This window comes from Haliotis rubra, unplaced genomic scaffold, assembly GCF_003918875.1.
Source record: "Haliotis rubra isolate DU_JTF1 unplaced genomic scaffold, ASM391887v1 Scf470, whole genome shotgun sequence".
NCBI classification, from domain to species: domain Eukaryota; kingdom Metazoa; phylum Mollusca; class Gastropoda; order Lepetellida; family Haliotidae; genus Haliotis; species Haliotis rubra.
This window is the reverse complement of record NW_025767158.1, coordinates 765,891-837,979: the sequence shown is the minus strand read 5'-3', so window position 1 is coordinate 837,979 and position 72,089 is coordinate 765,891. Positions and strand designations below refer to the sequence as shown.

The window sequence follows — 72,089 nt, the reverse complement described above, 5'->3', positions numbered from 1 at the left end:
CTACCTCGGATCTTCACGGGTCTACAACAAGCATGGATTACTGAAGATCAAATATTCTAGCCCAGAACTTCACGGGTATCCAGATTTCATCTTCACGGTCTTCACGGACTATAGATTACCAATTACTTGTAATAACTATTAGATACAATGAATTCTATTGTAAAGATTATACTTCAACTAGTCGTAAGTGAAAGTGATTGTACTATTTCCATCGACTAAATAGTGCCGAAAGTATACAGCAACCGTCACCATGAAACATTACTCGTGAAGATCGCGAAGATCCACGTCAGAATTGGTCTTCAAAACCGCTTATGGTAAGAGGCGATTGACGGAATCGGCTGGTCAGGTTCGCTGATTTGGTTGAAAATATCATGCCGGTAAACGTGGTTATCCAACGTGGAACTGACTAAGAAACCCCAGTCCATTTGTTAGAATCTGAATGAGTAGTGGGGTATGCAGAGGTGTAGCTACCATTATAAAAAAAGCCTGGGCTTACAAATGATTGCTGCTAAGAAGGATGGGCAAGCCCTAAATACTATCTAAATATAAAGCTTTGCAACCTATCGGGCTTAGGCTGGATTTACACAACGTCCGCATTTTTTTGACGCATGCGTTACCGAGTGCGTATTTTCCAATACACTAGGTGCGATAATCTGCGATATAAGACGGATGAATATAAGATGGAGGAAAAATCCTAGCATCGCTGGCAGTTTCTGTGCATGAGGAAGAGAACAAAACACGGAGATGGTGGGTACATCCCTTAAACCAACAAAGATTACTTGAAGGAGCCTATAATCGTCTTATAAGGGAATGATTAGGGAATTAAATAACATCAACCTTTTATGTGTTTTCGAAATATTGAACTAAAAGTATGTAGAAAATATTTACTTTCATACCAACATTGTTCTCTCATACACTCAGGCATTACAAATTCCACATATATAGAATTTGAGCAGTACTAACTTCCCTGGTGAACATAGTTCTGAGGGTTCTGTTGACGTGAACAAAATTGAGCCTCATGAAATATCTGGGCAATTTTATTTTTCATAAGAATTTAAAAACATCTTGAAGTAGCTTGTTCTGAGAATGAAATTTATCAAAGGTTTGTCATATTATTGTATATGTTATGCACAGACAGGCGCAGAAACACATTAAAAATAATATCTCATCAAAAACACAGCCTGTCTGCAATTGGAATAGCGTATGTTTATCGAAAGATGAGGAAATAACCTTACCTGATTGTCAACGTGTTGGGCAAATACCTTATTGGAATGACGTCATCAGGGGAATTCCTCATGCGAGTTCATTTGCGTTGCGTCAAAAATAGGAGGCCTACCTATCTAAATCGCTTCGGATCGCAACGCATGCAAAATTCGCACCTAGTGTACTGTCTAAATGGAAAATGTACTGCTTGCGTTTTTTCGGACGCAACGCATGACGCAACGCAGAGAAAATCGGACGTAGTGTAAATCCAGCCTTACACGAAAAGAAACGCGCCTGATATAGATGGGGCAACAACGATTAACCACTCATGTTAAAACATGTTGAAATATACACATATTGAATGCTTTACGGTAATGACATATAATACACTTTCTTGCATAACCACGTACTTCCATTTCCACATACATGTATATCACATGGACATAATACATGAATGTTGAGAGAATAAACATGTGTTGTTTATGAATATGCCAATGAAGTAACAGAACTATTATACAGATTCTTATCGTAATATTCATATATTTATTAACGAAAGTAACGAGTTATGCCAAGTCATATTGGTTTTCAGGTGAGTCAGGAACCGGTGTGTGTGTGTGTGTGTGTGTGTGTGTGTGTGTGTGTGTGTGTGTGTGTGTGTGTGTGTGTGTGTGTGTGTGTGTGTGTGTGTGTGTGTGTGTGTGTGTGTGTGTGTGTGTGTGTGTGTGTGTTTTGCTGGGGGGTATTGGTGCCATATCCGAATTGGCCTCTCGTATTCCTAGTTTCTGGATATTAATGCATATAAGGCATGTACATTTGTCAAGAAACTCCTCACTTATGATTTAATGTTTGTTCTTTGCCTTCTCTCCCTTCCAACTTTCAGGGTCAGCTATATTTCACATTAGTAGGAGTGGCATGTTTGTGAAGATCTAGTGTCGTTGTCAATGTTATTCATAACCGACCATTTACCAAAATAGGAGGTTTCCAAGAAGTGTCTGCGTGCGCGCGCGCGTGCCTGCGTGCCTACGTGTGTCTGACTTGAATCAAAGTTTGATGATATATCAGGGCATATCATTGGGTACAACTGTATTGCTTGCCGACCGATTCCAGTCAGGCCATTATAGTAAGCCGATCAGGTTTCAGGATGACCAAAGTTTTTCAAAACGAGATCCCGCCATCTTCTGTCGATACACTTTGTTAAACTCCTCACACTGTCGATCCGTGAACCAATTTTTCCAATCTCCAACTATGCCTGAAAGGAAGTAAGTGGAAAAAATACACAATTCATCATTGTTATGTATTAACATGCATTGAGTTTACGCTTTTTTTCGCGAAACAGAAAAAAACCCCGCAAACACTTTCTAATAGAAAGCACACCAGTATTTGATACAAAGAAGAGATCTGTTCACAAAAAAACTTGTAACAGACTGTTGCCTTGAAGTAGTAAGTATGTAAGTCCAGTCGGCAATATTTCACCAATACTCTGGCTGGAAAGTGTTGACATCAGGATTGCCTCCTAATCAGATATCGGTTTCCCGGTAGTGTTGACACATTCCAGATTCAGTTCATTGCTCCAGGCAGAGTTAGGGGAATAAAAGCCACGAAATCATGTTCTTAACCATTAGAAAACTGTCATGGTCTCACACATGTAACAGGTTTATAATCAGTCTAATTAAACTTAGGCTCAGTATTATTCGTTACACTGCTATACTGAGTCTAACAAAACATTGTAGAAGGTCGCGTGAGCTAACCTTTTGGACTGACCAATCAGAACACAGCTTACCAAATCGCGAAAGTTAACATTCGCACATACCGTTTGAACCTTTACCTAAAAAACTCGAACGATTCCGAATGCTATTTTCCGCACGATCGCTTCCGAGTGATACACGCAATGAGTAAAAACTCGCTGAAAATAGCGTTTTTGTCAATATTCAAGCAGAGACCATATCTATTATATGGTCTCTGATTCAAGGATGTCATCTTGCAAAAATATAAGCAAATAGTAACCATGTCATTAGAAACCCATAAGCGTATATACTGCAGGTCAAACATCTGTGTTTTAAGCGGATTTGCGTTTGTTGATAGATTTGTGTCAGCGACCAGGGAAGATAAAATTCAAAAACCGTTTTGTAAGTCCCGCCGAATCCAAACAAGTAGTCGTTGTCCGATTGGTTAAATCCGTTCTTCCGACTCGCGTTTGATTGTACGGTCATAGGTCGCTCAAAAGTTAGCTGACGCGACCTTCTACAAGGTTTTGTTAGACTCAGTATAGCAGTGTAACAAATAATACTGAGACTAAGTTTACTTAGACTGGTTTATAACTGAACTATGGGAGTCAGTCTTAGCGCTACGCATGTAACAGGTCAATGTAAAGCTGTGGAGTTACGACTGTCTTAGCGCTACGCATGTAACAGGTCAATGTAAAGCTGTGGAGTTACGACTGTCGTAGCGCTACGCATGTAACAGGTCAATGTAAAACTGTGGAGTTACGACTGTCGTAGCGCTACGCATGTAACAGGTCAATGTAAAACTGTGGAGTTACGACTGTCGTAGCACTACGCATGTAACAGGTCAACGTAAAATTGTGGAGTTACGACTGTCGTAGCACTACGCATGTAACAGGTCAATGTAAAAATATGGGTGCGGAGCTGTTTCCAAGCAACAGAAAAGATGTTCATATTCTGGATGTGGCTGCCGGAACAGGACTTTGTGCAGAAAAGGTAAAGGTTGGCAGACAAATATACTATATGTGTTTCTCAATTTACATCAACTTCCCTACTGAATCAGCTGCATTCGTCACGTGCAGACTCGGCCGTCTATGTTCCCTGCCTGTTTCTGGTGTCAGTGAACTGCATGATACATGAAATGTTCAGTCTTTTTGAACCGTAATTCCCCAGTAAGGATGGAGGCTGTCACCTAGGAAATATACATCATGTGTTTGACCAATTTCCGGGTGTTATTGAGTATTTGAAACACGGGAATTCATTTGGAACCGACGGCATTGAAGTTTATCGACATTGTAAACACAAAAATAAACCAAATGTCCACACACGTTTTTCTGTTTGCACGCATTGACATCGAGTACGGGAACAGTAGTGAAGTGTCATCAGCTGGCCGTTTCGGCTGTCTCCCATGGTAGCATCTGGATCTGCTCATTTGTGACGTCATTCGGACTTTACGCCACAATATGATTTGAACGACGTCACCACTGCTGACGACGTAACAATACAATGGTGTGTGCGATGTTTGCACCTACTGATACGCAGCAAATGGTCTGGGAATCGAATACCATTCGATCATGTTTTTCAACCAATCAGATTAAAGAACACAGTGACTTTTGGTTTACAATTTGACGAGTGCTAGCTGCTGTGATGGTGCCCTTTGAGAGAATCTCTGGTCTGTGGTGCACGAGAGACTCATCAACCTTGCCACCTGTCAACACATCTCAAGTTCTCGTGAAAATCGGGATGAAAATGAGTCTGTCACGGTGAAGATTCAGATCAGAAGTGGTCTTAACATGTTCAGCTGTAAAGATTCGGATTGGAATTGGTTTTCAACAGCCCATGTTTGTCTAACAGGAGACAAGATCGATGGAAGGGATCAAGCTCGCTGAATCGGTGGATTACAATCGCTTAGATCGATCTTCACATTGCCAGTCACTTGAGGCTCTCATCTCAGTCATAAGAGGCGATTAACGGGATCGGGTGGTCAGGTCTGTTGACTTGGTTGACACATGTCATCGTATCCCAGTGTAGATCAATGCTGATGATGTTGTTGATTGGATTGTCTGGTCCAGACTCGATTATTACATACGGCCGTCATGTAGATGGAATATTGCTGAGTGCGGCGTTAAGCATCGAACAAACATTTCAAAACTGTTACGGTAAATTAAACTTATACCATAATTGTTAAAATATTGAGAAGGAAAATACAGGCCAAAAATCAATAGCTTTTTCTTAAAAAATTCAAGATATCACTACGACATGTATACACACTGGCATTTTAGAAAGTGATATCATTACGAAAAAAACAACTTACACCATGATTGCTAAATAGTGAGACTTCATAATGTCTTGAATGCATTGCCTGTTCTTGTAAAAAACATTGTGATGTACTGAGTATATTTTACAGCTTTACTCTCATGGCTTTCAAAAAATGGATGCCCTTGATCCGTCGAGCAGAATGTTGGATGAGGCAAGGAGGAAAGGCCTGTACGGTCGATACTTTATCGAAGCTTTAGGAGAAGATGCCCTGATCATTGCAAACGGTAAATAGTGGTCCATTCTAAACAGTACCTCACACGAAACCATGCTCTTCCAGATGATTTACCGCAGGTGAAGATTAAATTATGTTCAAGAGCACGTTTTCAACACAACATTAAGCGAAAATACCGCATGTTAGTTAGTGAGTGAGTGAGTGACTGAGTGAGTATGGTTTTACGCAGTTTTAAGCACTATACCAGTAATATGAATAGGAGATTGGTCTCCAATTAATAACATTACCATTATTAGACAGCTCGGTTTCAGACGGCAGTGCTCACTCGGGTTTGCTACGTCACAAAGGCATTGTAAACTCTTTAATGACGGCTCTCATTTAGGATAAGGATATTTTTCATAAGTTGTTCATGCGAACAACGGATGTTCTTGAGTGACCGATAACCCATACCAAAAAGAAAATTTCGTTTTGCCATCTTTTAGCAGTTGTCAGTTGAAGAGGGCCCATATTTGCTTATTAACAACGAAATCAATTGATTTTCCAACTTACCGAGCTGTAAGTTTACGCACCTACGCGTATTGAACTTGATGCTCTTTTTGATCGCTGCATGTGCATTTATAAATGTATGTGGGTTAAACATCGTAGGTGTTGCGATATTTTGTTCCATGTTTATAGTCCAATATGTATCAATACATTGAGTATTTACATATATTGCCATGCAGTATTATAAGTATATGTTTCAGATACATATGATGCAGTCACAATATCAGCGATGAGCTCTATGGTGATGATAAAGCTGCCCATAGAAGCACTTGAAGAGCTCATCCGCATTGTCAAGCCAGGAAAGTATGGAGCAATGATCACGTTAAACTTACCTGTGCACACCGGGTTTCATCTGTATACACGCAGTAACATATTAAGGTCAATGAATACGTAATAATATAAGCAGAGAAGAGAACAATAACACAATACTAACGTTTACATAATATGTAGCTAGTTGTCTCACCAGTCATCATATGTATAACCGATGGGTAACCGATACGTTTGGGGGACGCTAGTTAATGGTTGACTACAGTCCTCATATAAAAGTCATATTAAAAATAGTTTGAAGAAATGTCAGTTTTGAATAAAAGCGACAAAAACATTTCTATAATCAGAAGAAATATCAGGTAAAATCCAAGTTCATCGTTCAAGTTTATCTACATCACGAGCGTGCGTTTATGAACCACTATCAAATATCATTACACAAATGCTTTTTAGAAAGTGGTCAAATGTAACATGTTTTGTTTGGGATTACACTTATGTGGCCTCAAATCCCAGAAGGGCCACCAAGAGTTCTATATTTTTAACTCACAAAGTATAATCCCAAATGTATCCTATGATACACTGAATTGTTGGCGTAAATGTCAGCATATCCTGCCTCCACCTGTGTCATTCACCAGATACACTTGTAGAGGTAAGTATTTGTTCACCTGGTCTAAAACAGGACAGTTGCTATTTTTCTATGTTACGAATTCCATGATACATACTTTTGAAATTATGAAAACTCATAAAAACTACCTTAAAACATTTAAGGAGGCCGTGAATGCTGTAACAATGAACTCAAGAGTGTTAAGGTGGTTTCCGAAATTTTCATATAAAAAAATATTTTATTATTATTTATTATATATTTTTACATATAAAAAATTGTTAAATGAGTCTGAAACTGCTGAATAATTTAAATGACGGGGAAGTGAAAAAGCGACATACATACTCGATCAATATAACAAACGATATTGTACAGATAATATGTAAAAAATTAAACATAAAAACAGCATTTGTATCATTTTCTAGGCGAGGCTGACTACTTTTAGAACGCCCCTCGTATTCAAGACAGAACATGAACAACTTTGTTATTCGTATGATTATTGGGTCATATATTTAGTTTCTTTACAATGGAACTCAAGGTTGCCTGCGTATTTCAAAAATGGTGCTTTACATGCATACGCCTGTAGCATGTAGTATGTAATTGTAGCCGTTGTAGCTTTGATAGTATACCATTGAAGTTGTTGTAGTTCTCGACGGTTGTAGTTCTTGCAGCCGCTGTAGTTTCCATAGTAAGCCAGTAGCGCAGTTGTAGTTCTGCAAACAAACCTTTTCTAAGTTCATGTTCAGTACATATCTCTTGCTGTGACAACTGGAGCTATAAAATGCCATTTTCTGTGAATCAACCTTTTGTCGATGATGTGACTTTCGAAGATGACTTGTAATCCTATGCCGATTGGAAATAAGAATAAATGCGTCCGCAGCTGATCGAGTATTATTTGAAAAGTTGTTTGTACAAGATATTAAGAAAATGTTCTATAAGTGTACATGTATATGAAAGCATATTGGATTTGGATGTTAAACTACTACCATCAATTTGTCTGAGGCCCGCGGAAATGAGATGCAACTAGAAATTATACTCACTTTTAATGTAACCGAACGAATTAATTCTTGAACTGAATAAGGCCACTAAAAACACAAACTTCCCGTATTCTGATCTTAGACTCTCCATTAAACAATATGTATGGAAGCCGTACCTTTTAGCATTCCTTGCAACAGTCAAATAACAATCCATTACATTTTCCTTGAATGTGTTGATTTCGCACTTGTCATAGCAACAGTCAAATAACAATCCATTACATTTTCCTTGAATGTGTTGATTTCGCACTTGTCATAGCAACAGTCAAATAACAATCAATTACATTTTCCTTGAATGTGTTGATTTCGCACTTGTCCTAGCAACAGTCAAATAACAATCAATTACATTTTCCTTGAATGTGTTGATTTCGCACTTGTCATAGCAACAGTCAAATAACAATACATTACATTTTCCTTGAATGTGTTGATTTCGCACTTGTCATAGCAACAGTCAAATAACAATACATTACATTTTCCTTGAATGTGTTGATTTTGCACTTGTCCTAGCAACAGTCAAATAACAATCCATTACATTTTCCTTGAATGTGTTGATTTTGCACTTGTCCCAGCAACAGTCAAATAACAATCAATTACATTTTCCTTGAATGTGTTGATTTCGCACTTGTCCTAGCAACAGTCAAATAACAATCCATTACATTTTCCTTGAATGTGTTGATTTCGCACTTGTCATAGCAACAGTCAAATAACAATCCATTACATTTTCCTTGAATGTGTTGATTTCGCACTTGTCATAGCAACAGTCAAATAACAATCCATTACATTTTCCTTGAATGTGTTGATTTCGCACTTGTCCTAGCAACAGTCAAATAACAATCAATTACATTTTCCTTGAATGTGTTGATTTCGCACTTGTCATAGCAACAGTCAAATAACAATCAATTACATTTTCCTTGAATGTGTTGATTTCGCACTTGTCCTAGCAACAGTCAAATAACAATCCATTACATTTTCCTTGAATGTGTTGATTTCGCACTTGTCCTAGCAACAGTCAAATAACAATCCATTACATTTTCCTTGAATGTGTTGATTTTGCACTTGTCCCAGCAACAGTCAAATAACAATCCATTACATTTTCCTTGAATGTGTTGATTTCGCACTTGTCATAGCAACAGTCAAATAACAATCCATTACATTTTCCTTGAATGTGTTGATTTTGCACTTGTCATAGCAACAGTCAAATAACAATCCATTATTTTCATTTTGTTGATTTCCTTGTCATAGCAATGTAACAATCACTATAACAATCCATTACATTTTCCTTGAATGTGTTGATTTCGCACTTGTCATAGCAACAGTCAAATAACAATCCATTACATTTTCCTTGAATGTGTTGATTTCGCACTTGTCATAGCAACAGTCAAATAACAATCCATTACATTTTCCTTGAATGTGTTGATTTCGCACTTGTCCTAGCAACAGTCAAATAACAATCCATTACATTTCCTTGAATGTGTTGATTTTGCACTTGTCATAGCAACAGTCAAATAACAATCCATTACATTTTCCTTGAATGTGTTGATTTCGCACTTGTCCTAGCAACAGTCAAATAACAATCCATTACATTTTCCTTGAATGTGTTGATTTCGTACTTGTCATAGCAACAGTTAAATAACAATACATTACATTTTCCTTGAATGTGTTGATTTCGCACTTGTCCTAGCAACAGTCAAATAACAATCCATTACATTTTCCTTGAATGTGTTGATTTTGCACTTGTCATAGCAACAGTCAAATAACAATCAATTACATTTTCCTTGAATGTGTTGATTTCGCACTTGTCCTAGCAACAGTCAAATAACAATCCATTACATTTTCCTTGAATGTGTTGATTTTGCACTTGTCATAGCAACAGTCAAATAACAATCCATTACATTTTCCTTGAATGTGTTGATTTTGCACTTGTCCTAGCAACAGTCAAATAACAATCCATTACATTTTCCTTGAATGTGTTGATTTTGCACTTGTCATAGCAACAGTCAAATAACAATCCATTACATTTTCCTTGAATGTGTTGATTTCGCACTTGTCATAGCAACAGTCAAATAACAATCAATTACATTTTCCTTGAATGTGTTGATTTTGCACTTGTCCTAGCAACAGTCAAATAACAATCCATTTTTCCTTGAATGTGTTGATTTGCACTTGTCCTAGCAACAGTCAAATAACAATCCATTACATTTTCCTTGAATGTGTTGATTTTGCACTTGTCATAGCAACAGTCAAATAACAATCCATTACATTTTCCTTGAATGTGTTGATTTCGCACTTGTCATAGCAACAGTCAAATAACAATCAATTACATTTTCCTTGAATGTGTTGATTTCGCACTTGTCATAGCAACAGTCAAATAACAATCAATTACATTTTCCTTGAATGTGTTGATTTTGCACTTGTCATAGCAACAGTCAAATAACAATCAATTACATTTTCCTTGAATGTGTTGATTTTGCACTTGTCATAGCAACAGTCAAATAACAATCCATTACATTTTCCTTGAATGTGTTGATTTCGCACTTGTCAGCAACAGTCAAATAACAATCCATTACATTTTCCTTGAAATCTGTTGATTTCGCACTTGTCATAGCAACAGTCAAATATCAATCCATTACACTTTCCTTGAATGTATTGATTTCGCACTTGTCATACAGCGTTTTCATGATAATGTTCATATCTTTTTACCACATCTAATTTTTGACGAAATGAAACTACCAGGCGTCATTAAAAAGGGTCAAAAGATATATAGCACATGTAAAGAAACGTTTCTCTGAAATAATACAATTAAGAGTGTCATCATAATGTTTAATGTGTTGACAAACGTGACACATCGTGACATACAGACAAAAAGTTCAAACAGCACCAGCAAATATCAGTTGTACAGACCAACCCCCCAAAAATGAAACTGACAAACATGAAGCAATCGGTCATTCAATATCTTGTGTACCCTCCAGGGCATAGATTTTCGAAGCTCTCTTGGCGCTAAGATAGTCGTAAGTGCCATACATTAACATTAACTTACGAGAGCTTCGAAAATTTAATTCCTTGCGCGTCCAAGACACAGATACACCCTGTTTTCATGCTCCTTATGAAGTTCGTAAAGAAAGCTTGCGGAATCTACTAAAGCTCTGCGGAGTCCTGGGAGATCCACTGCTGCTGGGTGACGTGTGTACACATCGACCGAGTTCATCCCAGTCATGCTCAATTGGGTTGAGGCCTGCTGAGCATGCTCGTCACTCCATCTGCTCTACACCCTGCTGCCTACGAAATTCCGTGACAACCCTATGAGGCCTAGTGTTGTCGTCTTGCAGTAAAGAGGGTCGACTATAAAAGCCATGCATAGCTTGCAGGAATGGTACAGCTACAGGAGCCAGAATCTCGTCCCGATAACGCTGTCCAGTAAGATTACGTCGGCCACGTGCATTGGGGTACGTCCAGTAGGAGTTATCCTTGCCCAAACCATGACCGACATCCCGCCAAATCGGTTATGCGTGGCCACAGTGCATCTGTGATTCGCTCTCCATTGCCACGATAAATCCTCTGTCGACAATCATATCTTTCTCTCTGACGATCTGCTGCGTTAAGGAATCTGTCACGTAACGCAGTGTTCTCCGACGGTTATGACTCTGGGGCGATCCGTGCATATTCCACGGAACCATTAGCTTGAAATCTCTGCCACAGTCTACCAATATCATTCTAACTCACATTAAAGCGGACAACACCCTGCCGTTGGTTTGACCAGATTCCAAAAGGCCTATAGTCTGACCCCTTTCAGCAAGTGTCAAAAAACGTCTCATGTTAAGCTGCGATTTCAAACAGGTACCTGAACAGTGAACGACAGTGACAAAAGCATCAGTGCATGTGTATTGTCCTCCAATTTCCAGGGATAGAGCGACTTGCATCCCTTGCAATAGTCAAATAACAATCAAGCACATTTTCCTTGAATGTGTTGATTTTGCACTTATCATACAGAGTTTTCATGATAACTTTTTACAACATCTAATTTTTAAAGAAATCAAACTAAATTTATATGACGTGAGGATCCGAGTTAGCATCAACCGATGTGCTTCGTGAGAAGCGACTAAAGGGGTCTGTGGACTTGGACTTGTCATCGTATCAAAATTGCGTAGACTGTTGTCATGTAACTGGAAAATTACTTAACGCAAATGAATATATGGATAAATAAATAAATGTGTGAGTGAGTGAATAAATAAACAGACACTTGTTAAGATGTGCTGTGATCATTTGATGACAAGTTACTATTGATATGATGATGGTGTCGCCTGGCTTGAATCATCTACTACATTGATACTGGGTAATGTTACAAAAACAAGTACGATTCATACATTGGGCCTGTGCTAAACATATTGAAAGTTTGGTTTTACCATAGTGATCCCACACCTGACACTATGATACACACGTTTAATTTTCTACCATGATGCTGTAAAGGCTAGGTCGCATTCCTGTGGGCTATGAATCACGACTTGGCAGCATTTAAAGGCATGTGTCAACATAAATCATCCTTTCTATATGTTACGACACCAGCTTGGATGTAACTAAAATGTGATACTTGCAAATGTGAAATATGTCTAACGGTATTAATCTCGAAATGAATTAGTTCTGTGTAACGTGCAGTGCTGTGTTGCCCTCCCAGGGGCGGTGGGAAGCCTAGTGGTTGACGCGTTCGCTCGTCACACCGAAGACCCGGGTTCGATTCCGTATAATGTGTGAAGCCCATTTCCGGTGTCCCCCCGCTGTCATATTGCTGTCATATTGCTACAACCCAACTCACTCACTCATTGTAACCTTGATCCAGACAAGGGTTCAATATCCTGTACAACCTTGCTACTCATAAACTGAACCATTGAGTGCAGGCTGCAGAAGCTGCGTCTGTGTGCATTCACCAACCACGGAATGAGGGAGGGTCGGGAGTAGTGGTGTAAAACTAAACTCACTCACTTACTCACTCACTAAGGCTCCTATCGCAAAGGTTATCGAAACGCACATGCGTTAACATTTGACTTACGATCGATGTAGCTCTAAGAGTGGTTTGTGGACCGGATCACAAAAGCATATTAATATATATATATATACAGATGGAAAAAGTATCGCAACACGCAAGTTTTATGACAGGACCTATATTCAATCACAGTTTTTATGTTATTTGCGTCTTCACAGGAAATTATTATATAACCAAAGTGCTAAAAATGACTTTACATTAACACAAAAGCCAACAATAAAAAAATGTGAATGGTATAATTTGATTGAACATGGGTCGTGTATAACAACTGAAATTAAGATAACACAATGTGTCAATAAAAGTATGGTCATCCCAAAGGGTAACACGATGCATTTTCCTAATTCATACACCCAAGGTTTCTAGTTTCGTCCTCATTCAGTGCACAAAACGCTGAATCCGATGTTGGGACAACCTGTTCCATTCTTGGTGCAATGTTTGCTCTAATTCATCAATATTTTGGACTGTCGGATCTCTCTGACGAACCTTACGACCCTGAATGTCCCAAACATGCTCGACAAATCACGGTTTCTGGCTGGCCATGGAAGGGTGGTAATGACTTCTTTATGCAGGAAAACACGACTGTGCGTGTGCAGTGTGGCCTAGCGTTGTCATCCACAAAGAGTGGCCATGGCCATGTTAATAGGGGATGATTGTCAAAATGAGGCACCACATGCCTCCTCAAGGTTTCCTCTTGGTATCTATGTCCATTAAGATTTCCTCTCACTGTGACAAGCTGAAGTTTGCAGTCATACGACACACAACCCCATACCATCAAGGATACTCCGCCGAATGGAACTTCTTCCAGGATGTTCCTTTGAGCCACTGCCGTTTTAACATTGGACTTGTTGCGAAGGGACATAACCGAACACGTCTAAGAAGGGCTGCGTCATGTCTAGTTTATATATTGCGTGGTCTGCCTGAACGATGCAGATCCTTTACAGAAGAAAGAAGTATTCAAATTGATTTTTATTGTTTAACGCCGCACTCGGCAATATTCCAGCTATATGATGGCGGGTAAGAAGTATTCAGAAGAAATATGGGTTGCTGAAGACAAGTTCTAACCCCGATCTTCACGGGTAAGAAGTATTTAGCATGATGCAAACACCTGGTTCAATATCACGGCGGGGACACCAGAAATGGACTTCACACATTGTATCTACGCTACTGCCTAAAAGTTCATTCCCCTTACACGCGTTGAGAACCATGCGTGTCACACGGGACCAAGTTTCAGTTGAATTTGACGAATAGCGTTAGGGTTGCTTGATTAAATTTGTATGAATTTTGAAATCGGAAATTTGACAAAAGTAATAGGAGGATGAACTACGAAATGGTTTGGTTGATACTTGTTTTGTTTGTTTTTGTATTTTTTAAGTTAGCACAAGTTGGTTAGATGGGATTATATGCGAACTGGAAGGCCGGTTTTAATAAGAAATATATGTAAGGCTGAGTGTTATTTAGTGGGCTTGAAGTGTATGCAGTGTTGTAGGACGTGTTAGGGCGTTTCTTTTTGTTGCTGTAAGTGCACTTGTCGGTTTTTGTGTTTTTATGTGCATGAGAATTTAATTTGTATGACCTCCTTGGAATTTGGCTATCGCCCTGTCAATACGTTTAGATTTATGGAAGGTTTTTAGTTTGTTGATTGGTTTTGGATGTAGATTTTTAGCTTAGAATTTGAATTTTGTTTTTTACTTTGCCACTTTTGGAAGATTTTTTGGGTTCTGATACGCAGCACCCCTAGAATTTTTTACAGATTATTTTTTGTACATCAGTGTATTTTGAGTATCATATATCCTCACTGCAGCCCTGAAATCCACACCTCAATCAATGACGCAAAGTTTGCGGGCAGCCCACATGACAGATGGTTGGTACCAGAATGATATACCTAATTACATATTATCACAACAACCATTAATATATAAACTAAGGAATCCAGGGCAATGACATAGAATACCCGGAACCCTATTAACTGAAGGCATATTGTGCAGTGCCTAATGATAAATAACGAACAAAAGACTTAATTAGAAAAAGGATTGCCTTCAATCCACACGATTCCAAACGACAGGATGGACAAAATAAAGAATAACATACAAAACAATGAATACACAATACATAAACAAACATTGATTGGGAAAAGAAATAATAAATAGTATAATATAAACTATCTACTTTGTTTTATTTTTGGGACTATGAACCAATGTTACATCATGAATCATACCCATATCCCCATGATCATGTGGTAACTTGATCTGAAAAGTCTTGGAACTTACAACATGGTCATCAGTGCAACGAGCTAAATGCGGCGCCACCTTGTGACCGGGCATCAGTGGAACTTCGTGCATCAGCTTGCAGATTACTTGGCTCTCCTGATTACCAACATGTCAAATACAGCTAAAACTGTATAATGGAGTCAAAATAATTTTTGGTATTCCCTTGGAACTGTAAATTTCATGGTTGTTCATACATAAAGCAATCTTTCTGACTGACTTATGTTGTTAAGTTCGAATGAGTAAATTGAGTGAGTAAGTAATAATGAACAAACCTGAAGATATGATGTATATTTATGATGTAAATTTCACGTGCAATTTCTGGTCTGTCAACTGAATTTAATAATACAACTATTGTAAATTAATACTTAACCAAAACAATTGTTTGGTATATATACAGATATATACAGATATGTATATACATGTAACAGGGTGCAAAATACTGTATTTATTTTGGCATTGTTTTGGTGTTTGGGTTTTATTATAAGCTTTAAAAGATTATTAATTTCATAATGAGATGGTGACCCTCAGGACCACTCATTTGGAGCCTTGCCACCTATGTAAGGATAGTTCACAGTTCATAGGTGGTATTAACTGTGCTGATTGGCCTAAAGTTTATGAAGAAGCCTTCAAACTTCTCATTGGTTGTAAGTTGCTGCACATGCTTTTCATGCAAGGCAAGATGTTTAAGATTGTCATTCTGGCTGGCAACTTTACCAGGGACACATGTGGTGGTCTTGAAGAAATGAAGGTTAGTTTTAAGTGATAGAATATATTTTATAAAGGATAAACATTACAAAAATATTTCAATTGGTTTATGGTATTTTAAAGTGTTGTTGGGAGTATATGGAATGTTGAGATAAAATACTTTTCAATATCTTGGTAATGTATTTGCGCAAAACAATTTGTATTGCATTTGTGATGTATTTTATACTAGTGTTTTGCATAGCATTTATGATTTTGATATTGTGTTTAGATATTCTTGTCAAGGCGTTCTGATGAAGCACCAGCCATTTGATTCAGCCCATAGGTGGTAATTATGTGATAATTTGGTAGTTTTATTCATAATGCTATTTTCAATAATTATAATAGCTGTCACTGGCCACATGTTTCTGTAATGTTCCTTAAATAGTTAGTTGTATTTATTTCATGCTTATGTAATGTTTAAAGATTATGTTGTGTTTAAATGTTGTGCTCTGTAACACATATACATGTGTTGTAACATGTTGCAGAGTTGATCGTGCGAGGGTATACCTCCACCTCTGGCTGAACCAAAAATAAAGAACTCTGCCATACGGCTGGCCCTTGTCTTATATGGGACTAGCCCGTTTACATACATATTTATAAAGTTTAGTTCAGAACATTATGCACAGATGCTACAATTTGGAACAAAGAAACATTTTTAAAAAACATGAAAAACAAAATGGTCAAACGTAGCACGAAAAAAATAATCTTTTATACAAAATTGGAGATTACATAAAAGGAGTCACTTTACCTTCAGAAAGCAGGAAATTGCATCTTAGAGCATCTAATTTGAAAAATATTCCGGGGAAGCATGCCCCCTGAAACCCCTAGATCCTCTGGCGCTTTGCGGCCAAGGACCTAGATAGTGCCACAGAGTCCTACTGGTCCTTGCTGAAGGCTATCTATTTTTCTGTCTGTGTTCACACCTGAACACTTGTTGTTAAAAAAAATGTGACTTTGATGGGCCAAAGAGGTATATTACCAGAACCTTTACCCATGCTATCCGACACCGAACAAAGTTTTTCATTGAAAGTACCAACGTTATCTGAGCAACCATGAAGAAGCTCTGTAAATCTTAATCTTTACCACTGCCGGATGTCCCTTGAAACACTATGGACAATCGTCAGGATGACAGATGTACCGACTCTACTTCACTTCTTGTCTTAGTCTCGGCCGGCTTGACATACTGCCCTCTGGTACCTTGACGACCTACATCTGAACAGGACGCTCGCTCTTATCCTTATCCCCAACAGGCGAATATTCATGTTGACAACTGACCTGACCCGAAGGGACTTAGGACGATATATGATTGAACCTGCTGCCACGTATTCGATTATGCTTCCTGAGAGCCTTGGTTTCCGCCGTCGGAAATCAGGGGCGATGTCATACCCTTCAAGCTAATTGACCACTGCCAAGAGAGCTGGCGATGTGTCAGCTAAGCAATTTTCCCCTCTTCCTGATAACATCAAAAACTGTATTTCCCCAAAGAAGAAACTATATCATTTCTGTGTGCAGTAGACTTGATATCCTCCAGAGAATCCAAACAATCGCAGTTGAATTTTTACTGGACAGAATTAACGTTGAACTTTAATTCAGGAACACTATTTTTCCTCATTTTTTACTTCTGGCAACGACAAGTGCTCGGACTCTCTAACAAAATTCACTTTCAGAGAATGATTTCTTCACCTTTCTGAATCCCTGACGATGATTTTGATTTTCGAGAATGAAGGAGAATATATTATTGCCAAACCATAAAATCTTATATATTTGATTGTCTGCATTTCAGCACCATTTATTTAAATGTGTATTATTGTCTTGTTAGCAACGACTCTATTAAACAAAATACAAATAACTCCATCTCCAGCTCGAGTCAAGCTGTCAGCAGACTGAACGTAAATTTTAGTATACATTCAAATAGTACATCAGTATTTACCACACGCATTTTCCTTTAACATTGCGAGAACGGAAGCCTCTGTACAGTGACTCAGCGTCACGTGTCGCCACCTACACAGGTATATATGTCGGTCGCTTTTGGCATTACAGAACATAGTTTGCTATTTCAATGCCCATGTCAGGGTGCTAATGAACTGATATCAGTGAACAGCCACTCTTCAGAGAGGGAAAACTGTTTGGAGGTTCAGGTAAGTTTTCAGTCATTATTACATTCGTCTTACATAGGAGAGGCATTTCAATGTGGGACCTAGCGACATATTTCTTGTTGCTTATTTGTCGGTCCTATGGCGAAATGTCGTTTATTGAAAAGAATGAAGATCCTTTTAAAGGCGAAAATTTATGGATGGACATCTAACGTCTCTGTTTTGAGGAACAGGACGTTTCGGAGTATATAATTTCTCCTTCATCAGGTGAATGAAAAAACTAGGAAACAGATAGTTATATAAGTACATGTGAAACGACAGTGATTAGATAAGAACAAGGGAAGCCAGGAGTTAACTGGTAACGGCAATGGACAAGTAGAAGCTAGGGATTAATCCAGGCATCAATGATGGGATAACAGTAGTGATAACAGTAGAGGAACTTAACAATGGTTAAGCATAATGACATGAAAGCCAGCACAATTAAAATATGTACAAAGTCCCAAGCGCTAGGAAGGTATATTATTATCTGTGCTGGCCCCGTGTCATCATGTTATTACCTGCAGGACTATTTGTATTTGGAATAATTCCTTGCTCCTAATGTGTCTGAGTGGGGTATTCATGCTTTTATTACCATTAACCCGACCGACACGTCGGATATGGACACATACACATACATCACGTCGTCCAGAAATATAACGTCGAAAATAATACCTATAATATGAGGCTATCATTGTTTAGCAACTGAATGTCTGATATAATGTATATGCCTTCAGCTAAAATAGTTTAGCAACTGAAGTATATGTGTCTCATTTAAAAGAGATTCTTTGTATTCTTTGTTTAGAGACTCACGTCAGGACCACATCATTGGTTAAGCTGATATGTACCTTGATGACCACACTATTAGGCTAGCGTGACTTATACTATTAAAAAAGAAGAAGCCCATAACCCAGAAATCTGTTGTATCCGACCTTCATTAATAAGATGCTGCTCCTCCCAGCGCCACGGCCATGGAGCTGACACCAAATGACCGAAGCCATCATAAAGTAATTAACAATACACCGTGGAACCTCATTCATAAACTCACCCGAAGTCGTGCCGCAGTTGTTTAATGTGAATGTACACTAACGTTTCAATGACAAGAACACCATGTCAAAAACATGTAGACACCAAAGGTCATATATTTAAGATGGGTTTGATTGATTACATCACTCTTATTTTCCTGCACGATCACGTCTAAAAAGATTTCATCAGATAATAAAAAAATTGATCTCTCTGTTACGACCTTCAATTTTAGGTTAACATGGGTCCTCCTTTAGTCAAAAGTTTCCTCCGAAATGCGTGTCACACGGGTTCATGCGTGTGGTCAACGGGTTCCACATGAGTGACCGAGCGACTCACACGGGTTGCATCACGGATTGCACACGCTTGTACGGGGATGAACTTTAAGTAGTGTATGTGGGGAATCGAAGCGGGGTCTTTGGCGAGACGAGCGAACGCTTTAGCCACTATCTACCCCACCACAACCCACGGAACAGCATAGGTTCAAGTACCAGCTACAGACAGGAATGAAAGAGCGTCACTACGTCAGTTAGTTAACGGCGCACTCAGCAATATTTCAGCTATATGGCGGTCGTCGCTATGTACATGATCATTCAATTATGTGGAACGTAAAGTTATTAAACCCCTATCCTCTTGTGTTACAATGTTCAAATCCTCTTATTTATAACCTTAGGTTTAGCCGGTGTCAGCGGTTTGTGAAGGATAAGATAACATGTTCCAAAAATTAGATCACATAAATTGAATAAAGATAACACATACAACGTTCAACATTCAAATTTATGATGTTTTCCGATAATTGGTTAGCTATCAAGTACAGAGACTGGTGCAATGATATCCTTATGCTTAAATTCACATGAACTTGGTCTGGAGGTTATTCGGTAGAGTGCATTTTGATAATTAATTACAAATTCTTCCCCTTTTCTGCAGTGAACTTGTCGATTAGTGATTTAAGTACACAATGTTTCAGTCACTGTAACCAAGGATTGCTGTACAATCGGAACAACTGTAAGTGCTCTTCTTCATGTTTCTGTATTTCATAAACGCTAACAATTTGTTTTATTGTACATGTAAATTGTTCACAAGAATGGAAGGATAGGATTACATCAAACCGATTATTCTACTTGTTATTGAATTACCTAGCCATGATATCTTCATGATCTCATTTCAGTAATTGCAAAGTTCCACTCAACATTGTCAATAACTAACTGTAATATGACAAGTTAATGTCCTGCAGCTGTTCAGTCACAATAAATGCATGCCGCAATGTTATTACCTACGAGGTCGAAAATATCAGGGTTCATATTTTCCATACGATGCCCTAGGGCAAAATATCACTTTGTCATGGTGACGTGACGTCACGAACAATGCTATGACGTCACGTTTCTTCTGTGACGTTGCGTTCTACATGCGGCGACGGCAGGTAGCCAGCCTTTGTTTGAAAGAAGATTTGGGTTTATTTTCTTCAATTTGACGACTTCGGTAATAAACATATTATTATATTTGTGACCATATCATACTATATTTAATGCCATAATTAACTGGACTTGAATTTGGCCTAAGAATGATATTTTTTTATCCAAACAGGCTGGCTGAAAACAGTAACCGAAACACGGCAAGACCATGATTACCCGTTAAAATACATCGCCGTGGAATAACTATTTTATGTGTTTGGCCACAGTAAAACATGGATGTTTACCTTTCTTTGCCCGAGAGAATATAATGAATTTGCATTGAAGGAACCATGACTGAGGGAACCACAAAAAGCACGACACAGAAGGAGAGGGCGATGACACAGAGGAGAGGGAGGAAGCCATGGCTATGCTCTACTACTTTATTGCGGACGAGGAAACTAGCAGAGATGAGATCATTGACCGGTTCTCCCAAAACAGCCAACAATATGATAAGGTATGTACAGTCAATGAACACTAGCAGAAAAGTAATGATTGCCAAATTGAAGAGGAACAATTTTAATGGATGGACAAACGTATTAGGCAATTGATACATGGATGGACGTATCAAGCAAGTGATACATGGATGGACGTATCAAGCAAGTGATACATGGATGGACGTATCAAGCAAGTGATACATGGATGATAAAGTGATACATGGATGGACGCATGTGATACATGGAAACGTCGCATGATAAATGGATGGACGTACCAAGCAAGTGATACATGGATGGACCTATCACTCGGTTGATAACGGTGTTATCATGTATACCGAAACGTCGCATCTATTACAGTAAACAAGTTGTCTGTACAATGTACATAAATATTGTTCCTCTTCATCATACCAGCTTCTAAATGCCACTTAAAGTAGATTTCCAAATTTAAAAAATATATATGTCATCAAGAGAAACAGGAATGGCATACTGTGCATACATGTGTATCACGTATATATGTGATTTATTTTAACAACGACCAGATGATTCTGACAACAACAACAAAACGTTGTTGGGTTTCATGGCATAAATTTTATCAATCTTAAAATCAGAACTCAATTAAATTTTAGGTCGTACATATTATATATACTGTGCACGCAGAATATTCTCATAGTCATGTCTAGTTTACGAAATACGTACCCGTGAAAGTCCGCTGACTTGGTTGACACATGTCATGGTATCCTAGTTGCGTAGATCGATGCTCATGCTGTTGATGACTGGATTGTCTGGTCCAGACTCGATTATTTACACACAACCGCCATTTTGTCGAATATTGCTGAGTGTGGCGTTAAACGACAAAAACTCCAAACAAATACGTCTTGAAATCTTTTTGTTTGTAATTGAGCTGAAGAAAATTTCTGTAAAATCAAAATCAAACAATTGCAAGGGTTTAAGAGGGGAAACTGATTATGAGAAAATATGTACACCAACACTATGCGAAATATGTAGCCTTAGTGTGTAAGCTAATAAATATACATGGCTCTTTTTTTTGGCCCAGGATTTCATAATTCAAATCTTTACGGCTTTCATTTTTATCATTTTCAACATATTATGTAAGGATTAACAAAGAAATATTTAAACCCAAACTAAAACAAAGTTGGACGCATTAAAGGGGGTGTTAATTGTACCCAATATCACGGTATTACCGGGCTAGCTCTAGAAGTTCTGCAAACATTCTGCAAATCACACTGAACGTCATTTCCACTCAGTTTACATTTGAAGTATGTTTGTGTGCAAACAAGAGAGGAATTCATTCCTCTCCCCTTTTTTGCATAGGTTATTGCAGCGACGAACAACAAATATGCAACGAAGACTGCACAAACAACTGCGGAGCTGTTTCCTAGCAACAGGAAAGATATTTATATTCTGGATGTGGCTGCCGGAACAGGGCTTTGTGGACAGGAGGTTGGCAGAAAACATATTCTGAACTAGTTTAACTTATTGCCATCTACTGGTATAGTATTCTCTGACATCACGTCTATAATGATTTCTTTGTAGTTAAATTTTAGAAACCTGTGAGGTGCTTGCAGTGTTATAACCACCCCTCAAACTAAACTTCCTGACACAATTGGGGCGGTGGGGTAGCCTAGTGGTTAAAGCGTTGGCTCGTCACGCTGAAGACCTGGGTTCGATTCCCCACATGGGCACAATGTGTTAAGCCCATTTCTGGTGTCCCCCGCCGTGATATTGCTGGAATATTGCTAAAAGCGGCGTAAAACTAAACTCAGTCAGTCAGTCCTGACACAATTTAAAAATCCTTTGACTTTTTACCGTGTATTGAGACGTGAAAACATAACACTTTTGTCTTCATTCTCTTTTCTTCAATGAGTGTGAAAGATTGTGTGTGCTTGTGTCCGAGGGAAAAAAATACCATTGGTGTCTTGCGTAACAAGCTACATTACAGTTGTGCTTTCTTCTCATGATGTGACCTTGCCCTTCGTATGCAGTCGCTGACAAACTTTGCTTTCTTCTCATGATGTGACCTTGCCCTTCGTATGCAGTCGCTGACAAACTTTGCAGTCATGCTTCTATTTGTTGAATTTACTGATTCAACACAGGGCCATAAGTTAACATTTTATCTGTTAAACCAACGAAAATGGTTTTCTCATTTACGCTTAAATGTAATGGAATGTGTGTGATAAACTAACGCCACACTTCTTCTAGTCAGGGGCGGTGGGGTAGCCTAGTGGTTAAAGCGTTCGCTCTTCACGCCGAAGGCCCGGGTTCGATTCCCCACATGGGTACAATTTGTGAAGTCCATTTCTGGTGTCCCCGCCGTGATATTTCTGGAATATTGCTTAAAACGGCGTAAAACCATACTCAGTCAGTCAGTCAGTCTTCTAGTCAGACAGCGCTTTACGAAACTGGTGCACCATCTCCATGTATGTCTTCATATGTTATTTCATAGTGAGGTATCACAAACAGTGCTCTAGTTTTAAAAGGTTTCTAAAAATGATATTTGATTTCTCTGTACTATACATGACCTCTAAACCTTCATATGGCCCTTTTTTATGACATTTAATATCATCGTAACTCAACGTTTTGTGAATATGATAAGTTTAGTATTTAATTTTTCAATCTGATAAAAATATTTTGATATCTGTGATGGGATCATATTTTCGTGATATTCTCAATGACCCATACCAGGACCTTACATGTCTTTATATGGATTTCATAATACAAAACATTTTTCAAAGAAAAATCCTATATTAGCATTTCCTCTATACTTGACGTGTGCCAAGGTAATGTACAATGCCAAGAATATTCACACAAATGCTCACAGTTTAATTCAAACAGTATTTGCACAGTTACATAGCACCACCTGTCCTTACAATTGCACATTGCTACAGTTACATAGCACCACCTGTCCTTACAATTACACATTGCTGTAGCACCTTACCTTACAATTGCACAATGCTACTGCATATTGCCGGCAGTTACATAGCAATTGCACATTGCCTGGCGGCTCGTGGCAATAATGAAAGGTTAAGGTCATTAGTACAAACATGTTTCAATGACTAACACTATAATACCATTTTTTCTGTACCTGTCAACATAATGTACGGTGCTAAGGATATTCACACATATAACGCTCACAGTTCAATTCAATTATGGACATGGTGGTTTAATATTAAATATTTCAGACATATCCAATTACATATAATTACATTCACCTGAGGAAGGGGCAAGGAAACGCTCAGGAACATTTGTGTAGAGGGTAAAGAAGTTGACATCCATAATATTTTGTCTACTTAACAACAACTTCTGTATGCCTCACAAGAACTTCATATCCAATTACGCTATGATGCTTAAAAATACATGTACTGTGATAGTCAAATGCCCATTGTAACTGCCTGAAACCCTGTTTCATTTTCTCTCATCATAATGATGTATTGGGTTTATTTATAGCTCTACTCTCTTGGCTTTCAAAAAATGGATGCCTTGGATCCATCGGAACAAATGCTGGATGAGGCAAGGAAGAAAGGACTGTATGGACGATACTTCCTGGACGTTCTAGGAGAAATACCTTAGACATTGCAAATGGTATGCAGGGGTGGTCTGAATGTAAAACCCAGGTCAACATTGATCTGTTTTTCAAGGGATTATCGAAACCTGGGGATAAAATATCATTAGATATATGCTCACTGAACAGTATTGGTAGCATCTGCTTTGACAACTACGTGGACTACAATCCCATTTTCGTTCTGTTAATGATTCACCTGCCTGGTGGTTTGAAAGATCAGCACAACTGTGGACGTTCCTGTCACCGAAACCGCCATGCCGTTACATGCTTTTGAAAGCGGCGTTTCAAGTAAATACCACAGGCACTTGACCAAGACGTACGAAATATTATGTGGGATCCATCTGAAGATTCTTAGACAAGATAAACACGCTGTGATATTAAATGGAACACTTTTACCACGTTGGAAGTTCTTAAACTTGGAATGCACTCGTTTTTCACGTTCTATGTGATAATGATTTGGAGATTTTACGTCCGCTTACCGACATGTGTATTTCGCACACGATTATTCAACGCGTTGATCAGTTTCAGTCACTTCTCGATATGTATTGCCACACCTGCTTAGAATACTGCATCTCTCTACTTTCTGTAACGTTTTATTGCACATATCATTATTTCAAATTGCCTACTTATAATGAATGAAAAAGTGATATTCCTCTGAAATTAACTTTTTACCTATAATGTGGTAATTGTGATTTTGGAACCCAATTGAGTATTTCTTTGACATGAACTTTTGGATATTATGTGTTAATTCTGACTTAGGAACACAATTCAGTATTCCTTTGAAATAATCGGATTATTAGCATGTGTTAAATGTGACTTTGGAACATAATTAAGTATTCCTTTGAAATAAACTGAATATTTTTATGTGTTAATTGTTACTTTGGTTAAATAAATGTGAATATTTATATTACTCTGTGTTTCAGATACGTATGATGCAGTGACAATTTCAGGATTGAGCACGATGGTTCTGAAGAAGTTGCCAATAAACGCAATGGAGGAACTCATCCGCATTGTCAAACCAGGAAAGTATACATCTCCGATCACCTCATTACTCGTGAAGGTCCGCGTCAGAGATGCGGCGTAAAGCAATATTCATTCATTCCACGTAAGAATTGGTCCTCAGAAACCATTGCTATATCTAAGAGGCGTCTAACAGAAACGTGATCAGGTGGTCAGGCTCGCTGATTTATTTGATACATGTCATCGTATCCAGATTGCGCAGATCGATGCTCATGATGTCAATCACTGGATTATCTGGTCCAGATTCGAATAATTTTTAGACCGAGGTGATATAGTTGGAACATTGCAGAATGCAGCATAAAACAACAAAGAAACAAAGCAACAAAACAAACCATGAAACATGAAACACCTGCACGATCCCTACTACGATTTCGTAGATTTTTTGCTGTTGATCGACAACGGATTTTACTTTTTGTATTTATAATTTATCAAACTTTGTTTTACTGACCTTTGTCTGCAATAATACGAAGTTTAATATAAAGCTTACAAATGCTCCAGTCACAATAAAGCTGAACTACTATCGATATGACTCAACATTTTAACTCACTCACTCAAGTCTTCAAAAGATTCAGCGATTCATAAATCATCATATCAGTAGAAGTATATATGTTTAGCGAATATTATGGACAGCATCCGCTCTATTCCTTGTCATACACTGATGCTCCAATTGAAAATACAACTAGTTATAGGCTAGTAAGGCTAGGGTATCACTATCAATATATTCTTGAAAACATCCATTGTTTAAGGTATTGTTAGATGTTTTAAGGAACATTGAGAGAATATTTATTAGTATTTACTAGTGTTGGGAATTGGTTGAAATCTCACAATTGATGATTGCTTCATTACCAACGAACAATCATCGAAAAAAATTGATTAGCGTCATTTTTCAGATTTTCCTATCCAGGTTGTTATTGTAGATATGTATAACATGATGCAACTTGCTACTTTAAAGTGATGACTAATATATCATGAACATAAACTTCCTCGAGTCTTAGAGAAATATTCAGTCATGACTTTTCAGTTAATGAAGTGAGTTTTCTAAGAATAAAATACGTTTTCAGGCCCTGACAACTTCTAAGATATGTTCCATTGTCAAGTTTTTCAAAGACTAAAACTAAAATATGTTCGATTATGAGAAAATGTGATCGATTGCTTGATCGTTTGGTCACTGCGACCAATCTTCGATTATTTCATTTAATCGGAACACCATTAGTATGTACTAATTATGGTAGAGCTATAGTATATTGGGATCCCGTGGGATTGACAATAGCGACGGAATCTGTCCACAACATCCAGTCCTGTGGCGGGGTTGTATACCCAAACTGACCACATTTGAACCTCTAGTCGTAAACAGGGTGAATCTTCAATATCAGAACAGAACAGAACAGAATTTTATTACAGTAACAGGCCTCCAGCCCAAAATACATGTACATAAATTTATGGATAATTAGAGCACATATAATGTATTTCATTTAGATTTGTGTTTCTTGTCAACAAAGTATAAAAATAGACATACATCCTTGATGATATTAACATTTTTACTCTGTAATATAGATATCAAATTAATAATTGATGGACATGTATTCTGATATGAGAATATGCATCACAGATATAAAACACATGCCATTCATCTTCAACAAGAAAGATACCCTTTAATTTGCAAAACAGGCAATGCCTTTCATTATATACAACAATAATGTATCTACCAGTTTAAAATTACAACACCGAAATCCGGCATATATATTTTTTAAATATTGAGGGATATCGTTATTTATCAAGTAGCTCTCTACATTTAATAAAGATTTGATTTGCTTATAGTGAAAACAGTTATGGCTGCTATCCAAATGATTCAATAAATATTTTGTGATCACCAATTTCCTGACTTATCCAAACAAATCCAAAACCAAATTGAAAAAGAATATTTTTAATTGTAGTTGCCCATGAATTTCGTCCTACCATGTCTAAAGATAATAGCATAAAATAACAGTGTTTTGGTAATCTATAGTCAGGCATGTTTAGAAGTCTGCACCAGTATTTCACTGCACTGGTTGTATAAATAAAGTGTAAAGGCACTCTTCCACATTCACCCAAGGCCATTTTGTTACAGTTGGATTTTCCAAGTTTCAAAACATATTTACAAAATTTAATATGGACAGATTCAATAGTATTACAGTAGGATGTGCCCCAGATTTCAGACCCATAACATAGAATGGGTGATATCATACAATCAAAAATCTTAAATAGATCTGTAGAATTAATGCTGCCAAGTTTCCTTTGGAATTTTTTAACAGAGAATATTGCCTTATTAGCTTGTGATGCAAGGCAAGATGTAGCTTTACTCCAATACCTAATAGTTTAGGAGTGAACATAATTCCAAGGTACTTGTAAAATGATACAGTGTCAGTAACATTACCATTTTATAAAACCAGTTTTCAATATCATTACCATTACATTTCCCAAGAATAGAAATCAATTGACAAGGATAGTTAATAACGCGCTTTACCGTAAATTATTAAGATATGGCAATTTGGGCTCCCTCCTTGAGGGGCGATGGGGTAGCCCAGTGGTTAAAGCGTTGCTCGTCACGCCGAAGGCCCGGGTTCGATTCCCTGCATGGGTACATTGTGTGAAGCCCATTTCTGGTGTCCCCGCATTGATATTGCTGGAATATTGCTTAAAGCGGCGCAAACCCAACTCACTCACTCATTCATCTTCCTTGAACAAAACAGAAGCAAAGCCATCTATCAAGTCCAGCCGTTAAATGTCACCCACTCACTCGTCTTCCTTGAACAAAACAGCAGCCAACTATCAAATCTAGCTATTAAATGTCCAAATGTTTCTCATCATCAATGTAATTTGTCCTCTCCCGTCGTCCTTGCAGGTGGCTACGTCATCAATACGGCATTCTACAACCTGTTCACTGAAGACGGCGATGTGAAAGCCATGATACTGAGAGAAAACATGAAGACCCTGGAATCCCACGGAAAGTGGAAGCAGGTGGAACTCATACGTTTCCCTGACGTCATCAGTGGAAGCGAAGGGGGCGTGTCAGTTCACAGAGTCCTTACTTGACCACATTGTCCTCTCGGCTCTGTTGTCAACACACTTTTACATTTCCTTGCTCAATTGCTATATAAATTAACATTATTTCCCCTTATATGATTTATATATACACTTTTACATTTCCTTGCTCAATTGCTATATAAATTAACATTATTTCCCCTTATATGATTTATATATACACTTTTACATTTCGCGCCTAAATGCTATATAAATTGACATTATTTCCCCTTATGTGATTTATATATACACTTTTACATTTCGCGCCTAAATGCTATATAAATTAACATTATTTCCCCTTATATGATTTATATATACACTTTTACATTTCGCGGCTAAATGCTATATAAATTAACATTGTTCAACCTTATATGAATTAATAATACACTCTCTGAAATGAGCATTGCATCTTTATTGTTTGTCTTCTACACATGGGTATCGTTACTCTGATGAAAAAAAACATTTGAAGAATCCAAGGATGGGTTGCCGAATTCCAGATTTGGTGAGTGAGTGAGTCTAGTTTTACGACACTCAGCAATATTCCAGCTATATGGCGGCGGTCTGTAAATAATCGAATCTGGACCAGACATTCCAGTCATCAACAGCATGAGCATCGATCTGCGCAACTGGGAACAGATGACATGTTTTAACCAAGTCAGCGCGCCTGACCACTCGATCCCGTTAGTCACTTTTTACAAGCATGTGAGTGAGTGAGTTTGGTTTTACGCCGCACTCAGCAGCATCATTCCTGCTATATGGCGGCGGTCTGTAAATAATCGAGTCTGGACCAGACATTCCAGTCATCAACAGCATGAGCATCGATCTGCACAACTGGAAACCGATGACATGTGTCAACCAAGTCAGCGAGTCTGACCACCCGATCCCGTTAGTCGCCTCTTACGACAAGTATAGTCGCCTTTGTGGCAAGCATGAGTTGCTGAAGACCTATTCTACCTCGGATCTTCACGGGTCTACAACAAGCATGGATTACTGAAGATCAAATATTCTAGCCCAGAACTTCACGGGTATCCAGATTTCATCTTCACGGTCTTCACGGACTATAGATTACCAATTACTTGTAATAACTATTAGATACTATAACTATAAATACAGTTCAGGTTGTAATAGGTTTTTAAATGTTCTATATAATTCGTAACGAGAGCTGCTTTCTAGAGTGAAATGCCATTCCTGATGAAACATATTTACCGCTCGATCACGAAATTCTTTTAAAAACATAAAGACATCGCCAACACCCTGGCTTATCCATATAAACCCATATCCATGAGAAAACAAAAGATTTCTAATATGTGATGCCCAAGATATTTTACCCATATTATCTAGATGAACCATCATATATATAAGATATTTTGGGTAGATATTTTACCCATATTACGACATTTTATGATATTTTGGGTACGACTTTAGAATCTTAAACCAATATTTAAGGCATCGTATTTGCGAATTAATGTACATAGGATATCTCCCGCATTCACCGTAAACCATACAATTTGGAGTAGCGGATCCAACACATAAAAACTTCTTGCAAGCCATAAGATGTAATCTCTCCAAGTAATCGTAGCGTTGAAATCCCCACACTTCCGATCCATACAATAAAATGGATTGTATCTGGGCATCAAACAGTTTGAAAAATATATTTGAAGTTAAAATTCCACATTCATGTGAGATAGATAAAATTGAAATCATTGCTTTCTTTGCACGTAGGAACAAGTCGTAGACACAACTTTTTAAACTCATCGTATTTGAAAAAATTATCCCCAGATATTTATATTGATTAACAATAGCAACAGATTTTCCGTGAAGAAACCATTTCTCCTTAGATGCAACAGCGCCACCCCTTCTGAATATGACTATTTTAGTTTTGTCTAAATTTACGGATAGTTTCCAGTTTTCAGAATAACTTTCAAGAGTATTTAGCTGATTTTGCAAACCAATAATAGTTTCAGATATCAAAATGACATCGTCTGCAAATAGGAGCATAAACAGTTCTACCATATCTGGGAACATCTGTACACCATGTTTACCCTTTTGCATAACCTCATAATAAAATTCGTTTATGAAGAATGAGAACAAAATCGGACTTACAATGCATCCTTGTCGTAGTCCCATTGGGCAGTCAAAATAATCTGTTACACCAGAAGCACATCGTACACAAAATTTTACATTTGAATACATTGCTTTGGAGTATACATTTTCCCGCTTAAACCGGCATTACGTAAGCAATACCATAATTTGTGTCTATCTACAGAATCGAATGCTTTCTTAAAATCGACAAAAGCTACAAACAGTTTGTGTTTTCGACGGGATAAACATTTCTGAATCAGTGCATACAAAGTAAAAATATGATCAGTTGTGGAGTATTGCTTACGAAAACCAGCTTGATTCTCAGGAATCTTATCTCTCACGTTTTCCCATTTAGAGAGTCGGGTATTTAGTATAGAAGTGAAGACTTTGCCGAGAATACTCATAAGAGATATTCCCCTATAATTATCGGGATTATTAAAGTCACCTTTCTTGTGACTTGGGACAATAATAGAAATTGACCAACTACGAGGAAATACTCCTTTTGTGAACAAACTATGAAAGCATTTGTTGAGAAATGGAAGAATTTCTGTAACAGAACATTTAAGCATTTCAATAATGATACTATCGGGACCAGCTGCCTTTCCACATTTCAATTGTGAAATTGCATTTGTGATTCCATCATCCGATATAGGCGAGTCTAGTACAAGTTCATCTACTTCATCATAGTCCCCATTAAAATCATGCGAAATTTCTAAAAAGTCTTGGCCATGGTCAAACTGATCGAGCACTGAATTATTTGCGAAAACATTCCTGAAATGAATGAGCCACTCGGTTTTGGAAATTGAATTTTGTTGAGAGCATTTAGTTCTGATATGTCGAATTTCTTTCCAGAATTTAGACTGACAATGCATAGAATTACTGAGCCTGTTTAGTTTATTACTTTTGAGTTCATGTTTAAAGTTTCTGTAACATGTCTTGTACCTATTTCGCTCTTTACAGTATGTCCGTCTGTTACTATCAGTGCGTTGACATCGAAACTTTCTTAAAGCTCTACGTGCATTTCTCTTGGCCAATTTACATTCTCTGCTAAACGGTCTAGATTTAGAACTGTCTTTGCAAGCCTTTTTCATACATTCGGCCGATTTCAATATCGTATTAACGAGATCATTGACAGCACCATCAATATCAACCTCAAGTTTAATCAGCAGGTTTTCACCAGACTGGCCCAATTCCTGACGTAGAGTATTCAGAAATGTAGTACAGAATGAGTCATTCCAAAATATCTTCTCAGTAATGGTTGGGTTGTTATTAGACACGTTTGATGTAGGGGTCATTTTGGGGAAGCTACAGGATAACTCGAGTGGAAAATGATCTGAATCAGAGTGTTCACCGATATTAAAGTGTTGAAAATATTGGAATAATTCCGGGGAACAAATAAAGAAGTCATTTACACTACAACCTTTCTCACTACAGTATGTAAACTCACCATTTATGTCCCCGTTCACTCTACCGTTAACTATGAATAAATTGAAAGCATAACACATATTTAGCAATATGCAACCAAATCTATTTACCGTACTATCATGAGATTTACGATTCTCGACTGGGGTGTCATCATCGTCACAGTATGAACCAAAGTTGTGAAAGTCCTCACTCGGACACACAATAGGATTATTGAGTTGACCAGTTCTAGCGTTCATATCTCCACATAACATCAGATGAGAGTTGCTGAACTCTGTTAAGTTATCAATTAGGAGTTGTTCGAGTTGATCAATGCTGCAACTTGAGTCACAATTATCATAATACGTTGAACCCATAGGAGGTATATAGGTACATATCAGTTTTATATCTTTGTCAATGGAAAATATTTCTTTTGACAAATTTACACAAAGAGCGTTATCAATATGTAATTTTGACAACATACATAGTTTCTTGATTGATTCGTGAATGCACAGGCATACTCCACCGGATGGACGACCAAACAATAGAATACGTCGTATCCATCTAACCAGTTCATGTTTAAATTCTCAACAAATGTCTCTACTAAGCATATAATTTTGAATTTCCTGAGATAGTCAATGAAGTCTGAATCTTGGATTTTACTTTTCAAACCATTTACATTCCAGCACAGAAAAGTAAAATGTTCGTCTGCGTGGTTATCACACGATGCACCGTCAGGACTGCGTGTGGTGTTCCACGAGAAGGGTTCCTGTGGAGGTTGTTCCGGGCTTTGGCCACACTGCTAGGCAGTTGCACCCTGAGCAGTGGCATCTTTGCCGTTCTGACTTCGTGTTGAGATCCTCCTACCTATGCTGCGTGACGTATCACGCTGATGCGCGGTTGCTTTCACGCTACCTGTACGGGGCACCATTTTCCGAACGCCCGTGGTAGCTTATGCACTCGTAGCACTCTTTAGTTGTGTTGTGACTGTTGGGACCTCTCAGAATTCAAACGTTTTAGAAAAGATCTCTCTGCTCGTTACAAGCGCGTCATGTCACCAAGGGCGCGTAACTCTCGTAACTAAGAAACCCCAGTCCATTTGTTGCAATCTTAATGAGTAGTGAGGTATGCAGGGGCGTAGCTACCATTATAAAAACGCCTGGGCTTACAAATGATTGCTGCTAAGAAGGTTGGGCAAGCCCCAAATACTATCTAAATATAAAGCTTTGCAACCTATCGGGCTTACACGAAAAGAAACGCGCCTGATATAGATGGGGCAACAACGATTAACCACTCATGTTAAAACATGTTAAAATATACACATATTGAATGCTTTACGGTAATGACATATAATACACTTTCTTGCATAGCCACGTACTTCCATTTCCACATACATGTATTTCATATGGACATAATACATGTATGTTGAGAGAATAAACATGTGTTGTTTATGAATATGCCAATGAATTAACAGAACTATTATACAGATTCTTATCGTAATATTCATATATTTATTAACGAAAGTAAGGAGTTATGCCAAGTCATATTGGTTCTCAGGTGAGTCAGGAACTGGTGTGTGTGTGTGTGTGTGTGTGTGTGTGTGTGTGTGTGTGTGTGTGTGTGTGTGTGTGTGTGTGTGTGTGTGTGTGTGTGTGTGTTTTGCGGGGATATTGGTGCCATATCCGAATTGGCCTCTCGTATTCCTAGTTTCTGGATATTAATGCATATAAGGCATGTACATTTGTCAAGAAACTCCACACTTATGATTTAATGTTTGTTCTTTGCCATCTACCCCTTCCAACTTTCAGGGTCAGCTATATTTTACATTAGTAGGAGTGGAATGTTTGTGAAGATCTAGTGTCGTTGTCAATGTTATTCATAACCGACCATTTACCAAAATAGGAAGTTTCCAAGAAGTGCCTGCGTGCGCGCGCGCGTGCCTGCGTGCCTACGTGTGTCTGACTTGAATCAATGTTTGATAATATATCAGGGCATATCATTGGGTACAACAGTATTGCTTGTCGATCGATTCCAGTCAGGCCATTATAGTAAGCCGACCAGGTTTCAGGATGACCAAAGTTTTTCAAAACGAGATCCCGCCATCTTCTGTCGATACACTTTGTTAAACTCCTCACACTGTCGATCCGTGAACCAATTTTTCCAATCTCCAACTATGCCTGAAAGAAAGTAAGTGGAAAAATACACGATTCTTCATTGTGTTGTATTAACATGCATTGAGTTTACGCTTTCTTTCGCGAATGAGAAAAAAACCCCGCAAAAACTTTCTAATAGAAAGCACACCAGTATTTGATACAAAGAAGAGATCTGTTCACAAAAAAACTTGTAACAGACTGTTGCCTTGAAGTAGTAAGTATGTAAGTCCAGTCGGCAATATTTCACCAATACTCTGGCTGGAAAGTGTTGACATCAGGATTGCCTCCTAATCAGATATCGGTTTCCCGGTAGTGTTGACACATTCCAGATTCAGTTCATTGCTCCAGGCAGAGTTAGGGGAATAAAAGCCACGAAATCATGTTCTTAACCATTAGAAAACTGTCATGGCCTCACACATGTAACAGGTTTATAATCAGTCTAATTAAACTTAGGCTCAGTATTATTCGTTACACTGCTATACTGAGTCTAACAAAACCATTGTAGAAGGTCGCGTCAGCTAACCTTTTGGACTGACCAATCAGAACACAGCTTACCAAATCGCGAAAGTTAACATTCGCACATACCGTTTGAACCTTTACCTAAAAAACTCGAAAGATTCCGAATGCTATTTTCCGCACGATCGCTTCCGAGTGATACACGCAATGAGTAAAAACTCGCTGAAAATAGCGTTTTTGTCAATATTCAAGCAGAGACCATATCTATTATATGGTCTCTGATTCAAGGATGTCATCTTGCAAAAATATAAGCAAATAGTAACCATGTCATTAGAAACCCATAAGCGTATATACTGCAGGTAAAATATCTGTGTTTTATGCGGATTTGCGTTTGTTGATAGATCAGTGTCAGCGACCAGGGAAGAGAAAATTCAAAAACCGTTTTGTAAGTCCCGCCGAATCCAAACAAGTAGTCGTTGTCCGATTGGTTAAATCCGTTCTGCCGTCTCGCGTTTGATTGGACGGTCATAGGTCGCTCAATAGTTAGCTGACGCGACCTTCTACAAGGTTTTGTTAGACTCAGTATAGCAGTGTAACGAATAATACTGAGACTAAGTTTACTAAGACTGGTTTATAATTGAACTATGGGAGTCAGTCTTAGCGCTACGCATGTAACAGGTCAATGTAAAGCTGTGGAGTTACGACTGTCGTAGCGCTACGCATGTAACAGGTCAATGTAAAGCTGTGGAGTTACGACTGTCGTAGCGCTACGCATGTAACAGGTCAATGTAAAACTGTGGAGTTACGACTGTCGTAGCGCTACGCATGTAACAGGTCAATGTAAAACTGTGGAGTTACGACTGTCGTAGCACTACGCATGTAACAGGTCAATGTAAAACTGTGGAGTTACGACTGTCGTAGCACTACGCATGTAACAGGTCAATGTAAAACTATGGGAGTTACGTCAGTCGTAGCGCTACACATGTAACAGGTCAATGTAAAACTATGGGAGTTACGTCAGTCCTAGCACTACGCATGTAACAGGTCATGTAAAACTGTGGAGTTACGACTGTCGTAGCGCTACGCATGTAACAGGTCAATGTAAAACTGTGGAGTTACGACTGTCGTAGCGCTACGCATGTAACAGGTCAATGTAAAACTGTGGAGTTACGACTGTCGTAGCGCTACGCATGTAACAGGTCAATGTAAAACTGTGGAGTTACGACTGTCGTAGCGCTACGCATGTAACAGGTCAATGTAAAGCTGTGGAGTTACGTCAGTCGTAGCGCTACGCATGTAACAGGTCAATGTAAAACTGTGGAGTTACGACTGTCGTAGCGCTACGCATGTAACAGGTCAATGTAAAACTGTGGAGTTACGACTGTCGTAGCACTACGCATGTAACAGGTCAATGTAAAACTATGGAGTTACGACTGTCGTAGCGCTACGCATGTAACAGGTCAATGTAAAGCTGTGGAGTTACGACTGTCGTAGCGCTACGCATGTAACAGGTCAATGTAAAGCTGTGGAGTGACGATTGTCGTAGCGCTACGCATGTAACAGGTCAATGTTAAACTATCAGTTACGACTGTCGTAGCACTACGCATGTAACAGGGCAATGTAAAACTGTGGAGTTACGACTATCGTAGCACTACGCATGTAACAGGTCAATGTAAAACTGTGAGAGTTACGACTGTCGTAGCACTACGCATGTAACAGGTCAATGTAAAACTGTGGAGTTACGACTTTCGTAGCGCTACGCATGTAACAGGTCAATGTAAAACTGTTGAGTTACGACTGTCGTAGCACTACGCATGTAACAGGGCAATGTAAAACTGTGGAGTTACGACTGTCGTAGCGCTACGCATGTAACAGGTCAATGTAAATATGGGAGGTACGTCAGTCCTAGCGCTACGCATGTAACAGGTCAATGTAAAAATATGGGAGGTACGTCAGTCCTAGCGCTACGCATGTAACAGGTAAATGTAAAAATATGGGAGGTACGTCAATGAAGTACTCAAAGAGTTTCAGTAGCAAAGCGATCGTTTTTACGGCAGGTCCAGACAGCTTATTGAAGTGTTTTCCAATCACGTTGACAAAATACTTTAGACAGTCGGCAATACACTGTTGTCTCAATGTAAGCCTGATTCAAACACGAATGAATTGCAACCTAGTCAGATCCTCTTACTTTACTGCGTCCGTTCCATCGAGTGATCCTGGCTTTAAGACGATCTTGTCCTGTATGTTAACATTGGTTTACGACAGACATTGCAGTAAGACTTTTTCTCAGGAAAAGATCACTGTCCGTTTTGAAACACCGGATTGTTTTTATTACCTTTGCGGTAATGGACGTGCACGCCACTCTGGGATGTCCAGGCAAAATCACGCTTATTCTCCTTCATCTTGTGGAAGCTGCACTCGCCTGCTATTTCCCGACAGAGATCAGTGGACACTGGACAGTCAAGGAACCTTGACAACCGTTTCACAGTTTCAACTGGATCCTAGAATATTCAACAAATAGATGAATGTTGTTCGTGATCAGCAATATACAAATACGCACAAATATGCAAACAGCGACCAACTCCAGTGATATGTCATAAGTCAGGCAATCCAGTGACATGGGCAACTAACAACGCCCTCAGTTAAGCCTAATTCAGTTTTAATCGGGTTAAAAAGGCTACGATTTCGGTTATCTAAAGTGATCCCAAATCCTTTAATGGGATTGGTAAGACACAGACTTGGGGTGATTGAGGATATCTGATCATCTTTTTTCAAAGACTCCAGCTGACCATAAGTAGCTATCACACACAAGAGGACACCTCTCACTTCCTAAAGCCACGTACTTGTTAAAGATTTGTTTGGTTGGTTTGTTGTTTAACGCCGCACTCAGCAATATTCCAGCTGTATGGCGGCAGTGTGTAAATAATCGAGTCTGGACCAGACAATCCAGTGATCAACAGCATGAGCATCGATCTGCGCAATTGGGATAGGATGACACGAGTCAATCAAGTCAGTGAGCCTGTCCACCCGATCCCGTTAGTCGCCTTTTAAGACAAGCATGGGTTACTGAAGATCAATGCTTACCCGGATCACATGGTGACATGCATCAACCTGACCACCCGATCCCGCTCGTCGCCTATCACGACAAGCATTGGACGCGGAAGATCAATGCTAGCCCGGATGTCCATGGGTCGTCCCCGCTTACGACCAGCATGTATTGCTAATGACCTATTCTAAACTATTTAACTTGTTACAAATTCTGCTTGTGACTTTGTTTCAAAAGCATGGAAACTTACAGCTTTGTGTTCTTCATAGTGAAGGACAAATACAGGATGGTCAGGGTTTTGGTCAAGCACTCTCTCCCAGTCTCTGACGTAATCAAACCAGGAACCCCAGTCCACTGCAAGGTAAGTTGGTACAATATGATGTAGATCCTTTTAACATGCTTGCTTTACTATGGGGCGGTGGGGTAGCCTAGTGGATACAGCGTTCGATCGTCACGCCGAAGACCTGGGTTCGTTTCCCCACATGGGTACAATATGTGCAGCCCATTTCTGGTATCCCCTGCCGTGATATTGCTGGAATATTGCTAAAAGCGGCGTAAAACTAAACTCACTCACTCACTCACAGTACTATATATTACTAACTGTTATATTATCGTCAAGCTGTCGCCGGTATGTCTCCACGGGATGAAACATAGACCTTTAAGCAAAAAAAGTGTTGTCATCACTTAGTTTTTGTTTCATGCTGGTGAGTGAGTGAGTTAATTTTAACAAATATACACAAAGAGCTTAGTTAAGCACCCTCTGACATATCTCACGATTCAATGAGCCCGATCTTAACCCTTTGGAGCATATCTGGTACATGATTGTTCGTCGTGTGCAACAAAGGGATCCTCTTGTACAAAACCAAGCCCAATTGGAAGCCGCTTTACACGAGGAATGGCGTAGACTGCCCCTTCAGGAATCAGGAGGCTGACAGGGGGTATGAGGAGGAGGGTGCTGGCTGTCATACAATCATATGTAGGTTACACTCGGTATTGACCTTGAATCGTGTAAGACACGTAAAATGATATTTTGAATGTTCACATTCACCAATAAATGCAAAGTTACACATTCCAAGGCCACACTTATACAGACATTGTTTTGTATGAACATCAGTGGGTTTTTGTTAATTAGCAATTGTCATCATAAAAATCAACATGGATTCCAACGGGTCAGAAAAACTCATGTTTTCCATCGTGGTCACCACGAGAAGCTTTATGTACGTGTTGAAAACCTTGCACAAATACAGGGTTAGCTTAATTATGTTTTTTGTGTATATTAGATGTTTTCAGACTTGTGTTTTTGTGTGCGTATTCTATGCTCTTAAATGTCATTTGGAGTCGATTGCGACCTCATATTCGAAAATACATTATGGATTTCAACATTATTGTCGGTTTCTGTCTGTCTTTCTCTCTCGATATTTCTTATGAATTTGTGTTTTTTTGTAAAGAACTTTATCGGGAAATTATTCATTATCAGCAATGATTTTCGAATAGTGCCTCCTTCGTTATACAACGTGACGACGCCCTTCATCTCCAGTCAAGAAATATCGCGGCGTTGAACATGAACAATTGGTCTAGAAGCCAGACCCTAAAAATGGTGAAAATGTGGTGCAGTTCTGGCGACCGAGTGGTGCGATGTTTCACGATCAGGAATGATATAGCTTTGATTTTAAACCGGTTGTCATCAGCTACCGTGCGTGACTACCGTGCAGGGGCCCTTTTAAGGTCAACATGTCATTTCGTTTATGGTAATATTTTCATCGATAACTGGATGGTTTAGTTTAATAAGTAAGGTTTGGATTGACCGATTTTCAACAAAATAGTAGTTCTGGAATGCTCAGATCATGATTTAAAATTGTGGACAATAATTACATATTTGCTCAAAATATATATTGGTAAGGTCATCAGTTAATTTTAACGAACGTGCAAATGATGAGAAAAATATGAGTTAAACACTACAAATTAAAGGTAATTTTACCAAAATTATGTTTTTCTCATTCAGGTAAATCATTTGAAGACCATATGTACGTTTGGTTGGCACTGTATTCATGAAAAACTATTACAAAGAAACGAAAGTTGGTACTTTGTATTCAGATCAGGAAAATACAGTATTACATAATTTCGGCTCCATGCTTTCCAAAGTATCAACAATGCCCAATATGCCGAAGATATTGTTGGACTATCATACAAATTTCCGTTTATTGACAGTCTGGTAGACACAACAATTCAGCTGCTGTCAGAAGGAGATATGTTTTAGTAGGTGTATGGAGCTTTCCCAAATATATATTGTTTATATTTGTGTCACTTCACGCTCCAGCTGCACTGCACTGACATGATGTAAACCCCTTAAAGCTGATGGATAATAATATGACATCCTAATGGGTGAGTGAGTGAGCGAGTGCGTATGGTTTTACGCCGCTTTTAGCAATATTCCAGCAATATCACGGCGGGGGATACCAGAAATGGGTTTCACACATTGTACCCATGTGGGGAATCGAACCCGGGTTTTCGGCGTGACAAGCGAACGCTTTCACCAATAGGCTACCCCACCGTCCCCACATCCTAATGGAATGAATGTTTGTTGGTGACATTATGTTATTATGGTGTGCAATGTTTTTAGTGTGAAATATTACGACTAAAGTTTTCCTGATTTATTTTTGCAGCGGCAATCATTAATACATTGCAACAGATAATTACACACTGATCAGAAAGACTTATTGGTATCAAACCCCCAAATATACAGTTCTTGATTCCTGCATTCAATCAATAACAAAATATCTGTAAATATACTTGTGATCGAAACCTTCTTAAAGCTGTATTACTCACAGGTACTTACGCAGTGTTGCTATACTTTTCAAAGTTAAGCATTACTGCGTTGTTACGTCTCCAGATCTCTAGATAACCTGCAGCTAAATCAATACATTTAAAAACAAACATTATAAAAATGTCACCATGATTAAATATCGTGATTAGGAGTACTTGTGTGGCATTTCACCAATAAGGAGAAAAAAGATCTCACGAAGACACCTATCTTCATTTGAAGTGTGTTTGCGGAAAAGGTTAGCTCAAACACACGCAAAATCAAGACACCAGATGAAACCGGGAACTTATGGTACAAACAGGAAATAGTTGACTTCATTGCTACTTCTGTGGTAGTCCAAAAAATAATCTATTTATCTTGCTTAGGTGGATTTCGTCTTGAATACCCCCAGCATACGCAAATGCAACAAGAAACAAACAAAAGAACAGTGAGTGAGTTTAGTTTTACGCCGCTTTTAGCAATATTCCAGCAATATCACGGCGAGGGACACCAGAAATGGGCTTCACATATTGTAGTGAGTGAGTTATTGAGTATAGTTTTACGCCGCTTTTAGCAATATTCCAGCAAAATATCACGGCGGGGGGACACCAGAAATGGGCTTCACACATTGTACCCATGTGGGGAATTGAACCCGGGTCTTCGGCGTGACGAGCGAGCGCTCTAACCACTAGGTTTCCCCACCGCCCCTAAAACACACGCACAAAACCCAAACAAATGCCATAAAAAGGCTGCACGGCGTGCAAGTTGAATGTTCTATTTTACAACAGTTGTCTAATGTGGGAGCAATTCAGAAATATAGGTATGAGCTTGAAAGTCGCTGAAAATAGATATGTTTGATAGAAATAGATCACTCCCTTTACACTGAATTAGTCCCCGTGAGCCCGAAGATTCAGAACCGGTGGGAGTTTAGACTTTCTTCATTTTGACTAAATTGCAGAAAGGGTTGGGCGGAAAGATGGGAGTATGAGACAGACTACCCGCATGTCTAAGGTCCCAACGATACAGAGCGAATGTGATTCTTACAAGGAGGGAAGGGCATTTTTTAAAAAAACTAATCTCCTAGTAATATTAGTTTTCGTATTTTAGAAAATAAATATATAGATCTGGGTGAGCAGAAGATGTCCTTAATTAAAACACGCTCGGCAGATCACAGCTGTTGGCTTCATAATATGTGTTGGAACAATGCAGTTGACTACAGCCGACTTGGTAGTGTTCATCTAGGTGAGGTCTGCCAATATTTTAGGACTGATGTTGTATTGTTGACATTCATCAGCTAATTCCACGATACGCTAACCATTGTGAATTCATTAACTCTCTGCTTGACTGGCAACGTATGTAGTCATGCGACATACTGAAATCGGGAAATGAACCACAGTTGGTCTTTTAGTATGCATCTACTGTCTATATGTATATGAGATTTCAAGGCATTCCGCAACTTCTGTGCGTGTACTGAATAGCTGATTGTGATTAAATGGAAATTGACAATTCCCTCTCTGAGGTACGACTTATGCAGAGACCATTTGACATTGGCGACATACAATGTGTTGTCTATAATAGCATTGGAATGACCTCCAATCTATGCATGCATCCATTAATCATTCTCACAAATATGTTAGGTCAAAATTGATCTTCAGCAACCCATGTTGTAGTAAGAGGGAACTAATGTGATCGGGTGGTCGTTGTCACTTACTTGTTTGATGCATGCCATCGTATCCCACTTGTGAAGATTGATGCTCATAGTGGCATGACCATGTTATGTTTAAGTCTTTTGTGTATATCATTAGATATTACTAACACTGAGGCCTGCATATTTTATGAACTTTATAGAAGTAAAATGTTTATATAAATATTATCTAGGAATATCTTTGAGTTGTCCATAAAAATAGGCACTTAATGTTTTGCATTTAGAGCAATACGTTTCTGTCGTGATACATCTTCATCAAATATTACTCGGTGATAAAGTTGCAAATAAGTTTAGACTAAATCGTCCCCGTGGACCTTTTTCAGCTTCATAACTGTGCATGTAAAAGTCAATGTACAGGAAGGTGTAGCTGTAAGAGTCTGAACCTGTTGTGTACTTCAGCATGTGGATGTGGACCTGAAACATGTTCCCGTAATCTTGACATTGTTGACATTGACTTACATTTGATATGAAGCAAATGCTGCTTCCATTATGATGACATGACATGACTGACTCATCATTCTTTGATGAGCAAAGAAAGGCATCTGGAATTATGCATTTAAGAGCTTTCTGTTTTAGTGTGTTATTTCAGTGATAGTCCATAGTCGACATATTTGGTCTCGTTGATACTATGTAAAGCATGGAGATGTTACTGTTGAACAGACATTTTGTAAGGTTTTGTTGATCTAAATACAAAGTACCAACTTAAGTTTCCTTGTAATGTTTTTTCATGTATACAGTACCATCCAAACGTACATATGATCTTCAAATGATTTACCTGAAGTTTAACTTTAAATTTTTGTATTAAAATTGACCTTTGACCTTTTACCAAAATATATTTCCGATGAGCATATATGTAATGTTATTGTTCACAACTTTAAATCATGATTTAAGCGTTCCAAAACTACTATTTCGATGAAAATCGGTCAATCCAAGCCAGAGTTGTTAACAACAAACCATACAGTTATCGATGAAAATATTACCATAAATGAAATAATGAAATGACATGTTGCACCTTAAAAGGGCCTGTGCACGGTAGTCACGCACGGTAGCTGATGACAACCGGTTTTAAAACAGAGCTAAATCATTGCTGATTGTGAAACATCACATCCCATTCGGTCGCCAGAACTTTACCACATTTTCACCATTTTTAGGGTCTGGCTTCTAGACCAAATAGGCTTCAAACATTGTACATATGGGTAATGGTAGCTAATAATCTTTGGAGCAATGAAGAACCCGTTAACAACGCGGTTTCTCGCTTTAGCAAGACAATTCAAAAACATTTTATGTGACACGTCTCATATAAGCGATTCAAAGAGGTAGTTATTATATTGTATCACTCACCCTTTCCTTCCAGGAATAGCTGCAACCAATCCTCCCAACTGCCGTCATAATCAAAATATTCAATCGTCTTCTGAAAATTAAACCACGACACAGCACAATCCCTTGGGTTTCTCAGAAGTAAGATGATTTTTGTTTTCTTTTGTCGCGCCCCAACAGGGAGTTGGTGAAATTGAAGATGCGTATTTAGGACGCGTGGGGAGGAAATTGCCCTCTGCTGGTTCAGGGATATTCTCTCGATCATTTGGTCTTGTTTGGGCATCTCTACAGTCTTGGCACACCCACTTAGGATCATGTTGGTCATTTCAAATGTCCAGTGCGTCCCTGTGGAAAGTTCAACACGATGTTATCTTACATTTATTATAATCTTTTGATGACAGAGTGAGTTGGGATTTACGCCGCTTTTAGCAATATTCCAGCAATATCACGGCGGGGGGCACCAGATATGGGCTTCACACATTTTACTCACGTGGGGAATCAAACCCCGGGTCTTCAGCGTGACCAGCGAACGCTTTAACCATTGGGCTACGCGTCCGTCCCGTCGATGAAAGGGAATAAACTTAGCAAATGACAACATATGTTGGCCTGCAGAAAGTTCAACAAGACGTTACATTATGCATGGTATTATCGATGCAATGAACACAGAGGAATATGCAAATGAGATTACATGGTGGTCTGATCAAACCTGAACGCATCCAGCCACAAATAATGACGTCATCATCTCGGATTTCCATGTTTGGGATTTCCCGGATGAGCTGCTCATCGACGTCCCCGGGAAACCATTTACCATCCACGTCCACAAAGTTGAGTCCGTGTCCAGATCGATCTAGCACTCGTATGTGGGGCATTGTTCACTGACGATCTGAAATATAGAAATGCTATAATATACTAACAGGCAAAGTTTCTTGTGACATGGATTGTATCCATTGCTAATCTTGTGAATGAGTTTGTGACCATTCAAGGACCAGGAGTGAGTGATTTGGTATTAGCGTCGCCTTTATCATGTTCTCGTGAAATCACATTGTATCAGCGTTATGTTGGTGGTGAAAGTCACGAGCAAGGACATGGAGCTGTTAGTATATATATTATAGGCACTTCTGAAGAAGATTCTCAGCGGACGTATTGCTTCCCATCTTTTATACCAGTTAACATCCCATATAGAAGCACCCATCAGTCAACGTATGGGTACACTTGTTACATCAGCCAAACCAGATGTGACTCTCAAATCCTACATGTCATCTGTGCAGGTGGCCACACGTTATGCCGCTATTAATTAGACATAAAGAATGACATGTTAGTGAGGTAAATACACGTAAAAGGGTCTTACCTTAGTGCAACTTGAGATAGAACAGCTTGCTTTCTGAGGTTTACAGGAGTAATGAGATTTTTATAACTCTGTCCTGCTATTAATATACTCAATATGCTGATGAGGCATAGTTTGTTCCGATTGGTGGAACTGTATCTTTAGTGTTAAATATTCATAACATAGAGTTGACATATACTTTTTCTTCATGTGTTGCTCATGGATTTAACAATGCTCACATAGTTTACCGAATACACGTAGATTTGAAAGAGTCTTAAGAGATTAAGCCCACGGGTATACTAACTAGAGTCAAGTCAAAGATGTTTATTGTACAAAAGGCCTCCGGCCCATATACATTGGAGTTATACATATACATTATACATATGGTGCAATAAGTAGTAATTAGTGATCCAGACAGCAAATCATGATACAGGCAGTAAATTATGTACAAGTAGTGAAATACGATGGACATACAACACTTTTTATCAGATTGTTACGTGTAATAAGAGCATAATTGATATAGTACGACAGCTTTATTATTACATGCTGGTAAGTTGATGAAAGAAGTAGTTTAAATGCTAATGTAGGTGGCTTACGTAGATAATATTCATATATATATATTTAGTACGTAAATCATTATACAAAGGACATACAAGCAAAAAATGGATTTCATTTTCCACATCTATATTACACAATGGGCACATTCTCTTGCATCGTTCAATATAAAAACGTCTTCCTTCGTTTACCATTATGTTGATCAAACCTAACCTAAAACGTATAAATGGATATCTTAATTTCTTTGATGTTAAAAACCATAGATTTGAAGGAGTCTTAAAGAGGCAACAGAAGACGGAGCCAACGGCTATGCTAACTATAGCGGCTTAAGGGATTAAAACACACAGACCACTCCAGTTGGTTGACCTTGCCTGGAGGCGTTTTATCCTCCAAGTGACACTGATTGGTAACATGGCAAATCTGTGTAACAGTTTAAATAACAGACGATGAATAACCGGCCAATTAATAAAATTCTTCAGATGGAATAATAGACCAGATGGGGCACAACAAAACTGTTACATTGTGTGTAAGAGACCTTAGGGCAATGTCCATACGTTTGGAAACAAAGTCAGTGTACGCAAAGGATGTATGCTGAATCCATTTTGTATTCTCCTTTTTCTCCAAAACGAATTTGCATTATAGGAAATTGCGAACAGCCACGAAAAGATATTCGGTTTCATATAGATACTGTACAACGTTTCATTTTATTATTTGCAGATGGTATTATTCTGCTTTCAAGTCGGTGATCACAGCTGGTGACCTGCACAACACGATTTATGTTATGTATCATGCGAAATGGAAACACACTATTAAAAGTGATAAAGTAAAAAGCATTAATATCTGAGTTATAGTTCAACTCAAATTGTCATTTAGCATAGGTGTTAAACTATGCAAATGGGAGGATTAACTGGGTAAACAATTAAACAATTGTTGACCAATAGTGGTTTTGGAAATGGCGTGAATAATGTACCATCTAAAGGAATCTTCATATATTCTTTTGTAAAGAGACTGAAGGGTATAAACTAGCAAACGTGATCTTTTTCGATGGCGTCATCAAACATGTCTATATCACAGACGGTTAAAATCTGACACATTTTCTATGCAGTATTTGATTTTGAAGAAATATAATCACCGACAGGTTTGGGTAAGAGCTAGATGGTCCTTTCATGGTCTCAGCATCGCAGGTGGGCGAGAATCTAAGTTCATAGAGTAAGTGAGTATGGTTTTACGCCGCTTTGAGCAGCACTCCAGCAATATCACAGCCGGGGACACCAGAAATGGGCTTCACGTTGTACCCATGTGAGGATTCAAACCCGGGTCTTCGGCGTGACTAGCGAACACTTTAACCACTAAGCTACCCCACTGCCCCCTCAGACGTTAGAAATACATGCAAATCATGATAATACTTACAAGCCTTTGTCATATTTTTTTCTAATGCCCGTTTATTTCATGACATGCGAAGCAGATGGTAATTTGACGGCAAAATAACACGTACACTTCAAACGTTGGGCATACGGGTGGTACGTGTATTTCCTCGCATGGTGTTGAAATGTTTACAGATGTGATGGCTGTGTGCAGAATTGAGAGCCGAAACACTTACCTAAAACAGAGCCACGGCGCGGAAAGAAATCTGACGTTTCAGAAAGCACTCATCATAGTCTGTCCCGGCCTGTCACACTCAACACCTGTTCCACGTGTTAACTGCCACTTTAGCAATATTCCAGCAATTTCACGGCGTGGGGACAATAGACTGACTGACTGAGTTTGGTTTTACGCCGCTTTTAGCAATATTCCAGCAACATCACGGCGGGGGACACCAGAAATGGGCTTCACACATTGTACCCATGTGGGGATTCGAACCCGGGTCTATGGCGTGACGAGCCAACGCTTTAACCACTAGGCTACCCTACCGCCCCTGACAAAGTTGGATTGCCAGTGGCGAAATGAACGAAGCTCTCCCAACATTCTGCGAAAATTCGGAACTAACCGTCGTATATTCAGTAGGAGGTACCTTTAAAATCGTTGTAAATACCTGAAATCAAGAGTCAGGGAAGTAGCCGATGTGAGCTGACAATGTATATTTTTATACTGATTCTGGAGACAGCTCATTCTTGAGTATGTATGAAATATACGAGATACTAACTGATCAGTGACGAGTTCCCAAGCAGGCAGCCTCCTTAGGACAGCTGTTGTGTGTTGCCGGTGTGATGTCTACTTTGAACTGCTGCACGCTGGTTGTATGCGCTATTGACGAAGGGTACACTTTTAAGGGGTAAGAGAGGTCTTGGACGAGTCCAATTTCAAACTGAAATGGTTTATTGGTTGAAACTCTACAGGCAATTCTTTTATGTGCATCTTGCTATTTTTCAGCTTTTTTGCGGCGGTCTGTAAATTATCAAGTCTGTACCAGACAATCCAGTGATCAACAGCATGAGCATCGATCTACGCAATTTGGATACGATGACGTGTGTCAACCAAGCCAAAGAGCCTGGCCATCCGATTCCGTTAGTCGCCTCTTACAAGCATGGGAAGGGCTGGGACTTGATTTCAGTTGGAAACAACTAGTACCTCTGTTCATGCTTACATCGAAAGTGAGTGAGTTTAGTTTTACGCCGCACTCAGCAATATTCCAGCGGTCTGTAAGAAATCGAGTCTGGACCAGACAATCCAGTGATCAACAACATGAGCATCGATCTGCGCAATTGGGAACCGATGACATGTCAACCAAGTCGGCGAGCCTGACCACCCGATCCCGTTAGTCGCCTCTTACAAGCATGGGTTACTGAAGATCAATATTATAACCCGGACCTTGACGGGTATTAAATCGAACTTTTGCAATCAGGAAATAATTGGAGCAATTTCTCGGACTTATACATATTATAGATGGGGACTATTGTCTCTTCAATTTCACTTATTGTTGAAAAACATTGACTGATTGACTGAGTATGGTTTTACGCCGTTTTAGCAATATTCCAGCAATTTCACGGCGGGGGACACCAGAAATGGGCTTCACAAATTGTACCCATGTGGGGAATCGAACCCGGGCCTTCGGCGTGATGAGCCAACGCTTTAACCACTAGGCTACCCCACCGCCCCTGAAAAACATTGAATTCCTGGCACAGAATAAAATGTGATAATAGCGTAGCGGCCATAACATTTCGGAGTCCCATGTTGGGATTCAAAGCGCGGACCTTGTCGGACGCCAGATGACCAAAAAGGTTAACCCCGTCAGCAAGCTCTTTCAACCTATAGTTTGGCATGAAATGCATGTGGACCCGGTTTTTGTAAATATCTCTTCATCCAATGACCCAATCGATCTCAAACTGTGCAAGTGGATGTTTTGTCAGACAACCTAATCACATTGTAAATCAGTTTGAGATCGATTGGGTCATTGGACGAAGAGATATTTACAAAAAACGGGTCCACATGCATTTCATGCCAAACTATAGGAGATCGAGACATCTATCTTCCACTCTCAGGGCAGGCGTTTTGAACACTGGGCCAAGTAGGCTGTCGAAACTGATTAATGACGATCGACGCGACATTCTTTGATATTACTGACTGACTGAGTTTAGTTTTACGCCGCTTTTAGCAATATTCCAGCAATATCACGGCGGGGGACACCAGAAATGGGCTTAACACATTGTGCCCATGTGGGGAATCGAACCCGGGCCTTCGACGTGACGAGCCAACGCTTTAACCACTAGGCTACCCCACCGCCCTCTTTGATATTAAATAAACATAAAAGTGTATATAGCTATATATGGACCTAGGTTTTAGGCACAGGTTTCCTAAAATCTGGCGTCGGGTAAAACCGTTCCCTTTACATTCTCATTCTGAAAAAAATTTCTGCCTCGAAATGTCGTTCAGACAAGCTGTGTTTCTAGTGAAGACTGCTTTTCAATTTCAATTAAAAAAACATCCCAAAAAGATCATGCCCTCTAACGTTCTGTATTTTGGGCACGTGAATAGATTTGCCTTATGGTGAACAACAATTTACTCGCCTTGATCGAGCGGTGCATTAGCTTATGCTGCGTCGAGTGGCAATTCTTTGCAGAGAAACGGCGATATAATAATAATCCGAATTATGAGCTTTTATGGACAACAATTATTAAAACGTGATCGTTAGATACTTTCGGAAAGGAAATAGAGGAAGACGTGTAGGGTAATGTTGAACTGCAGAATCAAAACGAGACGATCAGATAAAAGAGGAGACGTTATTTACAAGCTGTTAATCCGGATGTTCGTTTACATTATTATTGTTCCGGTAATAGGTGAGGTGAAATTGGGTTTAACGTCGTGCTTGAGAATATTTCGCTCATATGACGATGCGTGTGTATGTGTATGTGCGACTGCTTGTACTAGCCCAGACTTAAGCTGGTTTAATAGATACCATGCCGCAGTGAGGCATGAATACCCCACTCAGACACATTATACTGACTCGAGCCGACCAGTCCTTGTTGTACCCATTAATGCCAAGCGCCAGGCAGGGACCAACAAGTACCATATTTTAACGTCTTTTGGTATGACGCGGTCGGGGACCTTCCGCTCTCCGGGGTTCCGGTAATAAAAACCCGAATGGTTCAATAGTTGAATATACTCATTTCAAAGGTAATCACTAATTGTTAACATGTACCCGTTAACAGATTTTACTGTAATTAGAAAGGCTGTGTATTGGCAAATAAATTATATTGCAATATATTTCGATTCTGTTACTCGTATTGCGATACGTATTGCGGTATATTGGGAACGTAAGAGTTGGACAGTAAGTAAAACTAATTGTGCATGTCGATGCTATTTTTTTCATTATAGTTAGTGGGTTTAGTTTTAAGCCACACTCAGCAATATTCCAGCTGTATGGCGGCGGTCTGTAAATAATCGGATCTGGACCAGACAATCCAGGGATCAACAGCATGAACATCGATCTACGCAATTGGGATACGATGACATGTGTCAACCCAGTCAGCGAGGCTGACCACCTGATCCCGTTAGTCGCCTCTTATGACAGAGCTATAATAAGCGTGAGTTTGGAGTGAAGAACAAATGAAGACTGGTGCTTGAACTGTTTATAGAAATGTATATACATGGATGCACAAATGAATATCCTCACATGATGCCTGGCTTGTTTACCAATGATGGCTAGCATTATTTACAAATCAACTGGTGGACTCGACCGTCTCAGCCTGGACAGGAGGGCTCTGGTTTCAATATCCATCTCTCCCCACTTCCCGACAGCAGGATCTGAAAGTGAGAAGTGGGAATAGAGCTGTCTCCAACTGTGTGTACGTCGTGGTGGGTTAACTTTAAGTCACCCTTCATTTACTGGTTGTGGAGATGGTTGGGGATTGGTTGGCTGAGGGAGTGATTGAGTGGATGAGTAGGTAAGAGTTGGTGGGTGAGTGAGGGGATGTTTGAGAGGTGGGACTTTATGGCGTACTCATGTCAGAAATTCCATACAGTGGCATGCGATCGAAACCGATTGTGAACCGGAAGTGACATCATTCTGTACTTTTGATACATTATCTCTAGGATTTTATACAAATTCATTTTGTTACACATGAACGCCCCTCGCCTCTGCAGGGTTTTTTTATGAGCGAGTGAATATAGTTTTACGAAGCTTTTAGCAATTTTCCAGGAACACTACGGCGGGAAAACCTGAACTGATCTTCATACACTGTACCCATGTGAAGAATACATATTTTATCTATAACAACGGTCAATGGTCATGCTGCGATCAGCAACACGTGCAGAGCTTTACGCTGTGAGCATCTGAGCTGTATTCAGCTGGTGCAGGTGAGCTAATCAAGGGACACAAAGAATTAGAAACTTTGTTTTGGCCAAATACACTGAAACGACATCAAACTATGGCCTGCATTGGTGGTGTGCATTGTGAGTTTGAGTGAGGATAGTTTTACACCGCTCATAGTTTTGTTTGGTGTGAAACGCCACTGTGCAGTATTAAAGCTATCCAGTGGTGATCCAGTGGCCAACATCATGAACATCTATCAACACCTGATACGATGACAAATTTCAGCCGACCTGACAATCCAACCCGACAATCCAACCCACATTAAAAATGTATATACTACCTAAAGAATATCTGAGTGAGTGAGTGAGTGAGTGAGTGAGTATAGTTTTACGCCACACTCAGCATTATTTCTGCTATATGGTGGCTGTCTGTGAGTAAGAGTGAGTGGTGAGTTATGGATGTCAACTCAGCTTTATTGTTGCTATACAACGTTTCTAAGACAAATTGTTATGGATGTTCGTCAAATTGAATGACGCAAGCGTTCTCTTGCCCTTCGTAGGTGAATGACGAAGGGGCAAGGAATAGCCCAGAAACGTTATGTTAACAATAAAGAAGAAGTTGACATCCATAACATTTTGTCTTATACTTGGATACCAACTTCTACATGCCTCTCAAGAACCTCATCAGTCTGTACCTGACAATCCAGTGATCAATAGCCTGAGCATCGATCTACGCGATTGGGCTATGATGACATGTGTCAACCAAGTCAGTGAGTCTGACCACCCGATCCCGTTAGTCAAAGGATATCTGGAGTTTACGAAATGGACAAAGAGGATGCGGACATGATATGGTGCACGTAATGGCGTCATCTCAAAACGGAGACTATAAACACTATCAGAATATTATGCGATGTTATCTGCACTTTTAACTTCAAAGACCTGATGACACATACCCATCTTAAAAGGTCTAATCAGGTGATGTTCCTCATTGAAGATATCTTCCACCTCAAGGTCAAGGTCAAGATCACTTGTTTTGATCACGTGTCCTGTCTCAGCCAATGCAGACAACTGAAATGTGTGGTACAGGGCAAGTAATGGGCATGACTGAAATGGTCTTTAACGCAACACTTAACGGTACATAGAGGACATAACAGACAAAGGTGCGCCCGCTTGACTTGTGTGGCGCCAACAGACCAATGATCATAATCTGGACAGATTCTGGGATTCGAACTCACGATCTTGGAATGGCGAGTTGCGTCTAATACCACTGCCCAAAATAACTTGATTTCAACTCTCAGCATTTTAATTATTGTTTCAAAAGGCCTTACCTTATGAAGGAGCGGTATTTCAGCCGTCATTTCAGTCTGGTTGCTAGGAGACACACGACCACTGATGTCTGCGTCTATCATCGCCTGTCCTTGTGGTTCTAGAACAATATTCATTATATCGGCTTATGTTATATCGCATCTTTCATACAGAGGTAAAAGACTGAAGGGGAAGAAAGAGTTTAAGAGGTGGGATGGGGTGTGTGGTGGTGGTCGTGGTGGGGTGTGTGTTTCACACACTTGAAAAACTTAATAAACTTTCAGGACAAAATGGGGGGTGCGCATACCTGCAACCCCCTCTGAATCCGCACATGTTCAGGATACTTATCGCGATTCCAGTAGGAATTACTAGGAACTTGTGTTTGTCGTGCGTTTGCAATATCTTTACCATGTGTTTGCTGTGTGTTTGTCATTCCAAGCCGCCCAATGGATCAGGTGGTCGTTAAGTTTGATGACTTGACTGTTAGGCATCATATTCCTGCTGCGTCGATCTTTGCACACATTACCAATCAGTGGTAATGATTGGCCTGGTCGAGGATGGAATATTTACAGCCTAACACCGTGTAATGGCAGTTTAGTGTGGAGTTAAAATAAATTAACTAAATGTTTGTAAAGTCGACCTTTTTCTCTCGAGATATTCCTTATGAACAATTTTTACATAAAAGTAAAATTTTGCTACTTGAGAGGTATGAGTGAGATTTTAGCAATATTCCAGCAATATCACACGGGGGGGGAACACCAGAAATTGGTTTCACATATTGTACCCATGTGCGTGATGAACGAACGTTTTAACCACTGGGCTACCCCACCGAGAGTCATGAAAAAATATATGATAGAATTTCAAGCCTCTTTTAAATGACGGTTCCCTTTTCTGGAGCTCTTGGCGTCCCCACTTTTCATTGTTCCATTCATAATATTTTTATTGCTATTTGCCTTACACGCTCAATGGAGTCTAATAATTGAGTTAGGTCATTCTCTGGTGCTGATGTATATTTACGACAAGTATCAGGTTACGATTGTTCTGAATAGAAGCGACAAAACCCTTTCCACATTACAGTTGTACGATGTTTGAAAACAATCGAGTCTGGAACAGACAATCCGGCGATTGTCACCATGCGATATGATGACAGAGCATGTGTTCATGAATCACTATGAAATAGTGATGATACCAGGTGTTCGCGAAAAGGTGAGCGTATCCTGCCCCACCGGTGGCACCCGTCATAAACATATGCAAAGTCTTGTCAGCTGTTCACCTGAAATAATTCGGGAACGTATGGTACAAGTCAATAAGGAATTGCATCGGACCCCATTTTTGTCACTGATGAAGAAATGCCCAAACGCGTGTCTGGTCAGACATGTACCGATACCCTCTGTGTGCTGCTGCCACTGCGTGGGGGAGTCAGGCCTGGAGTAGTAGTAGCTGTACCAGGACACGGCCACGTGGCGGGGGTCACGCCGTCGGAACCTGTCCCTCTCCCCGGCGTTCTCTGACCTGTCCTTTACCTGCGGGACAGTCGGGTGGAGTTCCGGTTCGAAGATCAGGCGTCTGCGAATAAGGATATATGGCTGAATGATCTGATGTAATTAGGAGAATATGATCATTTTGAGGTCATGTAGTTATATTCCTGTTTGTTGTTTAACGCCGTACACTCCTACATTCAGGTGAGTGAGGTGAGGTGAAATTGGGTTTAACGTCGTGCTTGAGAATATTTCGCTCATACCACGACGTGCATGCATGTGTATGTGTATGTTCGGGCTGCTTGTACTAGACTGGACTGAAGCTGGTTTTATAGTGCTAGCCCACTGATATACCATGCCGCAGTGAAGCATGAATACCCCACTCAGACACAAACTTACTCCGAGCCGACCAGTCCTTTTTGTACCCATTAATGCCGAGCGCCAGGCAGGGACCACCAAGTACCATATTTTAACGTCTTTTGGTATGACGCAGTCGGGGATCGAACCCGCGACCTTCCGCTCTCCGGGCGGACGCTCTAACCACTACACCACGGAGGCGATCTCCAACATTCAGCTGTCGGTAAATGATCGTGTCTGGACCAGACAATTCAGTGATCTATGTCGTACATCATGAGCATCGATCGTACGTAATTTTGTGACAGGATGACATGTGTCTTACCACCCGATACCGATAGTGGTCTCTTACGACAATCGTGGGTTGCTGAAGACCAAATCTAACCGGGGTCATATTCATATTCAAACCCATGATCTTTGGACATCGCATCAGTATGTACAGTGAGATACCGTGTTATGCGCCGAACTGGGAGATATTCCAATTAACTGGCAGTGGTTTGTCACTGACGGACCCTGAGAATACTCCGGGAGTAAATATGGCAACTGATAATATACATGAGAATTTCAGAATTTGGATTCTTACTTCGACTCTGCTTCTGGCATGTTGTCTGACATGTAGTCTTGCATAATCGGGCTGGGGGCCATTTCTCTGTCGTCATGGAAGTCGATACCCAACACTGGTTTCTGCTGGGTAATTCTCTGATCATTGAATACCGGAAGCAAGCGATGTACGGCTGTTCCACTCATTCCGATGTCTGAAACAAGAATTGTTTGTTCTTTAGTGCCGCACTCTGCAATATTCCAGCTATATGGCGGCGGTCTGTAAATAATCGAGTCTGGACCAGACAATCCAGTGATCAACAGCATGGGCATCGATCTGCACAGTTGGGAACAGATGACATTTGTCAACCACGCCAGCGAGCCTGACCACCCCGTTAGTCGCCTCTTACGACAAGCATGGGTTACTGAAGGTTCATTCTAACCCTGACCTTCACAGGTCTCACGTGGAAGGAAAGACTTCAGGGTTTGACGTTAGTTTTGATTCGTGAATTATCTCTGTTATCAATGTACATAATCCTCCGACAAACGTGCTATCGTAATCATATACATGCGATCAGCTGCTTAAATATATCAAGGGTTCCATGATTTGGGGGCGGTGGGTTAGACCCGGGTTCGATTCCCCACATGGGTACAATGTGTGAAGTCCATTTCTGCTGGCCCCCGCCATGATATTGCTGGAATCTTGCTAAAAGCGGTGAATAACTCGACGCACTCACTCATTTAAGGACACATATCCTACACAGTCAAACATACATTCGTAGCAATCTTATAGTTATATATACCACATATATGATAAATAAGTTAATATATTGTTACAGAAAATGACTAGCATCACCTACTCTCGCTACTCACGACGCGAATGCTGAATTTCAATTTGCATAATGTATATTTGTAGATATACGATATCCGGCCTTTACGTAAGCCAGTGAATGTGAATTGTAAACACTGTTTACTTGCACCACGGTCAGCTTTTTGTCACTGAGCAATGGATGGTGGTCCATCTACGGAGCAAGTCCAGATTCATTAAAAACATTAAGCAATATTCCAGCAAAATCACGGCGGGGGACACCAAAAATGTGCTTCACACATTGTTCCCATGTGGGGAATCGAACCAGGGTCTTCACCCAGCTCCCCTCCCCCATAAACACAAAAGGGATGGAAGATCGCTGTCCTTTAACACACACGACACTGAGGTCACAAACATCTACAAAGGCGGATCCAGAGGGGTGTGTGTGTGTGTAGGTGTGTGTGTGTGTGTGTGTGTGTGTGTGTGTGTGTGCGTGCGTGCGTGCGTGCGTGTGCGTGCGTGCGTGTGTGTAAATATATTATCCACTGTCGAGTAATTACTTCTGTTCGTGTGCCTCTCCCTCTCCTTTTTAAACTTTATTAACTGACCATTGAAACTCTCCTGAAATGAACTGTGCAATCCCTCTTTCTCAAAAGCTGTATCCGCCCCTGATGTAAATATGCTGACTTAGCATGTTATTGTTATACGATTCCGCAGTTCCTTAGTCACAGATCGACCCTTACAGCAGCTGTTGGTACGAACTACAAGAATAAAACACAAATTCGTAATGAGATTATCTGAATAGGGTTAATATTTCTGAATACATAATCAACATGAAAACCCTTACCTCCACGTTGCCAGAGACCACAAGGGAAGCAGTTGCTTGTCCCAGATCAGTTGTCGGCCACCATATTCACGAGAAAGTGTCGCGCGCATGCAGTTGCGTTTTGGCTATCCGTTCCGTCTGAGGATGAGGAACAACTTAACGTTTGGTTGATTTCGTGAATTGACAATTACGGATACCCGGTGATTGGTTTGTTGAGCACAGTAGGTTTGTTTGTTGTTTAATTCCACATCCAGCAATATGAGGGTGATCTGTTAATATCAACTCCAAACCAGACATTCGATTGACTGACATCATGAGCATCCTCGGGAACTGGGATACGATGACATGTGTCAACCAAGTCAACGAGCCTGACCATCCGATCCCGTTTGTCGCCTCTTACGACAATCATGCATTACTGAAGATCAATTATAACCCTGATCTTCACGTTAAGCATATATTATGTTGCTGAAGATCAGTTCTATCAGGAGCAGATAAGTGCAATAAATTAAGACAATTGTATTGCAATACAATTAGAATGTAGCCAAAAGTATATAAAATGCAATTATACTCCGGCTTGGCCACTCGGCTGTCAGCGTGTTATCATTCACAGATTATCGTGTTATCCTTCACAGATGAATCGTGTTATCATTCACAGCTGTATCGTGTCATCACCCCCAGATATATAATGTTATCATTCAAAGATATATCGTGTTATCCTTCACAGATGAATCGTGTTATCATTCACAGCTGTATCGTGTCATCACCCCCAGATATATAATGTTATCATTCAAAGATATATCGTGTTATCATTCACAGATGCACCATGTTATCATTCACAGATGTATCGTGTCATCACCCCCAGATATATCATGTTATCATTCAAAGATATATCGTGTTATCATTCACAGATGTATCGTGTTATCATTCACAGATGTATCATGTTATCATTCACAGATATATCATGTTATCATTCACAGAGGTATCGGGGCGGTGGGTTAGCCAAGTGGTTAAAGCGTTGGCTCGAAACGCCGAAGACTCGGGTTAGATTCCCCTCATGGGTAAAATGTGTGAAGCCCATTTCTGATGTTCCCCGCCGTGATATTGCTGGAATATTGCTAAAAGCGGCGTTAAACCATACTCACTCACTCACTCACAGATGTATCGTATTATAAATCACAGATGTATCATGTTACAATTCACAGATATAACATGTTATCATTCACAGATGTATCGTGTCATCATTCACAGATATATCATGTTATCATGCACAGATGTATCGTGTTATCATTCACAGATGTATCGTGTTATCATTCACAAATGTATTGTGTCATCATTCACAGATATATGATGTCATCATTCACAGATGTATCGTGTTATCATTTACAGATGTGTCATGTTATCATTCACAGATGCATCGTGATGTCATTCACAGATGTATTATATTATAATTCACACATGTATTGTGTTATCATACACAGATGTAATGTGTTGTCATACACAGATGTATTGTGTTATCATACACAGATGTATCGTGTTATCATGAACATAAGTATTGTGTTATTATGCACATAAGTATCGTGTTATCATACACAGATGTATCGTGTTATCATGCACATATATATCGTGTTATCATACACAGATGTATTGTGTTATCATACACAGATGTATCGTGTTATCATGCACATATGTATCGTGTTATCATACACAGATGTATCGTGTTATCATACACAGATGTATCGTGTTATCATGCACATATGTATCGTGTTATCATACACAGATGTATTGTGTTATCATACACAGATGTATAGTGTTATCATACACAGATGTATTGCGTTATCATTCACAGATGTATTGTGTTATCATACACAGATGTATCGTGTATTAATGTTCCTGTGGGATTGTAGAAGTGTTAGCGGCAACACAGGCTTTTTGACGATGCGTGTTATGTTTATGTAGACGTGGACGTAGACGTGCTGGTTGCCGTCCTCAGTAGTTTACCTGGTGTACATGCCTTATGTATACATGAGTAGCTACACAGTGAACCGCAAGGACCAATGAAGAAAGAAACCTGGTGTATATCACGATAAAACATTATCATAGCATCATTTCATGGTGACCCGCGAAGATCCGGGTTAGAATTGATCTTCAGTAACCCATGCTTGTCGTAAGAGGCGACTAACGGGATCGGGTGGACAGGCCCGCTGACTCGGTTGACACATGTCATCGTATCCCAATTGTGGAGATCGATGCTCATGCTGTTGATCACTGGATTGTCTGAGCGCCGCCATTTACGTGGAATATTGCTGAGCGCGGCGTAAAACTAAACCCACTCACTCGTCGCTGTTAATATTTTCTAAAGGACATCACAACTGCATCCATCACTTAGGCGTCTATATTAATATCAAAATACGAAATACTGCTGACCGCCGCCATATACCTGGAATATTGCTGATCGCGGCGTAACACTAATCTCACTCATTTCTCGTATTCGAACAGCCGTTTGCAACTTGATGACGTGGTTATAATATACTCAGCAAGATTGAAAACTTGACACTTTTCTGTTTTAATCCAGTAAATTTACAAGCATACCAAACTGTTGTAAACAGTTGATATTCACGTGCAAACCTCGACTTTGTAGCCTATAAAGATGAAAAACACGAAATGCACTTGTGAAAAGCACACTCATGTGGTCATTCGGTGCATGTTTGCTTAAACTAAACACGCACATGTGAGCTGAAAACAAATTACCCTTTTCATTTTAATCTTCGTATGGAAATGCTACGCCTTTCAAATGAAGAAAGTCAACGTGCTATGCGAAGGCTTGATGCTGGTCAGTCTGTGGTCGCTGTTGCAAGAGCCTTACTCATGATAAACAATTTTAATCTTAGGATGAGAGTGCATCAAACCGGAACTGGGCTTCACACATTGTACCCATGTGGGGAATCGAACCCGGGTATTCTGCGTGACGAGCGAACACTTTAATCTATAGGCTATCCCAGCAATCCCGTTAAGCAATGAGTGAATTCCCTGAATTATGCATTGTTTCGTAAAGTCCTGTTATGTCCATACTATGTTGCAAGTCTAGATTAACACTAACAAACCGTTTTTCTGTGTAAAATATGTTCATTTCAGAGACCAGATGTTAGTCTAATGTCCTTGTAAACTTACCCGTACCTCAACACAATAAACTAACACTTTCCCGATTTGGGAAAACATTTGCCTGATATAAAGAAAAATAAGAAACAGAATTAAAATTACAATATAAAATATGACGACTTGGAAACGTATAACGAATATATAGCTAAAATCCTAAATAAGAAAAGGAATCAATTAGGGTGTTGTTTAGCACACAATACATTAGTAGAATACAAAATAATATGGGGTCAATCCCCACTATGAAGCCCCTTCCCCTCAATTCTGCTCCCGCAGCCCCAAAAAAAAAAAAACAAAACAAAAAATCCAAAACCCCAACAAAACAAACAAAACAAACAACAAACAAAAACAACAACAAAAAAACAAAAAAAAAGCAAAAAAAACAAAAAAACAAAACAAAAACAGGCCAATCAGCGGGGCACTAAATGATGTCCCGCTAATACAGATATATATCGAGGGAACAGTTCATCGTCAATATCCCACTATACTGAGTCAAAATTGAAACTTCACAAAATGTAATTTGAAAAATAATGAATACTTTTTTCTCAGATGATACATTTATGTATCCGAAATGGGATCCCTATCTTTTTACTCTAGAAAAACGTTAGCAAAACCCACTCAACCCCATCCATTCGTCGTGCAAATGACGTTAGTGCCAAATCAGGTTTTACTCGTGCAGTCCTTCACGTGATCTTCGCATCCAAGTTTTCTTCATATGCACGTGTTTGCATTGGCCTCAAGAATTGAAAAAAACACTTTTAAACCACACTTCTAACGGTACTTGAAATGCCACGATTGTCAAATGTGCAACGTGAACGTGTCGTTGGCATGTTGCAAGCGGGAAGAGCAATGGGATGCAGCCGTCGTACTGTGTATGACTTGTGAGGTCGTCTACAACAAACTGGCACCACTTCTGATCGCCCAAGGTAGGGTAGGCCACGTGTGACGTCACGAGCAGAAGACCGTCAAATCGTCCTACGTGACACGTCACGTACGTGACACATTTCTGCCGGCTACACGAACCAGGCCTGAGATCTCTAGAGGTCAACTGTCCCCACAGACCATTCGAAATCGGTTGCGGGCTGCCAATCTCCATTCTCGACGTCCATATCGTGGGCGAATATTGACGCCGTTTCATCAACGTCAACGTCTGCTGTGGGCCCAACGTCACTTCCGATGGACCCAGAGAGACTGGAATCGAGTCGTCTTTAGCGATGAATCCAGGTTTACCCTCATATTCGCGGACGGCAGGCATAGAGTCTGGAGACGACGTCGTGAACGGTATGACCAATGTTGTGTACAGGAAGTCGACAGATTCGGGGGCGGTAGTTGCATGGTGTGGGGTGCTGTCTGTGGGAACAACCGTTCCCGACTTCTGGTCATCCATGGAAACCTCACAGCTGCTGCTTACCGCGACCAGGTGCTCACCCCTGAACTCGTTCCTTTCATGGCGGCTCATGGCCCAGGTCTACAGTTCCAGCATGATAATGCTCGGCCGCATACCGCGATGTTGACACGGAGTTTCCTTCAAAACGCTGGAATCAACGTCATGGACTGGCCATCGAGGTCCCCTGACCTTAATCCAATAGAGCACGTTTGGGATGCACTTGGGAGAAGGCTTCGTTGTCTTAGGAACCAGCCTCAGAATTTGCAGGAACTTGGCGCTGCCTTGCAAGAGCAATGGCGCAGAATCCCCAACCACGCGTTCACAAGCATCAGGCAGTCGATGAGGAGACGTTGTTTGGCAGTGGTGAATGCGCGGGGCGGCCATACACGATATTGAACTGAGAAATTCCGCATTTTTATTCTTGTGACTTGACATTCTGTATACCGGTGTTTTTGAACGGCGGTGTGGCCTAATGGAACTGATTATGGCACTGTCAGTGTATCGAGTACATCACACAGATCTCAGCAATGAAATAATAACAATTGAACCATCTTACCATCTCTTGTTCTTTTATAGTGCCCTGAACAAAGAATGTGAAGTTTCTTTTTTGACTCAGTATATTTCTATGGTTTTGGTTACTAGTGAGCATATTTGGTCAATGTTACCAATGTTTTTGCTACTATTTGCTGGCGTGTGTTTCTGGTGTGCGTAACTGCAAATACCGCAACCAAAGCAGTACAAGAAGCTTTGGCTATAGCATCTACACATCACCAAGACGAATCAAAAAGTAGTCCAACCAACAGAAGACAAAAAGTAGACAAACATACAGAAGACAAAATGTAGGCCAACATACAGAAGACAAAAAGTAGTCCAATATACAGAAGACAAAAAGTAGTCCAATATACAGAAGACAAAGAGTAGTCCAACATACTGAAGGCAAAGAGTAGTCCAGCATACAGAAGACAAAGAGTAGTCCAACATACTGAAGACAAAGAGTAGTCCAACATACTGAAGACAAAGAGTAGTCCAACATACAGAAGACAAAATGTAGTCCAACATACAGAAGACAAAGAGTAGTCCAACATACAGAAGACAAAATGTAGTCCAACATACAGAAGACAAAGAGTAGTCCAACATACAGAAGACAAAGAGTAGTCCAACATAATGAAGACAAAGAGTAGTCCAACATACAGAAGATAAAATGTAGTTCAACACACAGAAAAGTAGTCCAACACACAACTTTTTTGTCTCCTCCATATAGAAAGGATATTTTTGTTTTGTACTAGGTCTGTTGCAATAGTTTGGTTTTATTTGCAGGAAAATGGTTTTCTTTGCTATTGCCAGCATTTTTGTATGTAGCTTTCTTAACTTTCCATATCGCCATAGCAGCAATAGATATGTATGCCCATTGTGATATACTTTCTGGCATTTTTCAAATATTCGCACTAATTAAACACGACCAATTCAAAGAGACTCAATGGACGAACATTCAAACGCGAAATGAATACTTTGAAAAGTGACCAGCATAAGATATACGGTTTAAGAATGAACAAAACATCGCTGTCGCCAATGGATACAAAGCAACAGATTGCCGATGACGGCATAACTAGGGCTCTAAAGTGACGGCAACTGATGTTCCGAAGTGGTCCATGCCCAGAACCCCTCACCCATATTTTAGGAGCATTTATTTACAACCAGTAGATTTGAATACACACCAGAAAATAATTGGTATCATTGACAAAATATGCTCTGTAATAACTACCTAAAATACCATGCAACCAAATGATGTCTCGTTACATTTGACCTGTTTTGTGGTCCAGAACTGTCATTATACTACTACATTTTGACCGCACACTGAATCACCACACTGAGCAAAACTGAAAACTTGACACTCGAAATGTTTTGGACTAGGTTTTTAATATTATACTGGACAGCAAAAGAAACGCAAGTTTCGAAAAAATCAAATCTCATATAAGTAAGCGTTCATGTTTATTGAACCTTCGTGGTACAGAGACATAATGATCCCAGATGAGATGATGTCATGCAGTTTGACGTCCATACGAAACATTCGAAACACACCCACAGTGCAGCAAAACCATAATCTTAGCATGTGCATCGACGGTTCTGGATGGAAAGCATGCATTTCACTCTGAGGTATTCTTTATAAAGGCTTTATAAATGTCAAAAAGAAGTTCAGTATTGACGCTAGGAAGGTGTACACGCCACACAAACGATGCCTAGGCTAACGACTGAGCAGAGGGGAATGGCCATTGGAAAGTTACACGCAGCTGGTAGCTCTGCAACCTCTGTAGCTGGACTATTGGGCTGCCATGTTACCACCTTTACACGACTTACTCAACGTCATCAGCAAATCGGTGTTGCTGTTGATCGTCCCCGTACCGGACGGCCACGACTGACAACTCATGCGCAAGATCGGTTCATCCGGGTTACTCATCTAAGGAACAGAACTCAAGCAGCAACAGTAACATCAGCCTTGGTTCATGGGTCAAGGGGAGCACGCTCCAGCGATACGATTAGCCGTCGTCTTCGGGCTGCTGGAATCCACTGCCGACGGCCCTATGTGGGGCCAATTTTGACACGTGAACAACACCAGCGATGATTACAGCCCTCACACAACAATGGTGTCGATGGATTATCTTGCTCAAAACAACATTAACGTTCTTCCATGGCCATCTCCATCCCCGGATATGGCTCCCATTGAACATTCTGGGACGAAATTGGACGGAGGGTTGCTGCAGGTAGACAGCCACTCACACTTGAACAACTGGAACAGAGATTGGTGTTTGAGTGGAACCACTTGCTTCAGGCATTCTTTCAGACTCTAATGAACTCAATGAGGCGACGTTGCACGGCCTGTGTGCAAGCTCAAGGTGGCTTTACGTGCTACTAACGAGTCTGTCACTTTTCGCGTTCAGGGGTATCTCCATTTGACGGACTCTGATCAATTTGAACTTATTGCAATTCAATGTCAACAGCAACTTTCAGCTGTTAAATTGACAGTGTTTTCTATAGAATAAATGATTAGACATAATTTTGGTTGTCCTATATTTAAAAAAATGACAAAAAGCCAGACTTGCGTTTCTTTTGCTGTTCAGTATATGTTAAGACAATAATTTTAGTTGTATGCTGTGCACAGAACATCTTGACATCAAACGAAAACAAAAGACAAGTCTCGCCCAAACTCTTTAACAGCAATAAAGTTCATGATGTCAGGGTTCCCTCCAAAGTGAAGTTCACAGCGTGGAGAACAATTCGATTGAAGTCTTCAGTGAGGGTTGTAGCCTCCTCTAGCGTCTCTTACACAAGGTCTCCTCATGGACCTTTGAACGTTAGTAAACACACCCCGAGGAAGACGTCGCCATTGCTCAACAAGTAGACATTGAAGATCTCACAACGTCTGTGTCGGACTGACTTGCTGACGGACAACACGTCGACCCAGCTCGTTACCCGATGTGTTCGATAGGATTGAGGTCGGGGCCAACCCAGAACTTGAATATTGGCATTTCGTAGAAAATTCAATTGTCAGTAGCATGCATGGTTTATATTTTCACAAGTCTATGATTCATTTATAGCCAACACTGGGTCATGGGTCAAAATAGTTCCCGTGCAAAGTCGCCAAATCTAAATGAGGTCAGGTCAAAATGTGCAACATTTTGATTGGATGTTGAAGTTAGATAGATTAGGAAAGTGTGAAGTTTGTTCACTTGCTGTCTTTCTCCCAACCTGGCAAGGTGGTTAAAAGGTCATGGCTGGATGGTTTTGAATTGGTGAGTTACAGGCCCTTGGTTGGTGCTTGGTGGACGTTGGTGTTTTTGCGGGTGGTCATCTGAGAGTAATTACTCCGGGGTGGAGTTGTACATTGAAAAGGCAATCCGTTTGGTTTGACCATGAATGTAATGTATGGAAGTAAAAGTAATATGCGTTTTCAAAAATTACTACGAAGATGTAAAACAGATAGTAATTTAAAACAGTATTTTGATAGTAAAAAGTATTTCGTAGTGTAAGGATAAGGATGGTCTCATGGATGGGATCAAATCTACTATTGCTGATAAGGAGTGAGTAAGCGAGTGAGTGAGTATGGTTTACGCCGCTTTTAGCAATATTGCCGCAATATCACGTCGGGGGACACCAGAAATGGGCTTCACACATTGTACCCATATAGGGAATCGAACCTGGGTCTTAGGCGTTACGAGCCAACGCTTTAACCATTGGGCTACCCCACCGCCCCTTGCTGATAAGGACTGTAAAGTATTTTTGGCGTAAAATTAAATTTCTATCACATGTGAAAGGTAATGTTACATCTGTAACACGTGACGTTTGATTCGATTATTTTAAACAATTATTAAATCCAGGAAGTTTAGATGGACAATCTGTATTTGCGCATACCGTTGTCAATGTCATTACAAATCATGACATTGATAATTGTGCAACTTGCAACAATTCACCTGTTTTATCTGACAGCAAAATTATCAAGGAGATATTTTCAAGGTCATTCACTCACTAAAGGATGGTAAGTCTTCAGGTGCAGACCAAATACCTCCTGAATTTATTAAAATGTCATTTATTCTGATTCCTTATTTTGAAATTTTATTTAATGCTCGACTGTGGTGTTTTGCAAGAGAGTTGGAATACCGGTATGATAATTACTTTGTTTACGTTTCGGGAGAATGTGCACTATATCCATTGTACATAGAATCAAATGTAACAAATGATACTGGTCAAAATTATTAACGTTGCCTTCATACAGATTGTGAAGAAAATGTTATGATATGATGATACTAAAATGATAGCCATGGAAAACGTAATTTGGTATCAGACATAAAACACTCATCATTTATTGGTTTCGGCAATGCTTGGCATGATTAATTTGTAGAATCTCATTCTCATTTTGTCTCTTCAGTTAAACAAAGACTTAAAGATATATTCTTTCAAAATTGGTCAACTAGTCTCTCATTATTCAATGCTTTTACTAGAATATGATAAAAGATTTTTATATATATAGAACATTACCTTTCAGGTTTGATCACAAGGAAATATATATCTTCACTGGCGAGATTCAGCTGCTCAACGCATGATTTGTACATTGAAACTGGGAGATACCAAGGAAGTAAGAAAGAAAATAGAATCTGTCAAATGTGCAACTTAAATGAGGTCGTACTTATCGTCAAGAAATAGATATATGAAGAAATATTATTATGTACAGTTTATGTCATTGATGAATAAATCCAGTAAAACACATTTAGAAAGTTTGTCCATCTATATCCCCAAAGCTTTTATTCTCAGAAAGAATGTACTACTACCCACACGTGAATAAGTATTGTACTACAGGCCTGTAGCCTTTCAGTATGAAATACAGATTGACTTGACATTTCAATAACGTTGTTTAAGAAAGGAGAATCATCTGATCCCAATAACTATCGAGACATAGCTCTGTTGAATATCCTGAGTAGGTTCTTCACATCTAATGTGGAAGTCAGAATTAGAACTTGGATGGAAGTTAATTGCATAAGTCATGAATCTCAGGCTGGTTCAGAAGTAATTACTCGACAGTGGATAATATATGTACACACACACACACACACACACACACACACACACACACACACACACACACACACACACGCACGCACGCACGCACGCACGCACGCACGCACGCACGCACGCACGCACACGCACGCACACGCACGCACACGCACGCACGCACACGCGCACGCGCACACACACACACACACCAATCACTGTGCCAAAAATATTTAAGAAAACATAAACATCGTTTTTATGTGGCATTGTTGATTTTTGCAAGGCGTTCGATTATACACAAAGGTTGTTTATGTTTTGTCTAGAGGAGTTGGCGGGAAGATATTTAATGTTTTGAATGATATGCATTCAAAGGAAAGGTTTTGGGTTAAATCTGGTAATATATAGAAGGTCAGATATATTTAGAACATCGTCAAGTGTTCGCCAAGGTTTAATGTTGAGCCTAGTTTTATTTATTTGTTTCATAAATGAGTTGGACTTGGAGTATAAACAGGGCAGGGCAGTATGTTTGAAACTTTGGAGCGAATTCTGACACACATATTTGCAGATGTCCTTGTTTTGGACATTCTGTGATTGGCCTAAAAAGAATTTTTTTTATGTTTATTGTTTGAAATGGGGACTGAAGGTAAATTTAGAAAAGTTTAATATATACTTTTCAACCTATGCACCGACTATAATAACATGTATACACATGTAACTACTACCTACATCTAGTAATACATGTATACAACTATTTGGCGATCGTCTGGAGACACCAAGACACCGGTTAAAGAAATAACTCTATACCTTTTCTGTTGACTTCCGATCGCGAAATGTAAATCCCCAAATTTCTGAACCATCGTTGCAATATTAAAATATATTTTATATATGTCAAATATATTTTGGACAATATTGAGTCACGGATTTCACATCAACGCCATCATAAAACCATTTTCCTACACTATGCAAATATCCACCATTTCTAAACACAGTTATATTAACAGCGAGTTTCCAGTCGGGCAGAGAAATGTTTTTGCAGCATTATCATTATACTTATCCTTCCACCGATAAACTATACCAGCTTATACAATCAACAAATCCTTCGGTTATCAAAGATGTATCTTAGAATTTGTATTTGAAAATAAATCTTCCAAGGTAAACCTTCATGTATAGTTATACTGTAGAAGCAGCACACATTGTATATACAGCTATATAGGCCATGTGGCTTTAAATGCAAATAGACTTGTCACTTGTCACTTGTCATTTAGCATTATCAAATTATTTACAATTTAAAACACGGTATGTTACAATATTATTCAAATATTTTAAGTAAAACATATGTACACAAATAACGTTCTTTAATTATGAAGCTTATGTAATATTGGAAATAATATAAACTGTTTATGATCACTTTATGGTCACTTGTCTGATTAGATATCCATGACAACGTTGGATTCTTCGGGAAACAAGGAAAAGTTTCCCACGTTTCCCCTTGCAATCACGGCAGATAACTTCCTCATTTTACATTTTTCATCAAAATGAAATGAACACTCCTCTGTAGTCCAGGTGATACATGACAAACGAACTGTTAATTGGCTTTGGTGGAAATATACACCAACACGTGGACAGTATGGACGGTATAAACATCTGAATATTCATACATGGCATGGGTCATGAGACCCAAGAACACAGGGGTTAGAACTGGTCGTCAGCAACCAATGCGTGTATTAATGTTCCTGTGGGATTTTAGAAGTGTTAACGGCGACATTATCCCAAACACAGGCTTTTTGACGATGCGTGTTATGTTTATGTAGACGTGGATGCTGGCAGTATTGTTGGCCGTGCTGGTTGCCGTCCTCAGTAGTTTACCTGGTGTACATGCCTTATGTATACATGAGTAGCTACACAGTGAACCGCAAGGACCAATGAAGAACGAAACTTGGTGTATTTCACGATAAAACATTATCATAGCATCATTTCATGGTGACCCGCGAAGATCCGGGTTAGAATTGATCTTCAGTAACCCATGCTTGTCGTAAGAGGCGACTAACGGGATCGGGTGGACAGGCCCGCTGACTCGGTTGACACATGTCATCGTATCCCAGTTGCGTAGATCGATGCCCATGCTGTTGATCACTGGTTTGTCTGGTCCAAACTCGATCATTTACAGACTGCTGCCATATAGCTGGAATATTGCTGAGTGCAGCGTAAAACAACAAACAAACATGATGCCATGAAGTACAATATTTCCAGTAAAATTTGATTAAGGCGATGACCTTCCTGCAGTTATGTATTTGGGGACATAATGGAATATCTTTAGAATGTAGATATAAGTAAGAGAATGCTCGCCAGCATTGTAATCCGACTATATATATTCTGTTACACTGCGTAAATAACTCCGGCTCTGACATCTCTTTATACATAACCTAGGCTCTGTCATCTCGAAATAAATAACCAAGGTTCGGCGTGACCAAAACATACAAGAAACGATCCGATTCTCTTTGGGGTCCTCACAATCAGTAGATACATTACCTGTTTTTTCCTAGAATCATTACGGCAGCTGATAACCAAGATGTTATTATATGAAGTTTTGTTATTGATTACATTTTCTGTACCTCTGATAAATAATAAATAATCAAAACGGAATAATTATTGCAAAATACATGATTATGATGCGTTTCATAGTATGTCTAATTACACAATATTGTCAATTATGCAAATCATCTAGGCCAACACTGTAATTCAGAGCACTGACCTGCCTTTTATATCACATACAAAGGGAAGGTGTTTCCCACAGAAAAGATCATTCCATTCCCAATCCTTTAGTTTAATGACCAGTGCCCCACAGTTTTCCTTTACGAATTCATTCCCATTTTCATATAGATGATATGGTTCTCCTGGAGCCCAATTGCTGAAGTTGAGAGAGGTTCCATCCACCCAGAAGAATGTGTCGTTATTATGCAGATCCTTCAGACCGATCCATACATGCTCTGGGTAAAAAGGGTTAAATGAACATTTGTTCAGGAGTTCACTGATACAATAAAGTAATACGGCTCGTGATGTAGTTGAGGGCGTCATCAGCAGTATTTTGATTAGGGTAACGTCAAGTCAGCACTTTGTATTATAAATATATGACAGATTACTGACAAAACAACAACATCTAATACGCGTATAATGTTATCCGTACCCGTGAACCCAGGTCTTCGGTGTGACGAGCGAACGCTTTAACCACTAGGCTAGCCCATCGCCCCTTAATGAGATAACTAGTTAAACAGTTTAACAGGGGCATCTGCTGAGACTTGCATTTGCCGTTGAAAGTTTTGCTAGGTGATTGATTTTGTATTAAAAATGGCGCACTTCTGCCAATTACGTCGATCCCAATGAAATAAACGACGAATTCATTAATATCACTTGAATTCTCAACAAAATCCCGAATTTGACACGACATGCTCCTCATACCAACTTGGTTCAATCCTGTCCCATTTCTCCAGCAGAACACCGCCCAGTTCTCTGAGAGTAGTTGGTGGTTGTTAACGCTGTCGTACGCGCTGTACGAAGATTATCCCAAATAATGTTCGATGGCTGGCCAAGTAAAGTGGTAATATTCTCTTGTTTGGGGCGCACAGTAACAATACAAGATTTTGGGTGATCTTGCGTTGTCATTCTGATTCACCACGTGTGTCTCCAGAGGTTTTCGGGCGGTGGTGGTAGCCTTGTGGTTAAAGCGTTCGCTCGTCACGCCGTTCCCATTTCTGGTGTCCTCGCCGATATTGCTGGAATATTGCTAAAAGCGGCGTAAAACTAAACTCACTAACTCACTCACACCAGAGGTCGTCACTGTAGTATTACCCAGTAACACATCTGTGAATAACACGTAAAGGTGTGTTTCATAGATCTGATGAAACGGTCTTGTGCGCCAGTTGTCGCCCTTGTTTGACCAGATCGACATCTGTCATCAGCTATTTTGTCTGTCGATATCGTGATTGGAATCTGCTTATCACTGACTGTGAAATGCTAAGAGCTAGTGCCACAATCTGGTTCCAACTTTCAACATGCCAATTGTACGTAGCCGTTCCTCACGTGACAGATGCCGCATGTCAAAAATGTTTAACTGAGTTTAAATTAAATTCGATATTAGAATAACTCTCAATGTACAACATCCTACTGACACGTTTCATTGTAAATTTCGAATTTTGCTCCTACAATGTTCACGTCCACGTTAAAGTGTCCGCTCGTCACGCTGAAAACCCGGTTCGATTCACCCCATTATTACAATGTGTGAAGCCTCATTCTGATTATTGCTAAAATCGCGGTAAAACCATACTCACTAACTCACTCACTCATACGTACGGTCGAAAAGTGAGAATCCGAACTGCCATCGAACTAGTTCTTCTTTATCCCTGTTTCCTATCTTGACCAGACTCCCTCCATCCTTCTGACAAACTACCTGAGCTTCATCCCATGTCCTGCCTTCTTTGTACGTCTTTATACGACCAGTATCATTGCCATCGACAAGCGTCTTGTTGCCTTTGGTGCAGGAACAACAATTGGTCAATAGCAGTGAGTGTTACCGTTCTGTTACCATATCATAATATGATTCAGCTGACTTGGGCTTTTCAGTTCATAGTTCAATGTGCTTGCCGTCTTTCAGTATAATAAAATACTTTAACATGGTGATAGATTGAATTCAAATATATCTGTTATTCATAAAATACTATCGGGTTTCAGCAATGCGCTATGTTCCCCAATGTTATCCTGTCAGACATGTTTATATAAGTAATGCAGTGTTCAAAGGGGGCTAATGCAAACACACACACACACACACACACACACATTCTCAATACATCGCACGTGACCCCATTTATTGCTGCGTTCACTAAGATATCCTAAAAATAAACAAGCAAAACAAACAACAAAAACAAACACACACGCGCGCGCCCTTGTAGGGGGGCAACGTGTTGTTGGACAGTGACCATGAGATAAATGGTAAATGACCAAGTTACTAGTCATTGAGAAGAATATATAAAAAAACAAAATAACTTACGCTTAGCTTTTTTGTGATGGTGAACGTTTGGTTCCTCTGACCAGATACTGCTCGATGTCGGCATCAGGTTCGTGATGGTCTGATTTCCAAAATATAAGTTAATTGACATCATTTAATCAATGGTAAAGCAATCAAGAATACCATAGGTCACAGCCAATGAAAGCAATATGCCACGAAACAAGGAAACATTGGGAAAACTTACCCTTTCAAATGTACCAAATGTGTTTCTATTCTCAAACACCTGGCAGGACAGGTGCTCTGCTGTAAAGAGGACAGATGAACAGTTCCTAAGCTGGCATACATCCTCACACATTCTTGGACCAAATGGTTGTCTGTGATACTTTGATGTGTCTCCCAAGAATATGACAAGTGATAGAATGAACATTAAGTAGTAAATACGGTTCATTCTTGTTCTGGAAATGAAAAGAAATGAACATACACTCAAAGAAACGGCGGTACCGATAACGCA

At 39.6% G+C, this 72,089-nt stretch overlaps 2 protein-coding genes and 1 long non-coding RNA gene across 6 annotated transcripts; all 3 read right to left on the bottom strand.

The window, feature by feature from the left end:
• Positions 1–1,196: 1,196 nt before the first annotated feature.
• Positions 1,197–13,420, bottom strand: LOC124290699. Its single transcript, XR_006902009.1, has 3 exons — positions 13,409–13,420; positions 3,587–3,592; positions 1,197–1,497 (listed from the first exon to the last, which is right to left on the bottom strand). It is a non-coding gene; the product is annotated as an uncharacterized LOC124290699 (long non-coding RNA).
• Positions 13,421–33,569: 20,149 nt separating this feature from the next.
• LOC124290702 (sulfotransferase 1C2-like) lies at positions 33,570–47,656 on the bottom strand. Of its 2 annotated transcripts, none has more exons than XM_046727504.1 (6): positions 47,583–47,656; positions 44,267–44,443; positions 43,585–43,905; positions 37,989–38,092; positions 37,028–37,193; positions 33,570–34,260 (listed from the first exon to the last, which is right to left on the bottom strand). In XM_046727504.1, exons 2-6 carry the CDS (start codon positions 44,427–44,429, stop codon positions 34,148–34,150), a joined length of 867 nt encoding a protein of 288 aa, XP_046583460.1. In that variant the 5' UTR covers positions 44,430–44,443; positions 47,583–47,656; the 3' UTR covers positions 33,570–34,147. The 2 variants fall into 2 exon arrangements, with proteins under 2 accessions (XP_046583460.1, XP_046583459.1); XM_046727503.1 differs by lacking the exon at positions 47,583–47,656 and adding an exon at positions 47,040–47,149.
• Positions 47,657–50,490: 2,834 nt separating this feature from the next.
• On the bottom strand, positions 50,491–56,631 carry LOC124290698. 3 transcript variants are annotated; one of them, XM_046727498.1, is made up of 7 exons: positions 56,520–56,598; positions 56,281–56,433; positions 54,908–55,079; positions 53,874–54,058; positions 52,516–52,613; positions 52,141–52,255; positions 50,491–50,680 (listed from the first exon to the last, which is right to left on the bottom strand). In XM_046727498.1, exons 3-7 carry the CDS (start codon positions 55,069–55,071, stop codon positions 50,589–50,591), a joined length of 654 nt encoding a protein of 217 aa, XP_046583454.1. In that variant the 5' UTR covers positions 55,072–55,079; positions 56,281–56,433; positions 56,520–56,598; the 3' UTR covers positions 50,491–50,588. The 3 variants fall into 3 exon arrangements, with proteins under 3 accessions (XP_046583454.1, XP_046583453.1, XP_046583455.1); XM_046727497.1 differs by lacking the exon at positions 56,281–56,433 and having other exon boundaries at positions 56,520–56,631; XM_046727499.1 differs by lacking the exon at positions 56,281–56,433 and having other exon boundaries at positions 53,880–54,058; positions 56,520–56,631.
• Between the last annotated feature and the right edge of the window lie 15,458 nt (positions 56,632–72,089).

What these genes read in the sequence shown, in the direction of transcription:
- LOC124290702 (XM_046727504.1), bottom strand. Translation starts at nt 44,429, where the DNA reads ATGCCCCACATACGAGTGCTAGATCGATCTGGACACGGACTCAACTTT. An exon ending in GCTATTCCTGGAAGGAAAGG is followed by an intron (nt 38,093 to 43,584) that starts GTGAGTGATACA and finishes CTTACCTTGCAG; the next exon opens with TGGACTGGGGTTCCTGGTTT. An exon ending in GCACGTCCATTACCGCAAAG is followed by an intron (nt 34,261 to 37,027) that starts GTAATAAAAACA and finishes ACTTTCTTTCAG; the next exon opens with GCATAGTTGGAGATTGGAAA.
- LOC124290698 (XM_046727497.1), bottom strand. Translation starts at nt 55,071, where the DNA reads ATGAGTGGAACAGCCGTACATCGCTTGCTTCCGGTATTCAATGATCAG. An exon ending in GCAGCACACAGAGGGTATCG is followed by an intron (nt 52,614 to 53,873) that starts GTACATGTCTGA and finishes ATATTGTTCTAG; the next exon opens with AACCACAAGGACAGGCGATG. An exon ending in GATTAGACCTTTTAAGATGG is followed by an intron (nt 50,681 to 52,140) that starts GTATGTGTCATC and finishes TCTCACTTTCAG; the next exon opens with ATCCTGCTGTCGGGAAGTGG.